At 44.1% G+C, this 72,089-nt stretch overlaps 2 protein-coding genes across 3 annotated transcripts; both read left to right on the top strand.

Moving 5' to 3' along the window:
• The first annotated feature begins 40,606 nt into the window (after window positions 1-40,606).
• On the top strand, window positions 40,607-47,903 carry LOC102720193 (alpha/beta hydrolase domain-containing protein 17C-like). 2 transcript variants are annotated; one of them, XM_040529363.1, is made up of 5 exons: window positions 40,607-41,124; window positions 43,374-43,410; window positions 43,508-43,744; window positions 43,857-43,904; window positions 47,040-47,903. In XM_040529363.1, the coding sequence occupies exons 1-5, from the start codon at window positions 40,823-40,825 to the stop codon at window positions 47,547-47,549; spliced, it is 1,134 nt and encodes a 377-aa protein (XP_040385297.1). In that variant the 5' UTR covers window positions 40,607-40,822; the 3' UTR covers window positions 47,550-47,903. The 2 variants fall into 2 exon arrangements, with proteins under 2 accessions (XP_040385297.1, XP_040385298.1); XM_040529364.1 differs by lacking the exon at window positions 43,857-43,904.
• Window positions 47,904-52,000: 4,097 nt separating this feature from the next.
• LOC102719912 (50S ribosomal protein HLP, mitochondrial-like) lies at window positions 52,001-54,386 on the top strand. The gene is made up of 4 exons (XM_006663887.3): window positions 52,001-52,114; window positions 52,454-52,520; window positions 53,099-53,202; window positions 53,741-54,386. The coding sequence occupies exons 2-4, from the start codon at window positions 52,487-52,489 to the stop codon at window positions 54,113-54,115; spliced, it is 513 nt and encodes a 170-aa protein (XP_006663950.1). The 5' UTR covers window positions 52,001-52,114; window positions 52,454-52,486; the 3' UTR covers window positions 54,116-54,386.
• Window positions 54,387-72,089: the final 17,703 nt, after the last annotated feature.

The following is a 72,089-nucleotide window of genomic DNA, read 5'->3' as shown; positions in this document are numbered from 1 at the left end:
GATCGTCAACGAGATCAAGGGACTTGGGTGTAAGGACATGACGGATAGTTATGATGTGAAGAAGATGCTCCGGGCCATCACACCAAGGAACTCAACCTTGGTAACTCTCATGCGTGAGCACACCGACTTCAACACCTTGACACCTCATGACATGCTTGGACGAATCCTCGCTCATGACTTGATGGAGCAAGAATCCAAGGATGCTTGCAACTTCATCTCTCAAGGCTCAACACCGAAGAAACAAGACATATCCTTGAAAGCCATCAAGGAGGCCGAGGTTGATGAAGAGTGTACTTCTCAAGCCGAGGATGACATGGCATTGTTCGTCCGGCGGCTTGGGAAGTACATGAGGAGAAGCGGCTTCTTCAAGGGAGGTGCGTCCAAGTCAAGCTTCGGCAAGTCAAGGGAAAGGCACTCATCACGCAAGTGTTTCGAGTGTGGTGAAATCGGGCACTTCATCGCCGAGTGCCCTAAGCTCGATGACGACAAGAAGAAGAAGGAGAGGCACTTCAAGAAGAACAAGGGTAAGCATGGGAAGAAGGAGGAAAGGGGGCAAGCTCATATCGGTGATGAGTGGACCTTCGACTCCGAGGGCAACTCAAGATCAAGTGATGAAGATGGAATGGCAACCGTCGCCATCAAGTCTTCACCACCACCGCCACCAACCCTCTTCAACTATGATAGCGACAATGACGCTCCTCGTTGTCTTATGGCAAAAAAACGCAAGGTATCACCTTCCTCAAAATTATTTAGTCATGACTTGATTGATGAAATTTGTGGGAGTGATGATGATAAGGTTGAAGATGAGTTGGTCGATGAGCTAAGCAAGGAGTCCTTGCCAACCATGTGCGAATTGCTTGACACTATTGAGGGTCAAGAGTCCCTTCTCGAGAAGCAAGAGGATATGCTCATTCATGAGAAAGATCGTAACCTTGAACTCGAGATTGAACTCACTAAGGAGAGAAAGAGATATGAGACACTTGTGCGTATTTACAAAGACACCAAGGACTCATGCTCACTACTTGAGGAGTCAAATGCAAAGCTTCTAGAGAAGGTGGAAAGCTTGGAAAAAGCATACCACTCTCTAGAGGATAAGCTTCACACACTCAACAAGTGATCTCCCTCCATTAGTGAGATATCTAAAAACTCAAAGGAGTCAAGCAATGAGCCATGTGTTAAATTCAAGGACCATGACCTTGATGCTTGCACCTCAAACTCCAAGGCCATGAAAGCCTTGACCGCTCAAAATGAGAAGCTCATGGGGTTACTCAACAACGGGCTTCTCAAGTGCCACATGGGTAGTAAGGCTCTAAAGGAGTACCTCGGGTACCAACATGACAACCACAACCGTGAAGGCCTTGGATACATTCCTCCACCTAAGGGAAGAGTTGATAGGAGTGTGATGATCAAGAAGATTAAATGGCTTGACAACTTTCTCAAGGCCAAAAGTATCCTCCCTATTACTCATATGCCTCATTGTTCATTTGACACATCTTATGTTCTTAGGAGGAATGTCAATGGTCGTGTTGTGGCTCGCTATGTTGGTCCTCGGGGTGAACATATTTCTATCAAGAGAGCTATTTGGGTGCCAAAAGCACTTGTCACTAACATGAAAGGACCCATGCAAGTGTGGGTACCTAAATCAAGAAGTTGAACTCTTGTAGGAATATGTCTCCGATGGAAGGAGTTGGGTGATCGATAGCAGTTGCACCAACCACGTGACCGGAGAAAAGTCGATGTTCTTATCTCTTGATGAAAATGGATCCTCTCAAGAGAACATCGTCTTTGGAGACAATGGTAAGGGAAAGGTCGTTGGATTGGGTAAGATTGCAATCTCCAATGACCTCTCTATCTCAAACGTTCTTTTAGTAAAATCTCTAAATTACAATCTTCTTTCCGTTTCTCAATTATGCAAGCTTGGATATAATTGTCTATTTACCAATGTGGATGTGACCATTTTTAGAAGGAATGATTCCTCCGTGGCTTTTAGAGGTGTTCTCAAGGGCAAGCTTTATCTTGTTGACTTCTCTTCGAAAGAAGCGAATCTTGAGACATGTCTAGTGGCCAAGTCCAACATAGGGTGGTTATGGCATCGTAGACTAGCCCATGTTGGAATGAGAAATCTTCACAAACTTCTAAAAGGGGATCACATTGAAGGACTAACAAATGTACATTTTGAGAAAGATAGGGTGTGTAGTGCATATCAAGCCGGGAAACAAGTTGGAGTGCGACACCCCGTCAGGAATGTGATGACCACCACAAGACCTTTGGAGCTTTTACACATGGACCTCTTCGGGCCGATTGCTTACATAAGCATCGAAGGTAACAAGTATGGTCTTGTAGTGGTAGTTGATTTTTCACGTTACACTTGGGTTTTCTTTTTGCATGACAAGAGTGAAACACAAGAAATATTCAAGAAGTTTGCAAGAAGAGCCCAAAACGAGTTTGAAGTCAAGATCAAGCAAATCCGAAGTGACAATGGTGGTGAATTTAAAAACACTAACATTGAAGAATATCGTGATCACGAAGGCATCAAGCATGAGTTCTCCGCTCCCTACTCCCCACAACAAAATGGTGTAGTAGAGCGGAAGAATAAAACACTTATAGAGATGGCGAGGACCATGTTAGATGAGTACAAGACGTCGGATCGGTTTTGGGCCGAAGCCGTCAACACCGCATGTCACGCCATCAACCGGTTGTATCTCCATCGCCTTCTAAACAAGACTTCCTATGAGCTTCTTACCGGTAATAAACCGAACATCTCATACTTTCGAGTTTTCGGTAGTATGTGTTTGTTCTTAACAAGAAGGCAAGAGCATCCAAATTTGCGCCTAAAGTGGATGAGGGGTTCTTGCTTGGCTACACGTCAAATTTGTGTGCATACCGTGTTTTCAACAAGACCTCCGGTGTTGTTGAGATCACGCGTGATGTGACATTTGACAAAACTAACGGCTCCCAAAAGGAGCAAGTTGATTCTCATGTGCTAGATGAAGAAGAAATACCCTACGAAGCTATACGGAGGATGGCTATTGGGGATGTACGTCCTCAAGTGTCAAATAGAGATGACCCTTCTTCATCAACACATGTTGAGCCATCAACATCACAAGTACAAGAACCACCATCACCAACAATCCATGAGCAAGATGAAGAAAGCTGTGAAGATGTACCACAAGTACCACATCCAAGAGTTCATCAAAGCATCGATCGTGACCACCCCACCGACAACATCCTTGGTGATATAAATAAAGGGGTAACAACTCGATCTCGTGTCGCAAATTTTTGTGAACATTACTCGTTTGTTTCCTATATTGAGCCACTTAGGGTGGAAGAGGCACTTGAAGACGCCGATTGGGTGATGACCATGCAAGAAGAACTCAACAACTTCACGCGCAATCAAGTGTGGTCGCTAGTAGAACGACCACAACAAAACGTGATTGGTACAAAATGGGTCTTCCACAACAAACAAGATGAAAACGGCGTTGTTACACGAAACAAGGCAAGGTTAGTGGCACAAGGTTTCACACAAATCGAGGGACTCGATTTTGGTAAAACTTTCGCGTCGGTTGCTAGACTTGAGTCAATTCGGATATTACTTGCTTATGCAACTAATCGTGACTTCAAGCTATACCAAATGGATGTGAAGAGTGCTTTTATTAATGAGCCTATTAATGAGTTGGTATATGTAGAACAACCGTTGGGCTTTGAAGACCCCAAGTACCCAAATCACGTGTACAAGCTTCACAAGGTGCTGTATGGGCTTAAGCAAACTCCTAGAGCATGGTATGAATGCCTTCGTGATTTTCTTGTGAAAAATGGCTTTGAAATAGGCAAAACCAACACTACTCTCTTTACTAAAAGACATGGGACAGATTTATTTGTGTGCCAAACATATGTCGATGACATTATATTTGGTTCTACTAACTAAGCTTTTAGTGATGAGTTTAGTAGGATGATGACTAAGCGTTTTGAGATGTCCATGATGGGCGAATTGAAGTTCTTCCTCGGTCTTCAAATCAAGCAATTAAAGGAGGAAACATTCATTTGCCAAACCAAATATGCTAAGGACATGCTCAAGAAGTTTAACATGGAGAATGCCAAACCGGCCCGTACACCCATGCCTTCAAATGGGCATCTTGACCTCAACGAGCAAGGTAAAGACATCGACCAAAAGGTATACCATTCCATCATTGGATTCTTGCTTTATCTTTGTGCGTCTAGGCCGGACATTATGCTTAGCGTATGTATGTGTGTAAGATTTCAAGCCGCTCCCAAGGAATGTCACCCTGTGGCCGTTAAGAGAATCCTTAGGTATATAGTTCATACACCTAATCTTGGTCTTTGGTATCCTAAGGGCGCACGGTTTAATCTCATTAGTTATTCTGATGCGGATTATGCCGGGTGCAAGGGGGATAGGAAGAGCACATCGGGAACTTGCCAATTCTTGGGTAGGTCCCTTGTTTCTTGGTCTTCCAAGAAGCAAAACTTCGTCGCCCTATCCACCGCCAAGGCGGAATATGTTTCGGCGGGGAGTTGTTGTGATCAATTGCTTTGGATAAAGCAAACTTTGCAAGACTATGGCCTAAATGTGAGCAAAGTGCCCCTTCTATGTGACAATGAGAGTGCCATCAAAATTGCCAACAATCCCGTCCAACACTCTCGCACAAAACACATAGATATCCGCCACCACTCCTAAGAGATCACTCCACCAAGGGCGACATAGAAATTTCTCATGTGGGAACCGAAAAACAATTGGCGGATATTTTTACCAAGCCCTTAGATGAAAATAGGTTTTGTGCCTTAAGGAGTGAGCTAAATATCTTGGATTCTCGAAATGTGGTTTGATATGTTGCATGCATGCATAGCACATTGTGACAAATTGCTTATTCAATTCATGAATGATCACTAGTCACTCTTGTGTGCATAAATTGAATCTATGTGCTTTTGGAGCTTCATTTTGTGTAAATGTTGGTTCTAGCACAATTCATATGGATTCATACATGCCCTTCCTAGGAAGGGTAATATGAATGTGCATATTTTATCTCATGCTTCAATATGATAAATTGCAACTTGATATGAATGTTTGTGGTTTAGCTAGTTGCATTATCATAATAGATCAATGTGTTTCAATCTTACTCATCCAAGTCATCAAAATGTCTTTGGTCGAGTCTTCCATTCGAAAAATAAGTTTTAGAGTCCTCCTGGAATCTTCGAAAGTTCCGGTCAGGATGACCGAAAGTTCCGGAGATCTTACAGAACGGAATTCCACTTCATCGAAAGTTCCGGTCAGCCTAACTGGAAGTTCCGAAGCCTCAAAATTTGGTTCTGTACCTTTGACGGAAGTTCCGGTGAAGGGGACCGGAACTTCCAAAGGGGCCTCCAAGTATATAAAGGGGGAGGCCATGGGGAGGGTAAAAGTTTTTCACTTTTTACCTCTCCCCCACGGTTCTAACCCTAGTTCTTCACCCTTCACCAAAAACTAGGGCTAGATCCAAGTTCTTTGGAGGCTTCCCTCACTCCACGTGGTGTGGAGGCAGATTTGAGGCCTTCAAGGGACGATCCCCATCAAGCTCTTCACAAGTTCATCGTCTCAAGGTATTTTCTTCGGTTTCTCTTTGGTTCTTCCTCAAATCTACATGCCTTGGGACAATGCCTTTGGATTCCGCTTGGTAGAACCATAGATCCGTGGTTATAGAGTACTTTCCTAGAGTTTATTCACAGTTTCCACGGTTGAATCATGCAAAATTTGGGTTTTGGGGTTCGGGTTTGAACTTCTTCGGAAGTTCCGAAGGGCTGAACGGAACTTCCGATCACCAGAAGTTCCAACGGCTGCTTCGGAAGTTCCGAAGAGTATTCAACCCCGAGCACCATCTCATGCTTTGCATTCCTAGAGTCCTCCAATCCCTATTTTCTTGTTCTTGTTTGTGTGAAAGGATCATGGCTCCACAAAGAAGTTTCCAGCAGGCAAAAGGGAAAGAGGGTTCGCACTCCCACCTCCTCCTCAGAGAATGCCACTGATAGTGATTGGTCTCCTAGCGACCATGAGCTCGTCCCTCAAACAGAGAGGGTGAATCTTGGAGGAAGGTTGCCAGAAAGAAGGGCCACAGCCAAGGTGCTAGTAAGACTATTTGATCCAACCAGATAGGGTTTTCATACTGGGGACATGGTTGGTCCCCTGTACATTCACAGGGCAGTTGGCAACAGAGGCAGTGTGACCAACTGGAACAAGAAGGTGGAAGATCTTGTGAGGGCCAGATCTCATAGTGGGCCAGATGCGATAAGGTCTGCCTCAGATAGTCGCTTCTGGACCAAGTTTCAGCAGTACTTCTATGAGACAGTGATCATGGCAAAGCAACACAAGACTGTCCCCATGCAGTGGATAGACTGGGATGGTCTACGCTGGCTGGATGTTCCCATGGTCAATGAGATCATCAGCATCTGCAGGCGTATGTACCTCTTAGAGATCATGGAACTTGAGCATGATTGGTGTGAGGAAATAATAGCTCAGTTCTATGCCACAGTGTACTTTGGAGGACCTGAGGGGAACACCATGTTTTGGATGACATAGGGAAGGTGGTACAATATCACCTACAATGACTTTGTGGTCCTATTCGGCTTTGTAAGTACCCTGTCGACATCTACAACAAAGTGCATAGCGAAGATGTTCTTGCTGATGGGATATTGTCCCACATGTATATTCCTGGAGGTAGTCCAGACTTGGGGGCAGTAAAAGGACTCAAGCCTACCTTTGTCTATCTCAACAGGATATTGAGGAAGACCCTTACTCCCAAGGATGGTGATGCTAGCCACATCAACTCCTACACTCGCAACATTCTTCGCAGGATGAGGCTCCGAGATCCCTTCAATGTGCCTAGGTTCATTTGGGATGTAATATGCAATACCTCTATCTCTCACAGAAAGAGTCTGGGCTACTCTCCTTACATCATGCTTATAATTGAGACTGTCACTGGGACCACCTTTGTCAAGGAAGTCAAGCACACCAAACTTGGTCTTCGCCTAGATCAGCCAATCTATGAGTCTAGAGGAGAGGGGGAGCAAGGAGGCACCAGTCAGGCTGGTGGTTCTAGCCAGGCTGGCGGATCCCGACAGCGTGACATTTCTACTTCCCAGGGTCGCGCCAGAGCTTCGAGTCAGCAAAAGTCCTCCTCCCCAACCAAGTTCTTAAAGAAGATTTTCAACATCTGTTCCTCCAACCACAGCATTCTTATCAAAGAAAGGAATGCAAGAAAGAAGAACACTCAGAGGTTGAAGGAGATCCAGAAGGCCAAGTGAGTGAGCCAGAGGTGTGGCAGTGGGAGTCTGAAGAGGAGTTTGATCCTGACACACATGCACCCCACAACTGAGTTCTCACCATGTTCCTTCACTTCTTCTCTTTTTGGTGTCTTGATGCCAAAGGGGGAGAAATAGTCTATCTTCTATCTTCCTTAGTGTCGAGTTGGTTGGAACACTTGAACTATTTGCATTGTATAGCATTCATCGAACTAGCTGCATCACATGTTTAACGTGCATTGTCTACGTAGTGAAACACTTGCTAGTTTCTATTCGTTTAAGACTATGTGATGTGATGTAATATCATTTGTGAGCTTGCTATTTCGATTGCTATATCTATGCTTGTTCACATTTGCGCTTACTGTGAGATGCAAGGTGTAAGGGGGAGTTACTACATGCTTATAATGCATACCTTAAGGGGGAGCTCAATCTTTACCTTGTGTCAAAATTTCATCAAGTTTATTCAAATATATCTTGTGAATCAAATGGTTGTCATCAATCACCAAAAAGGGGAGATTGAAAGTGCATCTAGGCCCCTAATTTGTTTTGGTGATTAATGACAATCAAATGATGAGGACTAATGACGTGTGTGAGAATGTGAAGGTATAAATAGTCCTCATGAAAAAAGTTGTTGTTGCGCCGCCCACGTGAAAAGAGAAGTAAAGTCGGTATATTCGTGTTGGCGTGTGTATTTACTTTGAATTTGAGTCAACTAGGAATGACGTACTATAAAGAGGGGTGTGTAAATGAAATCTACGAATGAATCCGGTGCTCGGAAATATTTTTGAAGTGCATCTTTTGCTATCTTTTTGAAGTTGTGCTGGAATTTACGGAAGTTCCGATGGTATTGTCAGAACTTCCGAAGGGGTTAGAATCGGTTCTATATGTTTGACGGAAGTTCCGAAGGAGACCTTCGAAAGTTCTGAAGGGGTCAGAATCGGTTCTGTATGTTTGACGGAATTTCCGGAATTTCGGAATGTTCCTCGAGCCACCGAAGCTCTTGTGGTGCGCCGGGAAAAGGTTTGTGAAGGTTGGATCTCACCTCTGAAAGGGAAGAGATACCTCGAGTGAGGGGGAGTGCACGAGTGCAACCCCGAGGAAAGGGTTGTGAAACCCGGCTCAAGTTTGAGCTCCTCAACGGAGAGTACAATCCCCTCAATGATTGGAACTTCGGTAAAAAGTCTCCGTCTACACTTGTGGTGAAATCTCTCTAACTTGTTATTTAAGCTTTGCTTTTGGTTGTCGCGCGTACTCTAGTTGCTGTTTGTGCAAAGCTTGGAGGTGGTTCTCTTATTTGAGGTTTGGTTGGCTAGATCTACTCCTTTCTCATTCTAGATCCGGTGCTATCGGAAGTTCCGAAGATCAACGGAACTTCCGAAGGCCGGAAGTTCCGAAGCCACTGATCGGAAGTTCCGAAAGTCTCAGCTTCCGCTTTTCAGGTTTAATTTTTAAATCGCCTATTCACCCCCTTCTAGGCCTTGATATACTCTTTCAGAATATTCAATTCCCTCTGTCAACCATCGGACCTTCTCTTCAGAGCCATCATCACTGTCCTCAAAATAAGCACTTGTATAGAATTGACCGATGAGCTCCTCACTCCAATTATGCTGCAGACTCATCAAGGTACCAAGATTCTTTTGGTGACAAAGGTTTACAACCATCTTTGCCACCTAACTGGACAATTTTTGCATGAAATCCCAATCAATCCACTTCATCTTCATGATAGATGACTTTTTCCTCCCAAGAAACATGGAGTTGTACCAATCAACTTTGACTTGTGAGTAGAAACGATAATCGGAGTTGTTTTCCAATTACTGTTCTGGAGCCCTGCCACGATCTGTTCTTGCTCTTGCCATGTTCTTAAGATAGTCAACTGTCTTTTTAGGAGTTTCATGTCCAATGGCTGCGGTCAACACTAGCTTGGTAAAGAGGCAAATCGCCCCTACAGCTACTTCATGATTCGGCCTCTGAGCATCACAAGGCTGACGAGCTGAACCGATGGGTCGAGGACAGGAGGAAGGCTCCTCAATTCGAATACCGCCACTTGGACAACCACGGTTGGCAGTTCTCTTTCCTCTTCTCCTTGAAGGTGACACCTCATCAATCTTCTTCTGTCCAATTCTCCCCCTTGGATACTGCACCGACGGGGAATTGTCACCGTCCGACTCAGTAGAGGTTGACACAGGATCTTGACGCTTCTTGCGTGTCTTCTCCGGCACATTGCTGCTGCCACGAGTCATGATGATCTTGCACAGACAAGGAATCAAAGAGGGTATGAATATTTGAGTGTAAGATAGAGCCAAAGGTATACAAGGGCCTAGAACTTGACAGGAGCCGGACAGTCCAGGTTGGGGCCGGATAGTCCAGTCAGGGTTCTCGGCCAGGCCGAGCCCTTGGCCGGACTGTCCGGTGATCAAGAACACCGGATCGTCCGGTCCTAGATAAGGAACCAAAAATCGACTATGTCCTTAGATTGGCTAACTAGACACCTAGTAGAATGACCCTATGTGGTTAGAATGTCTTCTATGTCCTTAGATTGAGAGATCGAGGCAAAAGAACATAGAAAACCGAAGAACAGATGGAAGCAATATCTTGAGTCAAAAGGTGCCGATCCTTATCGCGGGGGTGGATTCCTCACTTCCAAGGGAAAGAGAAACGTGGAACCCGACAAAGATTCGACGGTGGAATCGTGAGATAACCTCAGAGGGTTGAGAGGAAGCTAGGGTTTGAGAGAGAGAGATTGAGGGGAGAAACTGACTTGGAGTCAGCCTCACCTTGGGGGCCGGACTGTCCGGCCACTTGAGAACAGGCAGGCCGAGGGCTTTGGTCGGACTGTCCGGCTGGAGGGTGGACAATCCGACCTAAGCAGACTTGGCAGAGTTCAAGGAGCTGAAGTGAGACTCAACGAGAGGTGTTGACTTTGTTTGAGGACCAATACAATCAACATTACATAGCAATGGTCCTCAACCAAAAATCAACCTTTTCGCAATCAAGAGAACGGGTTTTCGCAAATCACACAAGATTTTCACATTATTTTTCACAAAACAAGAATTTTGAAGTTTTGTATTGCGGGAATGTTTGAGCCTCTCTCCTGGTATTTGAGACCAATTCTATAGAAGAATTGACCTCTAAAGATACGAAGACTTATGTTGTTCTAGCATATGCAAGAAAATTGACTTTAGCTATTAGGAAGCTTAGTCGATTTTCATGCAATGTTGCGAGAATCCAAGATATTTAGTTTATTTCTCAACTCACAAAACCTTTTCTCATCTAAGGGCTCGGTGAAGATGTCGGCTAGTTGATGTTCAATTCTCACATGGGTTAGGAAAATGTCTCCTTTGGTTTCATGGTCCCTCAAGAAATGATGTCGAATATCGATATGTTTGGTTCATGAGTGTTGGACCGGGTTGTTGGCTATTTTGATAGCACTCTCATTATCACAAAGGAGGAGAATCCTAGTCATGGTATATCCAAAGTCTCAGAGGGTTTGCTTCATCCATAGGAGTTGGGCACAACACGCACCGACGGCTATGTATTCAGCTTCGGCGGTGGATAAGACTATGGAATTTTGTTTCTTGGATGACCATGAGACTAGAGACCGCCCAAGGAATTGAAAAGTCCCTGTGGTACTTTTTATCAACCTTACACCCGGCATAATCTGAATCGGAATAGCCCACTAGTTCAAAACTACACCCTTTAGGATACCAAAGCCCTAGGTTTGGAGTATGAACTAGATATCTTAGAATTCTCTTAATGGCCACCAAATGAGCAGCTTGAAAGCGAGCACATATGCATACACTAAGCATGATGTCGGGCCTAGATGCACAAAGGTAAAGGAGAGAGCCGATGATTGAGCGATATACCTTGACATCTACCTTCTTACCATTAATGTCAAGGTGTCCATTTATCAGCATTGGCGTCTTGATGGGTTTGGCACCATCCATATCAAACTTCTTAAGGACATCCTTCAAGTACTTCGTTTGTGATATGAACGTGTCGTCCTTAAGTTGTTTCACTTGCAAGCCGAGGAAGAACTTCAACTCCCCCATCATAGACATCTCGAACCTTTTTGTCATGATCCTACTAAACTCTTCACTAAAGGAAATGTTAGTCGAGCCAAATATTATGTCATCGACATAAATTTGACATACAAACAAATCATTCTTAAATTTCTTGGTGAAGAGAGTAGTGTCGGCCTTCCCGATTTCGAAACCGTTCCTCGGCTAGGAAATCGCGAAGACACTCATACCATCAAAGAAAGTGGCACGGACGGAAGGTAGAGACACATTAGTAGAAGGAGAGGGGTTGAGTTTAGAGTAATCAAACTCAAAGGTAGCTCCCTTCTTGGAGGTATGTGACTTTTGCGACGAATCGTCTCCTTCTCCTTCATTGATGTTTTTGGTTTCCACTAGCCTTGTCTCCCATCTTGGGTCACCTCAAGCTTTTAAGACTCTTCAGAAGAACAGGCACTGATACCAACTAAAGTCACAGGGAGATAGCCTAGAGGGGCATGAATAGGCGACTTGAAAATTCTTTTGAATGGAAGCGGTTAGTAGGGCCGGACCGTCCGGGCTTTAGGGCCGGACCGTCCGGTCGGGGCCCTCGGGTTGAACCTAGAGCTCTGACCAGACTGTCTGGGTATGAACAACGGAATGTCCGGTCAGTGAAAGGGGGGACTTTTCAATCCTCCTTAGTGTATGTGAGTTGAAAATGAACTCAGGAAGAACACAAGAACAACGAAAAACCAAGGAAAGCACAAATATGGACACTAGAGATTTTTACCTGAAGTTCGGATCCTTCGATCCTACTCTCCGTTGAGGCGCTCCACTGAGCGGGATTTCTCTCGATCCATTTCCTCTCTTGGCTTCTTCACACAAGATCGACAAGGGTCTCCGAATTTACTCCTAGGCAAAAGCAAGTCCTTGATCAACCACCAAGGTCAAGATCAACCTCTTGTCTAGCCCTAAGATGCAATTCGCTCTACCCAGCAACCTTCTAAAACGAAGCACAAGAATCCACTAGAGAACTTGCCTTTTTTCTTACGGAGGTTAGGTGCTAACCTTCACAAACTTGATTCCGGGCAATCCACAAAGCTTGGAAGCTCGCGGGCGATGCCTATCTGTCTAGGAGCTCAAACTCCAAGGGTAATAGGCCTCCATGTCTCCACATGCATCCATTCGGTCTCTCAAGATCACTTGATCACTCTCTTGAGGGCTCAAGAACACTCAATGTCACTCACTAATCCCTCTCAACACAATCTAGGCTAGATTCTCTCTTTAATCACTCTAGGAGGTATTGGGATTGGTGGGGGAGGCTTGGAGATGGCTAGAACCACCCTAGGAACCCTACAGTTTGAACTGGAAGCCTCTGTAATGGCTAGAATCCTGAGGTGGATTATATAGTGCTGTCAAACGTCAGCTAGCCGTTGGATAAAGTTACATGGGCCGGACTGTTCTAGTCCTAGGGACCGGACCGTCCGGCCCACACTTGGGTTCTGGCTTCTGGCAGTGGCTGGACTGTCTAGTCCAGGCTCTCTGGAAATTTCTGTCCTAGCCTCTAACCCTCACTAAATCACTCACGGATGCATGTGTTGATAGGTGACCCCTCTTAATGGTACGGATTATCCTATGACTCTAAGCGAAAAATAAAAACGCCTTTCTAAAGCTTCAAATCCGTTCGCTTTTCGTCTTACGGGTCACTTCTAATTTAACTTGAACCTTTCACATTAGAGCGCAAGTTAAGCTTCGCTTTACTTCCCTGCAATCACAAATGGTTAGCGCACACATGCTTTGACTATGACTGTCATTAATCATCCAAAACCCGCTTTAGGGGCTAGATGCACTTTCAGGGGAGACCTTCGACTAGAGTAAACTAACCTGCCCAGCAACCAAATATACCTTCGATATGGGGGCTTCAACCAGGTAGGCTTCAGCAACAAGGAGAAGGTAGCGACCCATCGGAGCCCATTGAGGCCTTGTTCGGTAAGGTCCGAAACGGCCTGGAACGGCCTCTGTTCTAGCTGGAACAGACTGGCCCGTTTCCAAATCTGGTCTGGCCCAGAAACGTCATTCGTTTTGGCCGGCCCGGATTGGAAATGGGCCCGTTTTGGCCTCCCTCCCCACATTCCTAGCCCGGATCAAATCCCCACCTCCAACCCTACGGCTCCAATCCGGACGCAAGGCGCCGGTGTGCGGTTGGCGACACGAGGAGACGGCACGGCGGTGCACCAACGTCGACAGCGGCCTCTTCCTATCCGACGTCCGTGCTCTGTGCTGCCTTCTCGATGGTAACTTCTCCACTGTCTTCTTCTTTTCTCTCCCCAGTGCTAGGGTTTACATCGGTGCTAGGGTTCTTTGTGGAGGAGCTTCAGGAGCGGAGGGGGGAGGTGGAGGCCCATCGCCGACGCACAGCCCCGGTCAGGGATCCATGCACGGGCCTCCTCCTCACCGCGGCTGCCGGCGAACAGGTCTAGCGGCCACCCTGCCTGGCTGCAGTGCCGGCCGCGCGCACGTGAACGCGCTGCTGTCGTGTCCGAACGTGGCGGCAGCCCGGCTGCTTCCGTGCACGGCTCCATCTTTCCCTGAAAATAAATGATGTACTGTGTATTGTTATTCAGTTAAACATGCTGCCAAAATTTCTCTGAAATTTTCTGTTTTGTCTATAGCATTTCTCGTTACTGGTGGAGTTCTTTTTATTTAAAAACATACTTTAGATTAGAATTAAAATCTGTTATACCCATTAAAGAAATATGTAGTTTTTTTAGAAAAACATACTTCAGACTTTAGAATTAAAATTTGTTATTAATGAAATGACCGATAAGATTTTCTTGGTATTTCACAATACAACCTGTTACCTACAGTGACCAGCCGTTAGTGCTTTTGTGATATACAGGAAAACAAACCAAACATGTGATATTAACAAAATGAAGGTACACAAAATGTTTATAATAAGTGCAATTTTCATAATGGTTCTTTACAGTACACCAAATAATTGTGAACCCATCACACTTGATTTTTCCAATAGACTGAAGAAATTAACATCCTACAATCAACCATTATCCAAGTTACCCCAAGTTAGTATCGTACAGTCTTCTTGTAGCTTCTTCTCCCAAAAACACAAGAAATTGAAGAAGTAGAAAGACCTTGTTTATAATAACAGTTATATTATAAATCGTGTTTAGTTATAAGTTTGTTCATAAGTTTGTTGCAAACAACACATTAGAGTTTTCATAAGTAAACAATAGATAGTATTTTGATAAGTAAACAATAGATAGTATAAGTTTGTCTTCTGCGTTTTGTTAGAATGATAAGTAAACAATAGATAGTATTTTGATGCCAAATAGAACAAGGAGAAAATGCTCTTATTGAGAAGTTTCAGAAAGCTTGATGTTTCAGAAAGCTTGATGCATACCTCTGTTAAAATCTTACAAGTCCTACATTGGGTACAAAGGGCATCAATCACATTTTGGTTGTGTTCTACTCTTCAAAAGAAGTTGGCTGTTTAGTTGGAAATTTAGCAGGTTTCTATTGTTGTTCTGCGATGTTGTTTACACTTGATTTCTTTGTGTACATGTTGTTGGGAGGAATTAGTGGTGGACTAGAGTGATACATTCTCATGTGAAATTTTAGGAAGAGAAGAATTTTCTTTTACAATATCAATGTGGTGCATTGGCATGTGCACTATCAGTGGATTATTCTAGTATTGGCTTTATTCTGTAGTCATATGTGATTGGGGAATTTGGCTTATAAGCCATGCATGTATACACCTTGTTTTTGTTCTGTAGTGATATGTTTTTTGCTGCATATCACTACTGCGCATTTGAGAAATCATGTTGAATCATTGTTGCCATTGAAGATGATATTGGACCAACGTTACTAGTCCTGAGGCAAGACATTCAGCAGAATGTTCAGGTAATCACTCTGTCTATCAACTTATGATCAGCAAAATGTTCAGGCAAGATATTGTGATGTCCTTGCTTTCTTTTTCAGTCTCAAGTGACAAGAGAATTCAATTTTGCAATCAGCTTGTGATATGTCGAATGGTTTCATTCCAGCTCAAACCAAATGCACTTTTTTGAAGAGGTGGATTAACAAAAGTAGTGGATTCAATCCATAGGTGGTTTTAGATTTCCAGTGAATCCACTTGGATACATTTCAAACCTGGCCAGAAACTGTTCCAGGCCTGGATTGAAATGTTCCTGCCGAACAAGGCCTAAGCATTTTGTTAGTAGGCAAGGTCCAAGTAATCTTAGACCTATGAAAATTCCTTGTTTGTACCCTAGAAATGTCCTTTCTAAGGGGAGATTCTTGTCGTGGTGATATGCCGGTGGTGATATGCCGGTTATGTATATTGGATAAAATTGTACATCTTTGATCAGAGTAAAATTATTTAAATACCTGCGCCCACGATGATGGACGATCGATCGAGATTCGTTGTGATTAGTTTCACTATTTTCATAATTAAATGAACATAGTTAAATTTTGTTAAGATAGATGGGTTAAGCTAGTATTGTGTGGTGTAGCACCGTATTAGTGGGACACTGGTATTGTGTGGTTGGGCCTGGTGCGGTGTGGTTTAGCACTGATCATTGGTTGGTTTAATTCTATTACTTATTATTATTTTTCTTTTGCTAAAGTACATGCTTTGTTAAAACTATTTTCTGCAAAAATAACCCATGAGTCTTTTATTCCTTTGTACACCCTTATGATTCAACTTATTACATCTGTTCGGTGTGACTTGTTGAGTATGGTGGTTGTACTCAGTCTTATGTTTCCCCCCTTTTTCCAGAACCCAAAGCTGCATCCGACAAGGAGTCGTGTGAAGATTAGAAGAGTTGCTACGCTCAAGTGCCGTCTGTTGGTTGTGCCCGCAGCTAATGCTTATCTGTAGCTGCATTAATTAGATTTTCCTTTTCCACTATGTTGCTTAAGACTATTACTTTTATTTGTTTAATTAAGATGATGGATCTATATTAATTTGTCATATTATATACTTAGGATGATCCTAGACTGAGATTTTATAGATGCCATTGTTCGAAAATCGGTGCAATTTCTAGGTGTGACACTAATCTACCTCACAACACCAATAAGGTGGCACATCTTCCTCTTACACGTCAGAAGGAAAGGGACATGCTTGTCCAAGTGATGATGAAAAAGAGGTTGAAGTGAAGGGGAATGACGAGGACTACACCAGACATGTGCTTAAAGATATTAGCTAGGGTTGGCAAATCCCCCGACGAGGACGAGCCCTGGCAGGGACCCACCCCATTGGGGCCAAGGCCAGGGAGCAGTTTGGCCCCACGGATAATTGGGGGCCAGTGCACCGTTTTATTCAAGGGTGGGGGCCAAAAATCCCCATTGGGATCCTCACGGGGGCCCAATTTTTTTAAAAAAAGAAATTGTTAGGCTAGGCCAATTAGCAAACCCTAGACGATGCCCTCACCCACACCTAGTTCTCACTCCTAACTCCTGCACTGCCTCCCTCCTCAACCTCCTGTGATTGAAGCAGTGAAGCTCGTGGCTCGCCGCCGCCACTGCCTCCGGCCTCATCGTCTCCTCCAGTCTGCCGGTCCACCACCGGCCCCCGCCACCCGACACCTGCCCCCGTCCCCCAACACTGCTGACCGAGTTCCCGGTGCCATCCCCCATCTAGCCATAGATCGAGCGGCGCCACTGCTCAACTCGCCGAGTCACTGCCCGACACCACTGGCGACCCATCTTCGGCCAACGCCCAAGTGCCGACGCTGCCACCTTAGTCACCATCGACCTCGCCGCCCGCCGCCTCTGCCCGACACGGTGACACTGCTAGTCTCCATCTAATTAACCACCCTCTTTTCAAGTTCCGACGCCGATCGATCTATGTCACTGTGTGAGTCCGTAGACTCCGTACAGTACCATTAGCTTCTAGTCTTGCTACTGCATCAGTGCAGCCTACAAGGGCTAGAAATTTTTGTTTGATTTACAAATTTGGCTATTGATCAATTTATTCTATCGGAGATTTGTTCAGCATTTTCCTATGGTAATTAGTAAGACTTTGTGTGAGTCCATACATTTGGAACTTAAAAACTTTGTGGATATAAAAGGTGAAAATGAGTTCAGAAATTAACAGTGTCACATCTAGCAAAACACTTGAGTTCAGATTAATATAGAATGTCGGAGACCTTCTCTAGAATTGTTGTTGTTGTTGCTATTAAATTTCCATCAATTAGTTTGTTATTAAATTTTAATGCATACAAGCTATTGTTATTACTCAAAAGTCAAAATTGATTCAGATTTGATCTCTTTTTTTGCATTGTTGACAGGATGTCGAATCCAGCAGCTACAACTGAGTCTCAAGCTACAACATCAACTGTTCCTGAATCTACTACAAACTCCATTCTAGATGTATAGATGACATAATCTCTAGGTATAGATGTCCTACATGAGAATAAGAGACTTAGATCTGTAACTTGGCAAGACTTTATTAGAAAGAAAATAGGAGGGTGTGGAAAGCTGAATGCATTTGGTGCCACAACAAGCTTGGGAGGGAAGCTAAAAATGAGAAGAAAGAATAATGCTAGACCATATTAAAACTTGCAAGTCTAGAAAGGCTAGGAAATGTCTTAAACAAGCCACTCTGAGAAGTTGAATAGATTCAGAAGGGAGAGTTACTGTAGGGAAATATGTCTTTGCTAAAGAGATTGCTAGGAATGAACTTGCACTTATGATATGTCTCCATGAGTACCCACTCTCCATTGTTGAGCATGCTGCCTTTAGAAGGTTTTGTGGTGTATTGCAACCTTCGGTCAAGGTTGTGTCTAGAAACACAATTAGGGGTGAGTTGCTTACGATCAATAAAGTGACTATAACTAATCATTTCGAGAAGCTTCAAAGTCATGTTGCCATCACTACTGACATGTGGACAACGAGTCATCAGAAGAAGGGATATATGGCAGTGACTACTCATTACATTGATGATGATTAGAAGCTAAAAAGCTTTCTTTTAAGGTATGCTAACATTCTCTTGTGACAATTGATGCTTGTGATATTTTTTTAGTTTATGCTAATGTATACTTGTGATCTTTTGTAGGTTCATTTATGTCCCAGTCCAACATACCAGTGAGCTGATTCGTGACATTCTCCATGACATTCTTGTTGATTGGAATTTGGATAGGAGGCTATCTACCATTACACTTGACAATTGCTCCACCAATAACAACCTCATGGGCTATACGAAAGATAAGTTGCCCACTGACACAATCATGTTGGATGGTTCATTTCTACATATGCGTTGTTGTGCTCATTTTTTAAATTTGATTGTTAAATATGGATTGTCTATTTGAAGTCCCAGGGAGACAGCCTAGAGGGGGTGAATAGGTGTCCTGATAAATCTTTTGAAATGTAGTGGTTAGTAGGGCTGGACCGTCTGGGCTCACGGGCCAGACCGTCCGATCGGGGCTCTCGGGTTGAGCTGAGAGCTCTGGCCGGACTGTCCGGATATGAACACCGAACCGTCCGGTCAGTGAAAGGAGGAACTTTTAAGTCCTCATTTCTCAGTGAAGTTCGTAGAAACGTGTTGTGTTTGTGTGCAAGAGATGAATGTAGAAAGATCACAAGAACAATGAGAAACCGAGAAACTCACAAAGATGGACACAAGAGATTTTATCCTGAAGTTTGGATGCTTCGGTCCTACTCACCGTTAAGGCGCTCCTACGAGCGGGATCTCTCTCGATACTTTTCCTCTCTTGGCTTTCTCCCACAAGGCCAACGCAGGTCTCTGGATTTACACCTATGCGCTAGCAAGCCCTTGATTGACCACCAAGGTCAAGATCAAGGCGCTTCACCTAGCCCTAGATTGCAACCCGCTTTACCCGACATCCTTCTATGAAGAAGCACAAGAATCCACTAGGGAACTTACCTATTTCCTTGCGGAGGTTAGGCATGGACCATCACAAACTTGATCCCAGGCGATCTACAAAGCTTGGAGGCTCATGGGCGACGCCTATCCGTCTAGGAGCATGAACTCCAAGAGTAACAGACCACCGCGTCTCCACATGCATCCATACTTCGCTCAAGATCACTCACAATCACTAAAGATCACTCACTAATCCCTAATCTCACAACCTAGGCTTGACCCTCGCATTAATCACTCTAGGATGTGTTTGGATTAGTGGGGGAGGCTTGGTAGGGGCTGAACTGACCTAGGAACCCTAGAGTTTGAACTGGAAACCTCACCAATGGCTAGAATCCCGAGGTGGATTATATAGGGCTGTCAAACGTCAGCTAGCCGTTGGATAAAGTTACAGGGGCTGGACCGTCCGGACTCAGGGACCGGACTGTCCGGCAAACACTTAGGTTCAACTGAGACCAGGGGGCGGATTGTCCGGTCCTGACTAGACTGTCCGGTCCAGCTTCTCTAGAATTTTCTCTAAACTAACCTCTCACTCTCATGACTCACTCAAAGATGCATATAGCGACTTAGTGACCTCTCTTAATAGTACGGATTGTGTCACGCCCAGAAATTTACACCAAATTTCTGAACAATAGCATGTATTGAATCTCGGTCCAGGCATCAGCCCGAGTACACACTATGACAAATTAATACACAGTTCCACGTCTTAAAAACAAATAAAAACAAGTATCTATCGAAATGCAGCGGAAAAGGAAAACAAGACTAGACCAACTAATCTTCAGCTTCAGCTGGCGGAGACGGCTCCACACCACAGGCACTCTCGACGGCGGACTGAACCTTACTTCAACCTTCGGAACCACCTTCTTCCGACACAAGCTCTGGCACTTGCTCTGGTGGGGAAAAATTAAGCAAGGCTGAGTACAAACCACCGTACTCAACAAGTAACACCCAAGAGGGGGAGAATAATGAATGCAATAGGGTACAAGGAATAGGCTAAGGTTAAATTGCACAAAAGCTGCGGTAATTTAGCAAAACAGTAGATAAACTAAAAGACTGAAATAAAAGTAAAGTAAACATTTAAAATAATCATCCACTGTCCAACGTTACACCACGTTGCAACAGGCCCAGACCGCTGTCGAACGTTACACCACGTAGCGACAGGGTCAACCTTCTGTCCAACGTTAAACCACGTTGCGACAGACCCAAACCACTGCCAACGTTACACCACATTGCGCAGGGTCAAACCAGTTCCAAGATTAATAAAATTATTAAAGAGGTTCAACTAATCCCAGTGAGTCTGTCGGTTCGCCCCATAACCGCGGGCACGGCTATTCGAATAGTTTTACTCTGCAGAGGTGTACAACTTTACCCACAAGACATGGCTGCCAAGCATGTTACCATGCCCCAACGTATCACCACGATACCTCAGTACGGAAACCATGATAAGACCTTTCACCCAGCCCTCCCTAGACAATCGCACCACACTTCAGGTTTCACCCCCTCCTTTACACCAAGTCGGGCAGTCCCCTCTTGTGCCTTGGTAGATCCGGAAGCAGGAGAAGCTTTCGTTACACCACGATTGCCCGTCCATACTCCATCACGCCTACCCTTGCCTGGGTACGTCGAATAGGGACAAGCTAGATTACGAGTCTCACCGTTGCCCATTCTGGCTTGTGGTTAGTACGTGTAAGACCTTCAGGGTTTCCCGAGAACCGGTCCTTAATTGCCATGGGCACGACTCTCAAAACCATGCACCCACAGCCCACAATAAGCAATATTTTAGTTGTATTAAACCACGTCGGGAAATGAATAATGATAACAACCATTGAAGGTGTACCAAAGTGCAACAATAATTAAATAATAATTGGTGAGCTAGTTGAACTAAGCATGGCTAAGCATTGACTAACCCTAATTCTAGCCAAATTAACCCTGGGATGACAATAATAAATGGGAATCAACGGATATAAAGGTAAATGCCCAATAGATAAATACAATAAATAGATTTGCATAAAACAATGCATGTTTGAATGTAAAAGCGGGGGATTTTATAAACATAGGTTCAATATGATCAATGAAGGGTGCCACTTGCCTTGCTTAGACCCACGAGGAACTTCGGCGACGACTTCGAGAACGAACGGCGCTGCGACGGGGTCAAAACCTACGACAAACAAGGCAAAACAAACAAAACAGGCTAAAAAACTACTGAAACAGAGAAAGAAACTATTTTTAATGGATTCTTGGCATTTTTCTGGATTTAATGAAACTTGACTGGACCTAAACGGAGACTAGATGAATTACTTATGAATTTTAGAAGTTTTCTGTGTTTTTAAGCTAAACAGAAAAGTCCTAAATCAATTATTGCGCAATTAATGGGGCTGCTGACGTCAGCGAGGAGAGAGGAACTGACGGCTGACAGGTGGGGACCACCTATCGGTGAGAGAGAGGGGGAGGTGGGCGGCTGACACGCGGGCCCGGGGAGGAGAGAGAGGAAGGGGCTGGCGGGGTGGCGGCTGACGGGTGGGTCCCACTCGTCAGCGAGAGAGGACAGAGAGGAGCGAGCAGAGCGCGCGGCTCGCGGCTCGCGGCGCGACGGCGCGGCGGGCGGCGACCGGCGGACGGCGGCGCGGACCGGCGGGTATGCGGCGGACGGCGGCGATTGGCGACGGCGGCCGGGAAGCGAGGACGTCGGCGGCGCGAGCAGCGGCGCCCGAGCGCGGCGCACGACGACGACGGCACGGCGGCACGGCGACGGCTGAGGAGGAAAGGGGAGGTGGCGATGGCGATGACCGGCGGCACGAGGGCGTCGACGTCGGCGACATCGACCGGCGACCGAAGGGCGACGACGGCGTCGGCGAGGAGGAGGCAGAGACCGCGGCGGGGTGGCGCGGCTCGGAGCGGCGGCGGAGCAGAGCGGAGGGAGAGGGCGGCTGAGCGGCGGCGGAGCGGAGCGGCCAAGTGGCAGCGATAGAGGAGAGGAGAGACGGCCTCGACGGCGGCGCGGGGACAGCGACGGCCGGCGACGGCTCGACAGCAGAGCGGCGGTTGGTGGTCAGCGGAGGCGAAGGTGGTGACGAGAACGGCGACGACGAGTCGGCGCGGACGAAGACGGCAGGTGGAGGGGCGATGGCGATGGCGCCGGAAGGTGGAGGCGACGGCGGGCGCAGGCAGCGAAGGCTTGGTGGCCGCGCGACGATGGTGGCGAAGGGCGGAGATGCAACGGCGAGCACCGGCAGCGCCCGACACCAAACGACGGCTCGCGGGATCGGGTGGCGGCGGAGGACGTCGGCCGACGGCGAGTGGCGGGGCGCACTTGCGGACGCACGAAGAAACAGAGGAAGGGAGGAGAGCGGGCTCACCGGGGTGGCGCGGCGACGACGGCCGATGCGACGAGATCGGTCGGCGCCGGGCGACGGTGGCGCGACGGCGCGAGCGGGCGCGGCCAGAGGAGCTAGGCGGGAGCACGAGGGAGGAGTGAGGTGGAGTCGGCCAAGCAGCGACGCAGCTTGGCGGCCGAGCGGCGGACGCGACCGGAGCGGCGGACGGCGACCGGCACTTACCGATTGCACGGGGAGGTCGGCAGCGGCGGCGAAGAGGGAAGAAAGAGGGAGAGAGGAGCGGAGCGCTCACCAGTGGCGACGAGGAGCGGCAGCAGGTCGGCGAGGATGAGGCAGAGGTGAAGACGCGGACGAGCGACGGCTTGCGACGTTCGGGGGCGAGATTGGCCGACGGCGCCGAGACGACGGGGCATGGCGGCGGAGGGGACGAAGGGGCGGTGACGAAGCTCGGCGACCACCGGTGGCGACGAAGGCCGGCGGAAGGTCGGCGAAGACGAGGCGGAGGTGATGACGCGGCTGGACGGCGACGACGGGCAGCAGAGGGCGCAATCGCACGTCGGCGGCGAACGGCGGGGCACAGCGGCGGCTTGGTGGCGGAGGGAAAACAGTGGCGACGCGGCGGCAGGGAGGGGATTTATAGGGTGGCGGCGCCGGCTAGGGCGGAGCGGCCGGTGGAGACCGAGTCGACGACGCGGCGAACACGGCGGCGGCGGTTGCGGCGGTGGTTGCAGCGGCGGCGCGGCGGAGGACTCGGGGCGGCGGCGGACTCGGCTGGCGCGACGCGGCGCGGGCGCGGGCGCTGGCGAAACCTGGTCGCTGACAGGTGGGCCCCACCTGTCAGTGGCGCGAGGGAAGGAGGGAGGCGGCGCGGACTCGCGGGCGCGGGCGCGGCGAGTTGGGCCGGAGCAGCGGCCCAGGCGGGACGCGCGCGGGCGAAGGAGGCTGGAGCGGGAGGCCGGCTCGGCTGGGCCGGCCGGGCGGGGAGAGGTGGGCCGGCTCGGCTGGGCCGGCCCGGGAAGGAGGAGAGGAAAAAGAAAAAGGAAAAAGAAAAGGAAGGGAGGAAAATTGGACTTCGGCCCAATTTGAGAAGGAAGGGAAAAAGAAAGGAAAAAGGAGGGAAAAAGGAAAACCCCACTTTTGCCGAATTTTAAATTATTTTGTTTGGCCAAATTTTATACTTCTGCAATTTGAGTTTAAATCCAGTTAATTGATTTGGAACCACGATTTAATTAAATTAATTCCTTTTAGAGGGATTTTTCCTGAGTTAATTAAGCCAATTGTTATTTACGAATTTCTTTTTACGATTTAGGCTTGGGATAAAACTCCGGGCGTGACAAATCCACCCCCCTTAACAGAATCTCGTCCCCGAGATTCGGAGGAGCTGTTAAAGAGGTGCAGACAAGCAGCCTAGAGTTGGCAGAACTTACCTGGAACAAACTCGGGTGCGGCTTGAGCTTCCTTGGCTGAGACTTGATTGACTTGGGCTTGCACGAATCCTGGTTTGTTGCGTCTTGGCTGTGGACACTCCTTGGCGAAGTGACCCGGTCTGTTGCAGTTGAAACAAACCCCTGGCTTCTGAGCTGGTGTTGCCTGGCTTGGCGGTGGCAGTGCTGATAAGGGCTGCAGTGGTCCTCCATTGCTGTCGTTGTCATGGGGGTTGTAGTTGCTTGGGTTGAAAGGTCGGTGTTGACGAACAATCGGTGTCGAAGACCCCTGCTGTTGTCCAAAGGGCAAACGTGGCTTCTGGTTCTTTCCTGTGTTGACTTGTTCCGCTTTTCTCTTGCGATCCATCTGGTTGCACTGGTCCTCCTGGCAGATTGCTTTGTCTACTAACTTCTCAAAGTCCGCAAAATCTCTGGAGATCAGCTGTTTGGTCAGGTCATCATCCAATCTTTCAAGAAACTTCTCTTGTCTTTCAGCATCGGTGCGCACATCTTCCGGGGCATAACGTGCAAGGCGGTTGAACTCATGGAGATATTCTGTAACTGTCATATCCCCTTGTTGTAGATCACGAAACTCACGCTTCTTCTGTGCCACTATTCCATCCGGCACATGGGCTTTCCGAAAACTGTTGCAGAACTCGTCCCAAGTGATATCTGTAGTGGCAGTCCGAGTAGCCAAAAGGTTATCCCACCAAACGGAGGCGGGTCTCATCAGTTGGTGAGTCGCGAAAGCGACCTTCTCTTGATCACTGCACTCCAGAAGATTCAGCTTCTTTTCGATTGCAGGTAGCCAGTCATTTGCTTCCATCGGGTTGGTTGTGCTTGCAAACGTCGGTGGTCGAACTCGAAGAAACTCTGATAACTTTGACTGTGCTGGCGGTGGTCCTTGGTGTTGATTCTGCTGCTGATTCATCAAAAGCTGCATCACCTGTTGGTGTTGTTGTTGCATCTGTTGCATCATCATGGTCATCATCTGAGCTTGATTGGCTAGAACTTGGGCAATCGTCGGGTCCTCTTGTTGCGGCGGTGGTGATCCATTGCGCGAACCTTCATGGTTTTCTTGACTTCCAGTTGCTCCATTGTTGTTGCGGTTACTGTTCCTTGTGTTCACCATCTTCAGAGCAGAAGGAGAGAACAAAGGCAGAGGAGAAAACTAAGCAAAGGGCTTTTCTTGAATTACTCGACTGTAATTTTCTGATCTGGATTAAAACACTTAAAAGAGCACTCAACTCCTGGTGGTGCGACCATAACTCCACTACTTGCTATGGTGAACCGCTAACCCCAAAACAAACCTACACACACAAAACTACCAAGCAACGACTAAAAGACAATGCTAGGGTAACGTCTACGGCTCGAAACGGCTGCGACGACTGAAGAAGCAACGCTTGACCCTTGAACGACTTGTCTTCATCTTGAGAGCGACGCTTGGAGTAGCACAGACCTGACTCTTCACCTAAATCTTCGGTCTTGACACTTGATCGGCTGAAGTTGCTGACGACTGCTGCGACGAAGGCACGAGCTCGTCGATGGGATGACACACATCTAGAGAGATCAAGGTTTGAGAAGCAAGCATGCTCGACTAAATTTTCAAAACCAAAAGACTCGACTCTTTTTTCTTTGCAAACGACTCAAATTTTGCAAAACCTAATGCATATGAAAGAAGGCTCCTAGGGTTTCCATTTGGCTCATCCTACGGTCAAGATTGGCTCTGATACCAACTTGTCACGCCCAGAAATTTACACCAAATTTCTGAACAATAGCATGTATTGAATCTCGGTCCAGGCATCAGCCCGAGTACACACTATGACAAATTAATACACAGTTCCACGTCTTAAAAACAAATAAAAACAAGTATCTATCGAAATGCAGCGGAAAAGGAAAACAAGACTAGACCAACTAATCTTCAGCTTCAGCTGGCGGAGACGGCTCCACACCACAGGCACTCTCGACGGCGGACTGAACCTTACTTCAACCTTCGGAACCACCTTCTTCCGACACAAGCTCTGGCACTTGCTCTAGTGGGGAAAAATTAAGCAAGGCTGAGTACAAACCACCGTACTCAACAAGTAACACCCAAGAGGGGGAGAATAATGAATGCAATAGGGTACAAGGAATAGGCTAAGGTTAAATTGCACAAAAGCTGCGGTAATTTAGCAAAACAGTAGATAAACTAAAAGACTGAAATAAAAGTAAAGTAAACATTTAAAATAATCATCCACTGTCCAACGTTACACCACGTTGCAACAGGCCCAGACCGCTGTCGAACGTTACACCACGTAGCGACAGGGTCAACCTTCTGTCCAACGTTAAACCACGTTGCGACAGACCCAAACCACTGCCAACGTTACACCACATTGCGCAGGGTCAAACCAGTTCCAAGATTAATAAAATTATTAAAGAGGTTCAACTAATCCCAGTGAGTCTGTCGGTTCGCCCCATAACCGCGGGCACGGCTATTCGAATAGTTTTACTCTGCAGAGGTGTACAACTTTACCCACAAGACATGGCTGCCAAGCATGTTACCATGCCCCAACGTATCACCACGATACCTCAGTACGGAAACCATGATAAGACCTTTCACCCAGCCCTCCCTAGACAATCGCACCACACTTCAGGTTTCACCCCCTCCTTTACACCAAGTCGGGCAGTCCCCTCTTGTGCCTTGGTAGATCCGGAAGCAGGAGAAGCTTTCGTTACACCACGATTGCCCGTCCATACTCCATCACGCCTACCCTTGCCTGGGTACGTCGAATAGGGACAAGCTAGATTACGAGTCTCACCGTTGCCCATTCTGGCTTGTGGTTAGTACGTGTAAGACCTTCAGGGTTTCCCGAGAACCGGTCCTTAATTGCCATGGGCACGACTCTCAAAACCATGCACCCACAGCCCACCATAAGCAATATTTTAGTTGTATTAAACCACGTCGGGAAATGAATAATGATAACAACCATTGAAGGTGTACCAAAGTGCAACAATAATTAAATAATAATTGGTGAGCTAGTTGAACTAAGCATGGCTAAGCATTGACTAACCCTAATTCTAGCCAAATTAACCCTGGGATGACAATAATAAATGGGAATCAACGGATATAAAGGTAAATGCCCAATAGATAAATACAATAAATAGATTTGCATAAAACAATGCATGTTTGAATGTAAAAGCGGGGGATTTTATAAACATAGGTTCAATATGATCAATGAAGGGTGCCACTTGCCTTGCTTAGACCCACGAGGAACTTCGGCGACGACTTCGAGAACGAACGGCGCTGCGACGGGGTCAAAACCTACGACAAACAAGGCAAAACAAACAAAACAGGCTAAAAAACTACTGAAACAGAGAAAGAAACTATTTTTAATGGATTCTTGGCATTTTTCTGGATTTAATGAAACTTGACTGGACCTAAACGGAGACTAGATGAATTACTTATGAATTTTAGAAGTTTTCTGTGTTTTTAAGCTAAACAGAAAAGTCCTAAATCAATTATTGCGCAATTAATGGGGCTGCTGACGTCAGCGAGGAGAGAGGAACTGACGGCTGACAGGTGGGGACCACCTATCGGTGAGAGAGAGGGGGAGGTGGGCGGCTGACACGCGGGCCCGGGGAGGAGAGAGAGGAAGGGGCTGGCGGGGTGGCGGCTGACGGGTGGGTCCCACTCGTCAGCGAGAGAGGACAGAGAGGAGCGAGCAGAGCGCGCGGCTCGCGGCTCGCGGCGCGACGGCGCGGCGGGCGGCGACCGGCGGACGGCGGCGCGGACCGGCGGGTATGCGGCGGACGGCGGCGATTGGCGACGGCGGCCGGGAAGCGAGGACGTCGGCGGCGCGAGCAGCGGCGCCCGAGCGCGGCGCACGACGACGACGGCACGGCGGCACGGCGACGGCTGAGGAGGAAAGGGGAGGTGGCGATGGCGATGACCGGCGGCACGAGGGCGTCGACGTCGGCGACATCGACCGGCGACCGAAGGGCGACGACGGCGTCGGCGAGGAGGAGGCAGAGACCGCGGCGGGGTGGCGCGGCTCGGAGCGGCGGCGGAGCAGAGCGGAGGGAGAGGGCGGCTGAGCGGCGGCGGAGCGGAGCGGCCAAGTGGCAGCGATAGAGGAGAGGAGAGACGGCCTCGACGGCGGCGCGGGGACAGCGACGGCCGGCGACGGCTCGACAGCAGAGCGGCGGTTGGTGGTCAGCGGAGGCGAAGGTGGTGACGAGAACGGCGACGACGAGTCGGCGCGGACGAAGACGGCAGGTGGAGGGGCGATGGCGATGGCGCCGGAAGGTGGAGGCGACGGCGGGCGCAGGCAGCGAAGGCTTGGTGGCCGCGCGACGATGGTGGCGAAGGGCGGAGATGCAACGGCGAGCACCGGCAGCGCCCGACACCAAACGACGGCTCGCGGGATCGGGTGGCGGCGGAGGACGTCGGCCGACGGCGAGTGGCGGGGCGCACTTGCGGACGCACGAAGAAACAGAGGAAGGGAGGAGAGCGGGCTCACCGGGGTGGCGCGGCGACGACGGCCGATGCGACGAGATCGGTCGGCGCCGGGCGACGGTGGCGCGACGGCGCGAGCGGGCGCGGCCAGAGGAGCTAGGCGGGAGCACGAGGGAGGAGTGAGGTGGAGTCGGCCAAGCAGCGACGCAGCTTGGCGGCCGAGCGGCGGACGCGACCGGAGCGGCGGACGGCGACCGGCACTTACCGATTGCACGGGGAGGTCGGCAGCGGCGGCGAAGAGGGAAGAAAGAGGGAGAGAGGAGCGGAGCGCTCACCAGTGGCGACGAGGAGCGGCAGCAGGTCGGCGAGGATGAGGCAGAGGTGAAGACGCGGACGAGCGACGGCTTGCGACGTTCGGGGGCGAGATTGGCCGACGGCGCCGAGACGACGGGGCATGGCGGCGGAGGGGACGAAGGGGCGGTGACGAAGCTCGGCGACCACCGGTGGCGACGAAGGCCGGCGGAAGGTCGGCGAAGACGAGGCGGAGGTGATGACGCGGCTGGACGGCGACGACGGGCAGCAGAGGGCGCAATCGCACGTCGGCGGCGAACGGCGGGGCACAGCGGCGGCTTGGTGGCGGAGGGAAAACAGTGGCGACGCGGCGGCAGGGAGGGGATTTATAGGGTGGCGGCGCCGGCTAGGGCGGAGCGGCCGGTGGAGACCGAGTCGACGACGCGGCGAACACGGCGGCGGCGGTTGCGGCGGTGGTTGCAGCGGCGGCGCGGCGGAGGACTCGGGGCGGCGGCGGACTCGGCTGGCGCGACGCGGCGCGGGCGCGGGCGCTGGCGAAACCTGGTCGCTGACAGGTGGGCCCCACCTGTCAGTGGCGCGAGGGAAGGAGGGAGGCGGCGCGGACTCGCGGGCGCGGGCGAGGCGAGTTGGGCCGGAGCAGCGGCCCAGGCGGGACGCGCGCGGGCGAAGGAGGCTGGAGCGGGAGGCCGGCTCGGCTGGGCCGGCCGGGCGGGGAGAGGTGGGCCGGCTCGGCTGGGCCGGCCCGGGAAGGAGGAGAGGAAAAAGAAAAAGGAAAAAGAAAAGGAAGGGAGGAAAATTGGACTTCGGCCCAATTTGAGAAGGAAGGGAAAAAGAAAGGAAAAAGGAGGGAAAAAGGAAAACCCCACTTTTGCCGAATTTTAAATTATTTTGTTTGGCCAAATTTTATACTTCTGCAATTTGAGTTTAAATCCAGTTAATTGATTTGGAACCACGATTTAATTAAATTAATTCCTTTTAGAGGGATTTTTCCTGAGTTAATTAAGCCAATTGTTATTTACGAATTTCTTTTTACGATTTAGGCTTGGGATAAAACTCCGGGCGTGACAGATTGTCCTGCGACTCAAAAAGAAAAAAGAAAATGTCTTTGACCGTCTTGACTCCGTACGCTTTTTGCCTTTTAGATCACTCTCGCTTTAAACAATTTCATGCACTCCATACATGAGTCAAATTGTCTACTTCTCTGCAATCACAAACCGTTAGCGCACACATGCCTTGACTAGGATTGTCATTAATCATCCAAAACACGCTTTAAGGGCTAGACGCACTTTCATATCTTGGATAAGAACATTGAGACAATTCGCGATAGTGTTGCATATTGGACATAGAGCTGTCAAAAAAGCTCAAAGCTCGAGAGCTACTCGAGCTCAGCTCATTTCAGGCTCGGTTCGAGCTCGGCTCGAGCTCCTAATGAGCCAAGCCCGAGCCTGATTGGAAGTTCGCGAGCTGTCTCGAGCCGAGCTCAAGCTTCTCACGAGCTTATCTATACATGTTATTTTTATTTTTTATTTGATAAAATAGTAGATTAATAATAAATTATTACATATTTAAATGATAAATTAATTTTTTTAGTATTATACATTATTTTAAAATCTTATTTATAATTTATCTAATGTAGTTGACTTAAAATTATTATTTTTATTTACAAATATCATCAAAATATATATATCATATACTCAAACTGAGTTCTAGCCAAGCTCGCAAGCCTAACCAAGCTCGAGCCAAGCCTGTCTAAGAGCTCGAAGGTCTGCTAGGCTCGATTCGAGCTTGGCTCGAGCCTGGACAGGCCAGCTCACTCGAGCTCGGCTCGTTGACAGCCCTAATTGGACAACCAACCCTAAAAGACATGAGAAGTTTGAAAGAACTATCATTGAACTCAAGCTTAAGTATGAAAAGAAAATAGCCGTTTATTGCAAAACTAGGTGGCAAAACTAGGTGGAACTCAACTTATCTTATGCTTAGCATGGCATTGTTATATCAAGATATCTTTGCAAAACTTGCAATTCATATTGTCTATCAAATGATGATTGGAAGTTTGGTTCTAAGCTATGTGATAGATTGAGGATCTTTTTTAATGCAACCGAGTCTTTCTCTGGTACTAAATATGCAACTGAAAACCTATTCTTTCAAAAGATTTGTGGTATTTATTTGGCTATTGGGAAATGGGGTGTTAGTGCAAATGACAATGTACAGAGAATGTAAAAATTGATGTATGATAAATTTGAGAAGTATTGGAAAGATGTGCATGTTCTTATGGCAATCACTACTGTTTTAGACCCTAGATGCAAACTCCTTTTCTTAGCTGCCCTATTTAAGAAAATTTATGGAGATGAAGAGGCAACTAAGGAAATTGATGCAGATAGAGAGAACATGTATAAGTTGGTGGTGCAATACCAAGATGTGGTGAAGGGTGTTGCAACCTCAGAGGGGGGAAATGGGGCCTCTAGCAATGCTACCAATACAACACCATTAGATGAGGTGTTTGATATATTTGATCAATTTATGTCCGGGCAATTGTCACTTCCTCACAGCTTTGCAGTGAGTTAGACTTGTATTTGGATGAGCAACCACTACCTAGAACACAAGACTTTGATAATATAAGTTGATGGAAGTTTGGAGGGATTAGGTACCCAACTCTTAGAAAGATTGCTCGAGACATTATGGCAATACCAATTAAAATAATTGCATCTGAATCCGCATTTAGTGTTGGTGGGAGAGTCATTAGTCCATGGCACATTCTACTTACATCTCAACTTGTGGAGGCACTTATGTGTGTGCAAGCTTGGGGTCGTGCTGATATGATAGGTATTTTAATTCTCCCTTGATTCTTAACTTGATTCTTCATTTCAATTTTGTACCTTGCATATTAAATTTCTAACTCCCCAATTTCTTCAATGGTTTTAGGTGAATTTGGCGACAAGATAAATGCACTGAGGATTGCCCTTGAGGATGAATCAGAATTGATAATTCTTCTTTATGCATTCATTTTTTTGCTAGTTTTTACTAGATATGTACTATGATTTTTTCAAGAGGAAAGACACCCTTTTGTTGGTTAAGTTTGAGAATTTGAGTGCCTCATTGTTTCATGCATGGGTTGATGCCTACATGGCAATGTAATAGCCTAGCTAATACGACTTATGTGCTTGTATTGTTGTGTGATTGTCATTGTGTTTCTCTGAGCTATTGAGTTGAACTTGTGATTTATGAACATTATCTGTGAGACTATCATTGTGATATTTTGTTTGTGTGATGTGTGCACACTATATGTGAGACTATCATTGTGATATTTTAGTGGCCCACTTGTGCGTGCACCCCTAGGTCCAAGCATGTGAACATGGCCACAACATTGCTCAAGTAGCTAGGAGAGCACTCACCATTTTAAGAAGTTATCCCTCTTATAATACTAGAGAGATAAGAGGAATTACAGTTCATATGCATGCCTCTATGAGGTGGGGTTTTGAGATTTTCCTAGAAATTAGTCCTCTTATGAAACCATATATGAAGTTCCAACTTATTAAATGCACCCTAAGGGAGTTGAATAGTAAGAAAAGAGGTGGTGGAAGGACAAAACCGTAAAACTAACCTATGGCTTATACATATGACAAATTCTAAAATTTAAGAATGATTATATTTGTGGACAAAGAGAGTAAGTCCAATGTGACCTAATTTATTTAATGATTTTAGATAGTTCCAAAGAAACTTTAAAGTTGATCAAAATGGTTATGAAGTCAGGTAAATACGTTTGTATCAAATATTTAAATACATCAAACATATTTCACATGATGAAGTTAACTATGTTCAGAATTATTGATGTTTTAAGCGTTAAAGTCAAACTGTTAGAACCTTAATAACTTTTAAAATATTCAATTTGAAGGCATTGGAATATGATGTATATATATATTAGTCTTTGAATGTACTTTCATAAAATTATATATATAACTTATAGGCAAAGATATGCTCCGAAGACCGTATCATTGTTCAAAAGTCAAGAATTATGGAACCCAAGAGAGTATGTGTGTATCAAATAGAATTTGCAAACAAGGGACACTTTTGCACTTTTTTGAACTTGGCACAACTGTTGCATAGTAACTTGTCTCTTGTGTACTCCTTCTGTCCCCATACAAAGTAGTAATTTCTAGCATCCAAATGCATATTTAGGTTGAGTTTGTGAGCGAGGGAATAATAAAAATATGATCATGCAAAACAAGGTATCTCACTAGTGAATGATAAATAATGTATTAGCTATTATAAACTTGAAAATTGGAAATATGGTTTTTAAAAGAAACTTTCTTTTGTGATAACATATCGTTTAGCAGTTTCAAAAACATACCTATGAAAAATGAGGGGAGATTTTTTGTTGTACAAACAGACACAACCTTAGTAAGAAGAGAAGATTAATAAATTACCGCTCATTCCGAGGGAAGCAATATTGTGAGGGATATATAAAGGGTATTGAAGGGATACAAATTCTTTATTAGGATCGGACATAGATAAAGGGTATTAAAGGCATAAGAATTCTTGATTTGTGGACCAAGCATAGGTAAGAAGTTAATTTATTTTGAGTTAAAGTTTAAAGTATAGAAGTTCATTTATTTTAGGACGGATGGAGTAGATCTATGGCTGCATTCGTTTGGAGGGGGAGGTGGGTTAGTTATCGAGCGCGGAAAACGTAGTAATAATTAGTACATGATTAATTAATTATTAAAAACATATAAAATATATTTTAATATGATTTTTTAAAACAACTTTCCTATAGAAAATTTTTACAAAAAATACACCGTTTAACAGTTCGGGGAGGGTGCACACGGAAAAATGGGGGGTTAGATATCTAACTGGGGTGGCCGAACACGGCCTATATATATCATACTCCTATGGCCGCGTTCGTAGATGGGGTGGGGTGATAAGTTAACTTACCCGATACGAAAAACGTAGTAATAGATTAGTACATGATTAATTAATTATTTATTATTAAAAAATATAAAATAGATTAATATGATTTTTAAAACAACTTTCCTATAGAAAATTTTACAAAAAATACACTATTTGGCAGTTTGGGAAACGTGCGCATGAAAAACGAGGGATTAAGTTAACTTACTGCTAGGACGAACGCGGCCTATATAGATTTGCATTCCCTATATTCGCTGTAGCATCATTTTCTTAATTAAATTAATCTGAAGTTTGTAATAAACAACAACAATCGGTATGTTATTCCATTGTGTTAGAAGAACGAGAGCAATGGTCAGATATCACGGTATGCATCTCATGCCAAAATTCCATATGAGGCAAGCAGAACTGTCAAAATAGTCAATTTATGCAGTCAAAAACAAATGGGCCTTCTATCCAATAAAGCCCATTCAGAACATTATTTTTTTCCCTGAAGACGTCCTCTTAGCTGCTATGAACAGATGAGGGCTTTATTTACGTGTGTTCAAATTAAACTGCTTTCGCCTGTCTCTGTGACTAGATCGGTGACATATAGCAAGCATTTTAAATTGCCGAAATGACTAACAAATGGTTTCAACTGCAATTATCATATCCTTGCAAAAAAAATATTGCTTGATTACGCTTATAAGTTGATTTCACGTATTTTTCATCGTAATTCGTTTTCTAGTCTTTGCTTTTAATCGTCAAGAAAATGCATACAAAGTTTTACCTACGAATTATTTTTTAATGTTAAAAGGAGGCTTTGCTTATGCTTAATTTCATGGAAACCCTGACTAACGCTTCAATGTTCGAAGAAACCACCAAGGATGTGATATTTGATTTTATTAAAATGTTTTTGAGGTGCAACTTTGTCCAGAATATTTTATTAGAATAATTCCACAAAATATTATTACCTCCGTTCCACATTATAAGATTTTCTGGCCTTACCTAGGTTCATACGTATGCTAATGAATCTAGATAAATATATACATGAATGAAAAATCTAGACAAACCCAGAAAATCTTATAATGTGGAACGGAGGGAGTGCAATTAGGTCTATGCGATTATTAACTTATTTTTAAGTCAATTGTACACTAACCATTTTATCTTCTGAAACAATATAAGTTTTATAAAATTTATTGATAGCCCAAACTATATAAGTGTAACAGGAATCCAATATTGATTTTTTTTACCGAGTGGAGTATTTTAAACTATAGGAAACATATAATTATTTGTAATTATTAGTAGGGGGTAGCTATAGCAGGATGTCCAGGAGAGAAGGAGCGGTTTCATGTCACGTAAGCTATATACCATGTACATAGCAAAACCATATTCCACACTAGGATAAACAACCTAGCTTCATGCTCTGGAAGGTACACTTCAAGGGGTTAAGTGAACCAATCATAATATGAAGTAAACATTTTACATAATTAAAACTCTAATAGCTTATGCAACTATATACTACATCTGTCCCAATATATAATAAATATATAACCAAAAATCTTTTATATTTTTGGATGGATGCAATATTTGTTTAAGATTTTCACTTTCATCCATTTGATTTGAAGTCCATGGATGCAAATCTACCTAAATTATACATCTCAAATTCAGTATTTAATATTGCACCGAAATTCCTCACATTTTCTTTCTAATTTACTTTCTCTGTCCGTCCAAAAATATAAGGATACGTGCGAGTATAAATCTGCACATCTATGTCATACCCATATATTCTTATATTCAATGCTCACATTGCCATCCCATGTCCTACATTGAGAGGCGGAGGTAAAAAAATAGTTTATCGGGGTCACCGGTGTCAGAATACACTAATTTTACGTAATTTTTAGTAACATCTTAGCTGCCTAAACAATATATTAATGGATTTCGTCGGAGGTCATCGGAGTCAGCTAACCCCGATGATTGTACTGTAGCTCCGCCTCTACCTACATTTTTTTTTCCAATTTACTTTCTTGGTTCGTCCAAAAATATAAGATATGTGCAAGTATAAATCTAAACATCTATATTCATCCCCATATATTCTTATATTCAATGCTCACATTATCGTTCATGTCCTTATATTCTTGACCAGAGGGATTAGTAGCTCCCTAGTATACATACTGGACATATGGCCTGCTGCAATTTTTTCCTTTATCGGTTTTACTTTTTAATCTCACCGGTTGCTTGTTAATCACAATCATTGATACGTCGCGATCAAAAGATTCTTTAATATCACGTTCTTTTCAACTCTGATTTCCATGCTTCTGATTATTCAGAATGTTTGGATATACGTACGTAGATCGCGCATCACGGCTCCGGTTTTTACGGCCGATGAGAGTGACATCAAACAAAGTCAGAAATATAAAATGAACACTTTTCGTTCCGTCGATCCGGTGCAAAATGCCGTAGAAAACGTCATGCATGGACTTCTTTTTAGGGATAAAGAAATACAAATGGCTTAGCAAACTGCCAACGTTGGGAGCATCGGCAGTGGCATGATCAGTCATGGGCAATCTTTTTAAGCGACGTCTCTTTTCACTTCTGTTTATATTTATTAGCTAAAATTTAAGTTTTAAACTTTAAATTTAGAGTAGATTTTGGAGATTTTGTCGTAATTTATTTTTTATATTGAACACATATATAAAAATATGTTCATCTACAAATATGTCATTCGTCATTTCCCTAAACGAGCCAAACAATTACCCTTTTCTGAGGTTATTTTGCAAGTTTTAGAATATATAAAACCAAGACTGCATGGTGCTGTATTCCATTTTGCAGGAATGGTGCTGTATGTCGAGTGATAGTGGACGCTCTATTTTCTATGTTGACAAAATTTCTCGCAAATTTTATATTAAATTTGAGATAGAAGGTGACGTCGATCAAGAATTGGAATCCATTTTTCTATATGCATAGTTTTTGACCGGGGGAATGAAAGTTTAAATGGGAGTTAATTTACGATGGTCTTATTTTAATAGATAAATTATACCTGTTTTTCGACTTCTTATGATTGAGTTAGCAACAGAAATAGATATTATTTGTTCTTGAGTAAAAAAAAGATAAAAGTTGTTGAAAGTAGAGATAATCAACAATATATAAGTTGTTGAAAGTAGAGATAATCCAACAACATAAAAAGTTGTTGAAAGTACAAATAATCAAACAAAATACTCCAACCCCAACCAGCAAATGGTTAATGCTCCTTGTGAAATGTAGAATTGAGAAAAAACACAAGGGTAGTATAAACGTGAGATTTTAATAGAAATGCATATTTAAACAACACTTTCTATAGACAAAAAACACAATAATTAGAGAAAAGAGATATACTCAAAAGAAAAGTTTATATAAGGTTAGACCTCATGTTACTTTCCTCAAAAATCGCTTTTGACTTGAGCCATTCCACAGGACTTTCATATAACTGTTGGAAGTCTCAACTCTTTGTTTCAAAGGTCTAAATAAAAAAAATTCAAATTCAAATTCAAATTCTACATATTTCCCACATTTTTCTACAAATCAAAGGGGCACTAAGAGCAGGAATTAATACAAAGGTGGGATAAATACCAGGTTGGGGACAAAGAACCAATTGAGTGGAGTTTGAAAAAAAGGAGATCCAGAGACCTTACAAGACATACATTATATCAATTTAAATTGTCGCTTTCATTAAAGGTGAGTGTTGTATATTATATATCAGTACAAACTCATGAAGATATGGAGGAAATCAATTCGAATAGGGATCGATCTTGTTGGTACATAATCTGCATCTAGATATGAATGACACGTAATTTTTTGAACTGGTACACATACAATGTATACGTAACCGGAGGCAGAAGCAGTACGTCACTGAAGCAACTTAATTTCAAGGTACTTTGATTGGCACACATCCGTCAGAGAATTTAGTTTGGCATTTTTCTCGTGAGAATTAATATCCAAATGCTTGGGAGATAAATTCTCCCATACGGATTTGATATACATCTAAATATTTAAAATAAACTCCCTCTGCTTTAGTTTACTTGTTCAAATACTTTATCAAAATGTGTGTATTTCTCATATTTCAAAATATTTTTTTAAATGCAACCTTACTCTTCATCCATGCATCCATATACATATGTTAATCGGTGTTAACGAGAGTAAAACTGCTTTTGAAAATGATTAGGATGTGATTAATGAGTGTAATTATGTAATCTATCACATCTCCTTGTTTGATTAGAGCAATAATGTTAGGGAAATAGACGCATAACTGAGAAGCAGATTTAACGTGGAAAACCCTTGCGGGAAAAACCACGGGCGCCAACCGGTAATATCCACCATGAGGTGATTATTACAATAGCAGGGGAATACACCGGGCCATCGCACCCTTCCCGTGCAGCTTACAAGGGATATATATAAGGGGAAATCAAGGAGTTCTAATAAGAAAAGCCCGAAGAATCCTATTAGGAAACTAATCCTACTACTAAACGGTTAGAAGAAACCTAGTAGAAAACTAGTAGAAAATTAGTAGTATAATCCAAATACATTACAGATAATAATTCGGATAATATCTCTAATAAATAATTATCTGAAACGGAGGGAGCTTATTTTAGTGCTCAAATGCAATCACAAAATCAGCCAGCGGTGAGCCATAAAATCAGAGCTCCCAATTAAAAAACATTTGCATTCTGCAGTATTTCAACATCTTTTAAAACGTACTCCATCTATTCCAAAATATATAGAATTTAAATTTTATATCACAATATAAACATTCCAATATTGATTTCCCATGATTCTAATCATTCCAATGATTATTATAATAATTAAAAGTAAATCTAATAAATTTAATTTTTAAAAACTAACTATTAAAATAACTAAAAATAATCTTTTTGACTCAGCTTAGTCTTCGCTAAACAGTAGTTATCACCAGAGTATTGAAATTTGAAAACATGGCTCCCAATTTAGAAATCATTTACTAGTAGATTTTAACAGCACATCGTAACGCCACTACACTTGTGTGTACAGCTCTACTCCCATTATTATTTGATTTATTACTGCTCTTCTTTACCCAGCTGCTTGCATGCACGAACCGGTGCGAGTGAAACCGAGCCAGCCGCACCGTCCAGCAGGCCCCGGTTCGGTTCGGTTCGGTTGAGTCCGGTCTCGCGCACCTGAAACGGCTCGCCCCGGTGGTGGATCGATCGATTTGATCGGCCGGCTCGAGGCAGACCGGGCCGGCACCGCGCCGCACCGCACGGTGCTGTGCTCTCCCATCCCCAAGCGCTCGCTCCCACCCACCTCCCCCCCCCCCCACCCCCCACAAATCCCAATCATAAACCTTTTGCCATTCAACCCCTTGTACTTATAAACTTTTCAAACAGACGTCCTGCTACAATTTTTTATGAAAATATAAACCCTTTTTAGTGGTTACGAGCAGGGTTTCACCTACCGTGCAAACCGTCAAAACCGCGGCACCGCACTGCCGCGGTAATCGTAAAAACCGTGATGAATTTGAATTCAAAAATTTGAATTTAAACTCGCATGGTTTTCACGGCTTACCGCGCGGTTTTGCACGATTACCGCGTGGTTTCGCGCAGTAACCGCGGTAAGTACTTGTTGAAATAGCGCATGAAAACCGCGGTAACCGTGGTTTTTCGTACGGTTTTTACGCCCAAAACCACGGTTTACCACGAGGAGACTGCGGGTGTGATGTCAAAAAAAAACTTTAAAAAAACTAAAAAAATACATGAAAAATAGGAAAATATTTTGTGATTATATTTATGACATATAAAAAATAGGACATGTTATAGGGTAAACAAGAAAATTTTTACATGACTTTTTCTAAATTCTTGATATTGCAAGTTGCAACATACAAATATACACCGTATATCACCCTTTACCAAATAATTCACACCAATAACAAGTAAAACTTTATTTTGATTGATGTGTCATAACTATGCCTTCTATCCATTATTACGAATAAAACTATTATTATGTATGTACTAACTTGTACGTATAATTTTTCTCCATACATATTTTTTATAGTTGTATATTTGTATTTCAACATTATGTACCTAGTGTCAGTGTAAATTAATAATGACTCAGCACAAAATATTTTTAACCATCTTCCTATGAAATATTACTTGTAATAGGCTATTTTTTAATTTTGTTTCCCGAAATTTTTATTTATGATTTTTAATTACGTCGAAAATACATTTTTTCATTAATTTCTTTGACAAAATTACACTATATATCAACATATACAACATATATTTTTTCATTAAATATTCTTAAATTTTTTAAATTCTTCTCAAATTTAAACTCGGTTACCTCGGCTTACCGAAACCGTATCTCCGCGGAGGGCGCGGTTATCGCGGCGGTAACCGCGGTAACGCCAACCCTGGTTATGAGATCAAAATTTAAATCTTAGACATACCTATTTAAAAGAGAGTTTAGATTTTAAAAACTTGTTTCACTCAGCCCTCATTGATTAGGTGAAGACGGTGATCTTTTTGTTTCTAGCGGTATGTTACATTTGTTTTAAAATACACGGATTTCTATATTGTTTAACAAATAATAAGGTTTAATTAAAAAAAATCTCTTTTAGTTTCAATGACCAGATTTTGAATCTTGAGTTGCTGAGATTACCTTTTAGGGTCATGATTGGATGTAAAAACATTAGTATAGCAAAATCATGGAAATCAACGCAAAATGCTTATTTTATGAGACGAAATTTAAATCTTATAAATGTCTTTAATTTTAGGTAGCATAGAATTTGATTTTTCTAAATTCGTTTAGTGCTGTACTATGCTCATCACTAAATAGTTAAACGCATACTATGAAATACCCTCTAGAAGGGTCCATCCTTCAATAATAGGCAGGGTGCACACTTTTGAAAAACAAAACAAAAACAACCATAGGTTTCTTTGTGAAAAAAATGCAATTTTAGGAGGACCAGTCTGTAAAAGGGGCTACACAGCCCAACAACACCACCTCACGAGCCGCGAGGAAAAAGAAAATTAAAAAACACACACACACAAACAAATAAAGAAGCAGAAAAACCGAAAAGAAACGGACCCGAGAACGAGGAAGAAAAGGCAACAGCAGCTCCCATCTCCATCTCCCTCTCCCTCTTTCTTCCACCTTCCGCTCTCTCTCTCTCTCCACTCCCCACGAGTTCTTGACTCCCCTCGAGACCAGAGCGAGAGAGAGGGGGAGGGGAGCACGCGGGCGGCGAGGGGGGGATGGGAGGGGTGACGTCGAGCGTGGCGGCGAAGATGGCCTTCTTTCCGCCGACGCCGCCGTCGTACGCGCTGGTGGAGGACGCGGCGGCGGGGGTGACCACCATGAGCGGCCAGCCGCACAGGGAGAACGTCGAGGTGCTGCGCCTCCGCACGCGCCGCGGGAACACCGTCGCCGCGGTCTACGTGCGCCACCCGGACGCGGCCTCCACGCTGCTCTACTCCCACGGCAACGCCGCCGACCTCGGCCACCTCTACCAGCTCTTCCTCCACCTCTCCTTCAACCTACGCGTCAACGTCCTCGGGTCCGTCCTCGCTTGCTTATGCCTCCCTCCTGTCGCTTCCTTCTCTCCTCTTCCATGGCTGCGTGATCTGTGGTGGGGGTTGGGCGTCGTCCTCCATGGCTGCGCGCCTGCACCCTCTTGATTCGTTATGTCCAGATGGGAAATTAGATGGCCTCCTGTGAAAAATTCCCCTTTTTTCAGTATTTTTGCGATTGTTCGCATAGGAAACCGATGAGTTATTATTAATTTTTTTTTTCAGGCAGGTAGTCCCAGTTTTTGAGAAATTTTGATTCTTTCTTCCGGAATGTTCATTTCCTTCTCATCAGGTTTCCCGCACTAAGCATCGCGCAAAATTCGGCATATACACGTTGTGATTTATGATGGTGGGATGGATGCCTCGAGTTTTGGGTTTACTTTGTGGGTAAAGTTGATGCAACCAGGCTGTGCCTTTCATAATTTTTCTTTTTTTCTTTTACTTTTCCTAGGACTTTCTATATGATTTCTGGTTTGCGATAAAAAAATTCCCTGCTTTAATTTAGTTTTCCCCTTTTCACTTTCTTCTTTGGAGCTTTGTTTTTTTACATCTCAAGATTTTATTAGTCTGTTCTTATTATTTTCTTTCTCCTCGCTTACAGTCTAGAGTATTCAGGTCCAGCTTTGAACAGCTGCGCCGTCAAGATCCTGTCTACCTGTTTTAGGGTTTGGTTTTGCAGCTTTTCTTAAAATAGATATATCTTGTGTACGCCAATCGGCGTGATCTGGTGATCTTTTCTTTGTCGGCTTTGGGCATATTTGTTGTGTTGCAAATTGCAACAATGCCAGCTTACTGCTGGTTTTTAGCGAATAATCGTTAAGCTCTATTGGCGCTCCGGCTTGGTGTTTCTGCATACTGATTTTTGGTTTTTAATTTTTAATTATTTGTGCTTTTGCTTTCACCTATACACACGCACTTTTCTTAGAAGTTGACCTATATGGTTACATCACCGGGAAACATAAACCGTTTCTTATATCAGCCAGAAGTTCAGTCTATTTGGTATACCAAATTTGCTCCCTTTTTTTTTCATTTAAAATCTATGATCCGTTGTTGTTCAAGTAGCCTGTTGTGTAAAGTGATGTGTCTGTGAAGGTTCACTCAATCTTACTCGTTTGGGGTCATCGATGCCGCTCTGTGGTGAATACCTGGTATTTACAGGAGCTAAGATTCCAGATCTACTGGACAATGTAATTAAGGTTATAAATGGACCAATACTTTGTTTAATATAACAGAAAACTATTCTGATGAGTCCTTGATCCGTCAGGGTCCTTAGTTATGCTCTTATTGCAGAGTTGATTAAATGCATCGTATCACTGGAATATTTCATTTGGGTACATCCTTCCTGAGCTAGATTGAATTTTCATCAAATTTACCCTTAGAGTAAGCTTTGGCATTCTACCTCAATTTTTGGATGAAGTAATGCCAGTCACTAGCTATGTAATGGATGTCTTGGATGCTTGAAACCTTGGCTTATCTTGAGAATCTTTATATTAATTTGTGTTGTGGATGGCTTGTCACTAAAAATCTGGTTGTAAATGTGGATGAGTCCCACATGATAATTTTATACCAAATCTTCATTTGCACATGTTTACAATTATTACAACTGTTTGATGGGGCTCAAGCAACACTAGCTTTCATTTATGCCGCATCTAGCACTGCAGTCCTTACTCATCATGATATGGGACATAGAATGTGATGTTTCATGGAGTTTGATGTGGCCTGGTGTGCCTTGGTACTGCTTAATTGTCTCTTGACATACTTCACTAGTGCTTTCATCATTTGCATTTTGGCGTGGCCATCAATGATTGGTCTATAAAGCTTATTAGTTTCATTCCTGTGCCCATCATATGAGGAGTTTGTTTGAAGCAACCTGTGCTTAATCATATTTTTTGTAACCAAGCAGTTCCCTAAATAGAGGGATTTCTTCGTATTGTCTTCCTTTGTTTTGTACATAAGATTGAAGATTCATTTTGAACAAAACAATTATCCCATCACACCCTTTTCAAAAATAGATATTTTTGACTAGGATAGACTTACCATACACTTTTAGTAGGTCTCAATTTATGGATTTGAGATCTACTTTGCGAGAGTATCACAAAGGAAATCATTTGATCTTGATTGAACATAAATGCTTCACTTCTCAAGAAATAGAATTTGTGTTGCATCTAATACAGCAGATACTCTTATTGTAATTTTCCTGTTATCAGGGTTTAATAGTGCCTTTGGAACATTGCAGATACGACTATTCAGGATATGGACAATCATCAGGAAAGGTATGCTGATTGCTGAAGTTTGTTGTGAGTAATGCATATTACATGACATTAACATGCTGAAGCTGGCTAACTCAGTTTTCCCCTTCTCTGCTTTCAGCCAAGTGAGCATAACACTTATGCTGATATAGAGGCTGCTTACAAATGCCTCATTGAAAACTTTGGTGCCAAGGAAGAAGAAATAATTCTTTATGGTCAATCTGTTGGAAGTGGACCCACAGTAGATTTGGCTAGTCGATTGCATCGACTTCGAGCTGTTGTCTTGCACAGTCCTATATTGTCAGGATTGAGAGTTATGTATCCTGTGAAGCGTACCTACTGGTTTGACATATATAAGGTTTGTTATGCTTTGTCATTCAATGTTGATTTAGCTTGGTCTATTATCTCTTGTATGCTGTACTTTCTCTATATTAACACTTAACTTTCCCTCGTTATCCATTGGTTTCCAGAATATTGATAAAATCCCTCAGGTTGCCTGTCCTGTGCTCATTATACATGTAAGTGCATCTCAGTCATGCATTAATTTCTTTCAGAATGTGAACTTGTTGAACAAGCAATTGCCAAACTTGAAATGAAGTCCTGTGTAATTCAGTCCAGTTCTTTTAAGTACTGCTTTGATTGATAGTTTTAATGACTAGCAAGTTGGTCAATTAAGTGTACCACCAATAGTTCAATCATCTAGTTGACTACTAGCGTAATTAGTTGATGATTAGTCAACATAGTTGCCTTATATCATTGTATGGCATCAATTCAATAGGACATATACCTCACATCCATAGTTGTGCGTCACTTTGGTATTACCATCCTCCTCCTCTGACCCTCATAACCCAGCAACCTCCCTTCCCCCTTCTCTGCTCTGCCTCTTGCCTGTGTGCAGCTCAGCCATGAGCCACCAATATCACTGCTTGCTATAGCATGAGACTGCTAGAGAGGAGAAGATGGAGCAACTAGCAAGATCAAGGAGAGAAGGGTGCTGCAGAGAAGAGAAAGCGAGAGTGTGGCAGTGGCTGCTCTGAGAGAGGGAGCAATGCTGCTAGGGCTTCTGTTCTAGGGCAAGACAGGAAAGGTACCTAGTTGGTGGTCTTTAAATGGGCTGTTGGGCTGAACTTAAGTGCACAGTACAGTGTAGTGGTTGCTTGGTTTCAGTTTCACTTCTGGCCCATATTTATTCGTCCTACTCTTCTTTTTCTATTTTTTTATTGCTTAATATGTTGCCTTGCCATACGCCTTAATGCTTAGGCTGTAAGGCGTGGTGAGGTTACCTTACCTCACCTTACTGCCTTAACAGCCATGCTCATATCATCTTGCACGCACCCGCAAATACTTCTCTATTAATTTATGCTATTTGTTCTTGCCATGCTGAAGTAATCTGCCTACGTGAGGACTGTAAATGGGAAAGAAAATGAAGCTCAAACACATTCTTATTGTGCACCATTGATATTGAAAGAAACAAGGCATGCAAATTAGGGACTAGAGGTGCTCTTTTATTGTTCTTAATTCAATGGCACGTCATTAATTCAATGGCACGTCATTTACTGCACTATAGTAGTTGCTCCTGCTTTAAGTGACCCATCTTGTTGGCAACGGTGACTGTAAGTGTAAGGTTTGGTCTCCCCAACCCCACCACCCACAGACTTATCTCTCTGCCTCCACGTTGGGGCATATGGACAGATGCACCCACAGACTTATATGGAAGTCAGGATGATGGCTCTAGGTCTGTGATGGCATGGCAACTTGATGACTAGACACTAACTAGCTGACAGCTTAATATGATTTTTAAGGGCTATTACTGATGTACTATTTTTTATGCTTAAAGGAGGGCTTACTGTGGAAGGGATTTTTGTGAGGAATCAGAGATTGTTTTTTTTTATTGTTTTGGGGGTGGGGGTCCTTTGTTTCTGCCATACTAATGTTGACCGTCTTGTCCATCCTGCCACAAAATCCCATTTCATCTTTCCCCAAACTTACAAGGCAATGCAATGTTGGTTGCCATGTGGCCTAACAACTTGTAAATGGCCAGGTGTTTTGTGTATGCCGTGGAGGCTATTTCATGACTTTGACAGGAGGGTTCCATCCTTTTTGAAGTACACTCCCTTCTAAGGATATCTCACTGTTTATGTGAGGCAACAATACAGGAAAGTACTACCATCCAACAATATCACTCTACTATCAACATGGAAATGGACTATCTGCTGTCCAAGTCACACTTGGAGACTGACCGGGACCCCGCCATGCGAGTGAGATCATGCTATTTGCGCTGTGCAGGGATTTATGCTAGCACATATTCTTTGATTGCCACCGTTTTTGTCAATAATTTCCATTCTTGAGTCACTTCATTCCATCCCAAATCTTGCTCCTAGTACACAGTTCCATGTTTCATGACTTAAGATGGCTCTGTGCTACAGCTTCTTTGTATGCTACCTACTAGGCAAAACGTCCCCCCTGAACCCTTGTCAACATATGGCCCATTGCGACTGGCTTTGCTCCTTGATATTCTCCACAGAGATGGATGGATATAGAAAACAGTTAGGCAAGTGTGATGTATGAGATGGTGATCGAGGGTTGTATGTGCAAAATGCTATCAAGGATGGTGCCTCTTAATGGCAACTCTCTCATGGTGGGGCAGCAAAGGTGGCAATGTGGAAAACATATTTCTCTTGGTTATACGAGCATCCTGCAAACATGAATTTATATCATGCAAATATGAACTAAGAAAATGTGATTGCCTTCTTTATGTACTGTATGCATGTGCTCTGTTATGCCACACATTGACTTGCAGGAAATTCTCTTATTTGCAATATGTAGCGTGTTCTAGAATCCTCCAAAATATGTTGCTTTAGTAATGTTCTAAGTAACAAATAGTATTGCAGCTGCTTATGCAAATTCCAGTTCCAAAAATTACCCAAATTTATTTAGCTCCGTTTGGTTTATAGTGACTACTTGTCCAATGTCCGTTCTAAACACAAAAGTATTTGCAAACTCTGCATTTTGGGAATAAAGACATCAATTTTCAGAACAGTCAGCTGAGTAAGGTGATATTCCACTGAAGTGAAGGATTTAGCAACTTCCCCAATCCAAATTGCAAACCAGTAGTTGTAAATGATTGACTGGCTAACTATAGACCAGCTATTTTAAGAGTACGGATGGTTAATGCTTTACATGGTCGGTTGTTATTCTGTTTTCCTTTTGGACCAAGGTTTGCTGGTTATTCTTTTGTTTTTCTTATGCCTTGCTTGTGCCAAGGCCAGCTGGTTATTCAGATTGGTTCCAATTTTATATAAGTTGAGCTGATGTTACATATAAGCTGGGGTTCTATGTACCTTCTCATATTTAACTTGTAAATAATGTGGGGCTTGACCCAGTAGCAGTCATGGACATGGCTTTCTAATACCATATGTCCTTTTTCAATTGACATCCTAGAATCCATAATATCGAAATTGGACAATCAAGATGTTAACTATCTCGTGTGAAATTATGTAAGCAAATATGTTGTATGGGACAATTATAGGTTTTAGTTTTAATTTTTTTCTTGATACACCAATGTCAACTTTAATTGAAATCATGTAATTGCATAATCCTGCATGTATGCAAGAATATTTTTGTTAGTTTAATCTCTTTCCTCACATCTGCAGGGAACTGCTGATGAAGTGGTTGATTGGTCTCATGGTAAGCAACTATGGGAGCTTTGCAAAGAGAAATATGAGCCTTTATGGCTCAAGGGAGGGAAGCACTGTGACTTGGAGCTCTTCCCAGAATATCTTCGACACCTCAAGAAGTTCGTACACTCAGTAGAGAAGTCACCATCCCCAAGGAATGCCTGGAGGGAGAATTTGGACCGGATTGAACCCTCTCGGAAAAGTGTTGATTGCTTTGAACCCTCGCGGAAAAGTGTTGATTTCTTTGAACCCTCGCGGAAAAGCACAGACCGAAGGGAGAAATCAAGGCCAACCCGTGATAGGATGAGAGGTGTTGAGCATAGATATAGCAATGTTGAGAAGACGGACAAATTAAAGTTCTCATTCGATCACATGGAGAAATCGAGGAGAAGCATCGACATCTTTGAGAGGCCGAAGAAGAACATCGAACAGCTCGACTGCGGAAGGAAGAGCATCGATAGATTGGACCGGATTTGGGCCAGCTAAAAACCTTTTTAACATCTTATACAAGGTATACATGGGGCTTGGTTGTTTTTGTGGGGGGGGGGGGGGGGGTTTACTTGTGTATTTATTTGTGTTCACCCATGTGATGATGGAAGGTGTGGCATAAGAGTTGGTTCGCCGAAACAAAAAAGGAGAGAAGATAAGAGCTAGCTAATTGCTGACAATGTTGTTTGTCTCTGTTTAGAACTTTGTAATCGTTTGTGTGGTGGAAGAATTGTATGCTGGTCTTTAGCAAAATGGTTGTTTCTGTTAGGGTTGTTATAAAGTTGGGACTAGTCCATGGCAGCATTGTGTATAAATTTACAATCTGTTGCTCTGCCATCTTTATCTTTTTCCTGGATTTCCTTTATCCTGCCTGTTGGTGATCTTATTGGTACAATATAAATTAATACAGTTCTGGCAATGCAAAGGAGTAGCAGCAGGACTAGCTGATGACAACCTATAGTGTGCTGCAGGAAATAATCATAGTTAAACAAATCTACTTGGTTAAGAGAGAAAAAAAAGGGTTATATGTGTTTGTTTAGGGAAGTATTAATTCGTGTATAATGACGTGAAGTGTTTTTCCTTTTTGTTATTTTGTGAGAAAAAAAATGGAGGGAAGCAATTGATGCATCCAAGTCTTGCTTGGTCGAGTAATGTGAGAGCAATATCGATCATTGATATCGCACAGAGATTAGTCTTGGCTAAATTTAAGTCTAACCGCTACATTTGAATTTTAAGTCGACGTGCAACTGTGAATGATGGAACTCGCGGATCCTCCTAATTGGAAGTGGACACCTGATCATCCCCTCGGCTTTTTTTTCTTTCCCTTTCAAGAATCAATCAAATTTACACAGCTCGATCCTACCCTATTGGACGGACGGTTAGAACGGTTAGATACGAATGATATCTTTTTAAGGACCCTAAAATGCTTTATATTTTTATTTTGTCGTCGATCTTTTAAAAAAAAAGATAAGAAGCAAAGTTTACCCTTTGAGTTTGAGTGAAAAAACGAAAATACGAAAAAAATTGCAATCCTTGCCATGTAACAGTGCACCACATGCCTTCATCGACGTTGTTTTTTGACCGGAAGACCAAGAGCTAACTATCGAGACTTTGGGCTATCCGTACACATACTTCGAGAAATGGTTTACGCATGTTTTATTACTGGGTGCAACAAGATCCAGTTGGTAAGGATAAAATACCCTTTCGTATTTGTATTGTATGGATTTCTAGAATTGATGATTATAGATTAGCCCTCTTTACCATTCTGTATAAATGGATTATTCTATTTGTATAGATATGGTAGAGGGGCGTATTCAACCCCTTTTATCCAATAGTTCCTTGCTCTTTAGTTTAACATGATAGAACTGTTTGGTAGCAGACAATGCTCATAACTATGGAGTTGCGGGTTCGATTCCCATTGCCCGCTCCATATTCCTTCTTTATGATATATGCATCAAAAAATAAAAGAAAGAAGAAAATATGAAAAAAGCGTCAATTACAGAGGTCTTCTAAACTTTTGGTATATGTTCAAATCCTATTGGACGCAATATTATTTCTATCTATTCTTTAAATAACTGTACCAGAAACTAAGAAAACTTTTTTGTTTTTTTGCATGATTCAAATGAAAAACCTTTCTCAACGATTTCTTCTCTACTACTACTACTAACAAGAGTAGACGTGCAAAATTTATGTTTGTTTCTGAAGGGAAAATCGTTCGAGTTGTTCCTAAATAGCTTGATTTCCGCTTCCTTGGTGAATGTCTTGTTAGAAGATATAATTTCTTGGAATTGAGGTATAGTATCTTTTAGGTGTTTATGTAACTCATCCAGAAATTTCTAAGCAAAGCCTACAGTACTGGCTGTTTGAAACCGGAGAAGCGAGGAAGATTTTGAGGCTGCTCTCAGGGTTGCAGGTTTACTTGAGTAGTCTCCTTGGGAACATGGTTATACCTGTTTGTGCCCTCTACTCAGGTCCATTGGCTGGCCAGCTGCCAAAGCGGCATTGCCGCACAATTTGTCTGAGAGTTAGGGGGTGATTATCTGGGGTTTTTAATATATTTACGAACAATAAATAATTTATTAATAAAATTTATATATACGTATTTTTAGTGATCTATAAGTTATTCTGAAAAATAAATTTAGATGAAAAAACCTTAAAACTAACTCCAAATTTAAGGTTAAAAATTCATTTTTGGCTTATAGGCATAAGCATAATCGAAATGATGGGGGTGATGATTTTGTGGATTCAGTTGCAGACTTTGGCCAACAATCTTGAGATTATGAGCTTACTATGAAACCGAGAGACTTTGGCCAACAATTACCGGTCTTTTGAGAGTGTACAATCTTGTTGAATGTAGGGTGAATTGTATTTGTGAATGACCCCAATGTACAACTGGGTTTAGTGTTTACTGTTGGGCGGCCGTTCTCTCCTCTGGATGAACAACATGACTAAAAATGAAAATTTTAGTTATATAAAAGATGCTTGGAAGTAAACATTTTCAGGGATATTATAGTAGGCTGAACATATTCTTAAGTTGCACATGATAACATATAAGGGCTCATTTGTAATGTAAGGATTTGAAAAACATGGGAACAAGAAAAACATATGATATGATGACATATCATGCAATCCTGCAAGAATTGAAACACACTAATTTATCGAATGCTCGAATGAGTTATCCGGATACTCCACCAGAAATTCATAGAATTTTTAGAGGAAAAACATTATTATAAATAGAGTTGAGAGGAGAAGTAAAGTTTTTCTTTTTAAAGAAACTCATGCATTTTATTTAAGTAGATTAAGTTACATGAGTAGCAATGCATGACACACCATTGACTCCGCCAAGCCCAGTCTTACAAAGCAGGCCCTCGAGGAGGGCAAATTACAAATCATCTTCACAATTTGCAAAAATGGGCCTAAAAATAAGTTGAAAAGACAATCCGGTCCTTCTTGTTGGTTTGTTGTCGGCATCTATGGGGCTTGGGTTCAACTTCAACCAGTGGCGAAGCTGCATGTATGAAGGCCCGTTCAAAAAATTTTTTAACTAAAGTTTATGAATTTTCACCATATATCGATTCATTCGATCTAAATTCAGATACCCGTGGCACCCTCCTCTATTTCGCTCTAGCTTCGCCCCTGACTTCAACAGAGCCATAGTTAACTGTAGACAGAGGCTCAACATTCAAGAAAACACAAGCAACTACTTATGGAAGCGAGAAGCATATCCACGAGGTCAGGGATAAACCTCCATTGATGTAGCGATGCTCTCTTAGTTGCTTGACAAGCAACCGTTGACGAAGAAGAAGATGAAGAAGAGCACCACTGCGTCCCGTGTGATTGCTATCGTTGAACCTTCAGTGGTGTCGAGGGGGGCCCGGCCTAGAATCAAAGGATGGAGAGAGATGACTACCTTGAGGACGGACAGCTACCAATCTGGAGGAGGGCCATGGCATTGAAACTCGGATTTGCTACGGGGTCGTGGACAGTGCACCATATAGGAGAGAGAGACGAAGAGTGATATGGTGCATTGGACTTCTCAAAGAAAAATAAAATCATGAGATTTGAGCTTATGCTTAAAACCCTCGACCACGACTATCGTTCCGTCGCTAAGAGGTGGGTCATTAACTAGCATAATATAGGTGAATGCTCTATTTTCTCCCTGTACTCGTGTAACTCTACTATCCCTTAATTTTAAAAAAAATGTTAATTTTTTTAGATGAAATATTTTTTTTGCGTACTTTTAAACACAAAGTAAACATATGAGATCTTGTTTCAACCAATTAAACATATTTTTTTCTAATTTTAATAACCCATTGCATCATGGGTATTTAGCTATTAATGTGAAAAAAATGGAGTAATAGTTATGTAAATATTTTTTAATAAAATGAATAGTCAAACCCATGTCTAAAAGCCAGCGAACTAATCTATTAAAAGCTGAAAGGAATATTTATATTATTCTTAACTTATTTATATTATAATATTTTTTGGCACATATAAATATTAATAAATATAGACACAAATATAAAGTATATATATACTGGTCCAATGGATAAACTTAAGTAGAGAAAAACATATTATATCTTTACTACTATAAAAGCCCACTTACTCCCATTGCATTTTTACAATTTACCCCCTTAACTTCGTAATATTAAAAATCAATCAAATCTAGATGGATATCCATATAAAATCAAATTGATATGGATATTTCCTATATAAAAAAGATGGCCACATATTTCATGAATTTTTTTTCTATTTATTCTAGAAATAACATGATAGATTTTTATCCTTTGTAAAAACAAGGACATTTCAGCTAGTATAATATAATATAAAACAATTATCAGTGTAAGTTGAGTTTGGACCCACGTGATTCTTGGGCCGTCGAATTTCCGGCCCGTCCCGGCCCAACCTAGCGCTATCTCGTTCCCCCTCTCATTCTCGCTCTCTCTCTCGCTCGCTCGGCAGCAACGGCGCCGCCGCGGCCACCCTCTCGCCGACCGACCGCGCCGTGCTCCCTCGTTGGTCGCGCACCCGCACCCGCTCCCCTCCTCTGGTGACTCGACAAGGTGAGCGTCTCGTCCCCGCCTCGCTTCTGGAGGAACTGCGCCTGGTACTGTGTCCGGTTCCACTCGAGACTTCGAGAGGTGCGAGCGTGCAGATTGAGTGGTTTCTACGGCCCTTCCTCTTGTTCCTGCTTCTGTTGCATCTGGTGTTGGGTTTGGAGCTTTGGATGCGTTTTCTGCTCATCCCCCCCGCGCGAGAGGAGGATTAGTATTTGCTTTTTGTTTTTTTCCTATAGTCTAGATGCGCAGTTTGTTCCTGTTGGGATTGTGAATCAGTTTGTGCTAATTTGATATTACTAATTAGGTCATGTTGAAGGCTTATTCGCTGTTTTCGCTTTGCAGGAAAGTTCTCATAAAGAGAAAGATAAGAAGAAAATGGCAGCATTCCTGAGGTCGAGATGTTCATCAGGTATTGATATGGGTGCCTCAAAGATTCTGTTTACGTAAACGTGCATTTCTGTTCTCAGCTTTGACAATTCGTGTATGCTTGTGTGGCCTACTCGATAGCACCTGACTCGGGTTAGTAATTACATGCAAAGTTAGAGTATATATGCTATTTTTGTTCTTTCGAATTGTTCATTTTAATACATTAACAAAAAGAACCCATGGACAAAAGTTATGGCTGATAGCCCTAGGTTTTTTCTGGGCCTTAACCAGTTCAGGTTGCATTAGCCTATTTAATCAACTCTGGGTAATTTTGGGGCCTGTCATCTGGTGGGATGTGATTATTGATTTGTAGCACTTAAACACTTGCAAAATAAAATTGTTTATTCTATGTAGATGCGATTGATGCTCCTTAATTACAGAAGAAAACAGTAACTTATACCTTAAGAGCTTTTGTCTGTTACATTTGAGCAGTTCAGTTTTGATTTTTTTTCTTCTTCTTGATAACTTTCTATTGGCTATTGATAGCTTATACCTTATGGCGCTGTGGTACAATGCTGACCTAATGAACTTATTGCACATGGTTGTTCTTTGTGTACTTAGTTGGACGGACCTTGATGGGAGGCCTTGGGAACAATCTATTTGGGGCTGGTAACTCATCTGTTGAAACTGTGGCGAGGCCATCTCATTGTGATGCTATCTGTCAGGTATGATTATTTTTCAAGCAGAAATATTTGACATTTCCATAGCCTTTCCTTATGCTTGATGTTTTTGAAAATTACTTCTTTTAGCCAATTCATGAACATGTTGCTTTTTAAGCAATATTGCATCTTACAGCAACTTGAAAACTCAAATTGATTATTGGACAAATATCTTTTGTATTCACCAGTGAACCCATGACCCAGCAGACCAGCATGTTACTTCACTGTGATGTAGTTTTGTATGATATAATTGAATACCTTCTGTCCTATCACTCTCTGTCAAGATCAAGGTTTGGGTTTGTTCACTAGAATAAGTGAAGGATTGGTCTATATATTATTACCCTACATGTTTATCTTTATGGATGCTGTTTATTTTTGGCTTAATACCAAGTAGAGAATGCATGTTTTCTGAAGGAATTTCTGTGGCCTGCTACGTAGTGCTAAGATAGCAGGATTGTTGATAGAATTGCAGTTCTTTGATTTTAGTTATATCCTTATGGTTGTAGTAAAAAGATTGTGACTCCTGCTCTCATTCTGGTTTCAGCAAATCAGGACATTCATTCAGATGAGAACCAACCTCAAGGTGGTAGACAACTCTGGCGCCAAGCGTGTTATGTGCATACAGTCCTTGAGGGGTAAGAAAGGAGCAAGGCTTGGGGACACTATAATTGGATCTGTCAAGGAAGCACAGCCCCGTGGTAAGGTCAAGAAAGGTGATGTGGTCTATGGAGTGGTTGTCCGTGCTGCTATGAAGCGAGGACGCAACGATGGCAGTGAGATCCAATTTGATGACAATGCTATAGTTCTTGTGAACAACAAAGGCGAGCTGATTGGCACTCGTGTTTTTGGTCCTGTTCCCCATGAACTCAGAAAAAAGAAGCATCTCAAGATCCTAGCATTGGCTGAGCACATAGTTTGAGATGAACATGGGTTTGCTTTCAAGACTATGCTTCATTTTCTTTGATCAGCTGTCTGCAATAATGTACCCTACAAGGAGTAAATGAAACTAATGGCATGTAGTCAATCCTTCACAAATTGAATTTTGTACTGCCATTTAACCTTGGTATTTATTGCATTCCATTCCAATGGCTAACATCTGATATCTACATACATTGCTTATATTTTGTGAATAAACTGAAATTAGAACGTGCCTCTTGTTTTCTTATCCCAAAGCATTTCAGTTCATGTGTACCCTATTCCTACCATTATCTTTCTGTAACATGTTAGAAGATAGAGCTTCTTTTCACATATATGTTATTTCAGTTCAGATGTCATGTGACCAATCCTCTAGTTCCAACAAATTGGTCACTGCTATATAAGATAAGCGGGAAAGCTTTTCTTGTTTCTTTCCCTCCATGAATGTTTTATAGTGCAATTTGTCATTATACTTGTGTTCCATTCCTTGTGGTCACATCATCTCTCTTCTAGTTTTTCCTCCTGTCTGGAAATATGATGCCCAGACCTACATGCTCTTTTTTGTATTGTAATTTGCTTACTTGTTAGTCCTACTGTTTTGCTGTGGTGTTGTTCATTCATGCTATTTTTGTGTCCATGGAGGCACATTATGCCACTTGTTTTGCTGCAGCTTAATCTACTGTGACTGCTTTTTCATGAAGCACTAAATAGGTTGGGATAATCGAATTGATTTTACAGAAAATAGCTGGTTGAACCTAGGAATATGTTTGGATAATCGAATTGAAGATTTTACAGAAAAAAATGGATGTACTTTCTGCTTATTCATGATGATGGGTGTCTTCATCTGCAATAGAGGAAGACTTTGTGTGCTGACGAGTTGGGATATACTTTAATGTATCTTTTAGACTCAAATCTTTGTTATTTTTCATATTTACTGCAAAATCATGACCAAAACATCAATTAATAATTTTAAATAGGAAGGGACTATATACATGAGCATTCAAGATGTCAATATCAGCATGCACGTAACTATTTTGAATGCTTGTTTTATTTGCCAGGCTGATGTAGTAGTAGGAGTGAAGTGGTCCATATAATATATGCTTATTATGTGTGCTGGGTTGGCAATAGGGCGGGTTAGGGTTGGGTCGAATGAGAATGGCCTCGGCCTCAACACTAATGTTGTTTCCCCGCCCAGGCCTCGAATTAGATATCAGGGGGGAAATCATCCCTCGTCCCTATCCCTGTGTCGTCACCGCCGCCCGCAATGAGGCAGGGTCGAGGGAACACTGTTTGGTGACCTTTTTGTAGGGTTTATTCCACTTATGTATGACTATATTTAGATACAAGTAAGGACTTTTGGGTCAAAAATATACTATATTTTTTAATATAGCTCCATGGGCCCGTGGGTATATACCATCCCTTGCTACCGCCTCAAGTCCACGTGGTCCAAAATCCTCCCTGGCCTTGGCCTCGTAGGGTCAGGCTCCTGTGAGGAAAATTGTCATCCGTATATGTGCACAATTAAGACGAACACTTATTCTTTTGCTCTTTTGGTTCTCTATATATAATTTGTTTTCGTTTGCAAATACTTTGAAACAAATGGCGAACGCATGTTCTTTTGCTCTTTTGGTTCTCTATATATAATTTGTTTTCGTTTGTAAATACTTTGAAACAAATGGGCCCTTAAAGATTTGTGCGTGAGGCCTCCTACTCCAACAGCTTTGGTGGGGGGCGGCAGCGGCGGCGGCGACAAGAACGCGACTGCAACTTGCGTGCGTGGGCCGGGGGAAGGACATTGAGATTAGGAGAGAGTTACTGCTGTCAGTGTGAAACGTTGGATTTTTATCCAACGGTGAAGAATTCACAAGACTTGAAGGCAAAGGGGGGCCCATATCTCTTAGCATGAATTTAACATGATGATATGTTATTAGCCTATTAATGTACCAACTTTCGACTTGGTCATCCCAACCCAAAGTATGTTTCTTTCTTGAACTGATCATCTCTAATGACATTTTCTATATCACGCATTAATTAGGGGATGCACAAAGACTTGATTGTTCATACAAAAGTAACAAAGAAAAAGAATATTTCAGAGATTTTATGTTTCTTAAAATATATCTAAAATTTTTAGTCCTATAGGATTCTGTACATACTATTTAAAGGTCTTCAATTTTAACTTTTACAGTACATATCTTCTTCATGATGATAAAAACTACCCATTACATGTCGATTAAAGTAGAGTTACAGTAATTTGGGCATATTAACTCCATTACAAAGTTTCACTTATCATAATCACCATGAGATTATCGTGACATTTTTTTTCTTAATTAACTGAAGGGAACATACAAGATCGCACACATGGCTCTGATTTATTTTTCTTAATTCTATTGGTCCATTGAATGTACTAAATAGCGAATAGCAGGGTGGTAGCGGATTGGGGTCTATGCGGATAGCGGATGCTATAGCGGGTGCCAAGTTCCAATAACGGTATTAGATAATCCCACATATATTTGATTATGTGTAGATGACTAATGACTTTCTAACATATTCACAAAGCAACTAACAAATAAATTGGTGATAAATTACAATAAACTTATAACTCAAGAATATAAACAGATATTTAAGTGCACTTAAAAGTTAATGTCTTGTTTCACCATGAACCACAACAGTCGCCGCTCGCCGCCAAACGTCCGGTTGGCTCGCCGGTGTTCATCTATGGGCAAGCGACATAGTATTCATGGGTCATGACAGTGCGATTAGATGGGAATACAAGAAGACGGGAGTAAAGCCATAGGCTAGGATTAGGGTTACATACGTATTTTCTACTGGGATTGTGGCCTACTAAGTCATTTTGCGGATGCTATTGCGGTCCACTAATTGTAATTGTGGCCCGCTGAGTGCAATTGCGGTCGCTCAGTTCCAGACCGCTACATCTAGCCCTGTTACCTCATAGCGATAACGGAAGTAGGCCGATACCGCAATTGCGCCGCTATAGCGGTCGCTACCACCGCTATTTATTACCTTAGGCCCATCCACACTAAAAGCACAAAACACATGTTCATTCATGTTTAGACTACTTTTTTGATGTAGAAGTTTGTTTGCTGGCATAATTCCTAAGTTTGTTGTGCCACAGCTTTTTAGCGTTGACCTACGTGACATACTCGGTTTTTGAAGCCCTTGATAGGGTGTAGCTCTGGGTACAAAACCCAAAACGACGAACCTGAAAAAACCGACCCCGCACTGTATTTTCGGGTTTCAAGTCTGAAAACCCAAATTTATTCTGGGTTAATTGGGTTTGTGTCTCTGGTACCCGAAATACTCGACTAACCTCAAATATGAGAAATAGTCTCTTGCTTTCTTTGGTTTGAGCCCAACTCAAAAGGTAAAACCATTGGCCCACACTCACGCAGCCCATAAGGAAGGCATAAGGAAGGCAAGAAGTCACGTACAACCTACAATATCTTGTTTTAACAGTTTAATGTGTAGCTTGAGACAATTTGTGTAGCCTTATAATTGAAATATTGCTGAAACAATATTGTTTATTTAGGAAATGACATTGAATCACTACTATTTTTTGTGCCAAAAGACATCCAGAATATCTATTTTTAGTATGCCAAGCACTGTTTGGGTTATAATGGGTAACCCGAAATCCAAACATGATTTTGCGGGTAAGCGAAATATCAGGTCTTAGAGCATCTCCAACAATAGACTAATATGAGTTCCAAAACTTAAATTTTGGCATTAAAGGCTAAAAACACACTCCAATAGATGCCAAAAAACACTCCCAAACTTTTAGCAACCCCAAGAACATGTACTTTTTGAGCCAAATTTTGGCCTTCTACTGGGGGTTCCCAATGCAACAATTCACGCGGGTTTTTTTCACTGGCGCCATCTTCTTTTTGCGTCCACGCGTGCTAAATCGCAGTCTTTCCCTATCCACTGCCGCCACCTTCCCCTCCATCTACAGCCACTCCCTCCCTCTCCATCCAGCTAGTTCATGTGCCTGAATAGAGGTTCTATTATGTAGCTCAGCGTAAATTGCAAACCTGAAAAATATACTGATGTAGCACACTGAAATACTAGCTCATAAAGTTTTGTGCACACAAGCAGAATAATTATATCTAGCATTTTACTATGAAGTAGAATACCAACAATTTTAGTTGAGACAGAAGATTAACGTGACCCATTTCAAAAAATTTGGGAACCAATTATAGAGCCACTGTTGGAGAGAAGGGTGATTTTTGGTTCTAATAGTTTTTGGGATGATACCAATCCAGAATTATTAGGAGCCACTCCCTCCTTTTCGTAATATAAGTCTTTCTAGCATTGCTTAGATTTATATAGATGCTAATGAATCTAGACAAATATATAAATTATATACATTCACCAGTGAATGAATTTAGGCAAGGCTGAAAAGACTTACAGTATGAAACGAATGTAGTGGTTTTTAGCCTCTTGTTGAAGATGCTCTTAGAATTTTTTTCACTAATTTTGGGTATTGATTTTGGAATCCAAAATTTAAAAAACCCAAAAAATCTGATGCGAAATTTTCGGGTAACTAACGTTGTGCTAGTAGGGTGCATACCGAACATGGTAAGGTCTGACTGTGGTGCTCTCCGTGACCCAACGACTCCCCTGCCTGTCGGATCTGGAATCAACAGTGTGTGTTTTTTGCCTCTATGGGCATACGAATGGGGTGACATCTAAGAAAACAAATGAAGCCACACAACTTTGATGACAGCTTGTTTCTTCTTACCAACTTCGGATATTTATGCAGCCTCATTGGCCGCAGATGTTCCGAGTAGATTGGCCTTAGAGATCCAAATAATACAAGTTTAGGATATAAAAGCAGAGCTGATTTGGTGTATAACCATATAAATGAATAGATAATTGGCAACAATTTCATATAAGCTAGTTTTTGAGACTTTGGAGAAAGACAAATATTGACATGATTGAAAATCATATCTAGCGTACTTCAACTCTCAACGGCATTTTCATGGATAGTTAGCTATCCAAAACACAAATTTTGGATATGTTTTTAATTTCAGTTCCCAAATCAAGAAGTCAAAGTTGTCATCGCAAAGCACTCGGTGGTCAAGGTTAATTAATCTATAGACAAGACTTGCTTACTAGTGGTCAAATCTCAGATGGCACTCTCAACCTTGGTCATATTATACTTCATGAGAATTGTTCAATTGGTTGAGCAACAAAGAGCTACTTTTAATAAAATTATAATATTTGCATGTAAGTATTTTTATATCACGTTTATGTTAGCCTGTATGAGACTCATTGTTTGTCTTTTTCGTGAAAACAGAGGTTAACGATATGTCTGCAATTGAAAACAATTTTTAAATAAAACTTATGTTCCTTGAAATTTGAAAAGACAGACCGAAAAAACTATGTTAAAAAATAATTTTAAAATTAACTCTAAATTTATGACTAAAAATTTAAATTTGACTTATAAGCATAACGAGGAGAGAAAAGATGAGGCCAGTGGGATAAGTGGAGATCGGTTAGGACCGAAAATTCAACTAATTCGAAAAATATATTTCAATTCTAAACAAACAATGAACATGCTGGCAAGCTGTTAATGCCAGAATTTGGTAATAGCCGTTGGAGAGAAAAGCAGCAGAAACAACCGACTCGAACAGGAAGCAAGGCAATCGGATTAAGCAATTGGAAAGCGACTCGGATGGAGCCGATGGAAGTCGACTCGGACAGTGAGAAGAGTCTGATTGGGCCTAGGAACGGTGCAGATAGATTCAGGAACCAGATAGAATCTGCATAAAGCAATATATGTAAATATTAGAGTTTGTTTTAGGCAATATCTTTAAATAGAACCCGTGTGTGATGACGGGAAAATCGGAACGGTCCTACGGTGGGATCTATTTTCCGCCAATCGTTTGAGACAACTTAATTTAATTTAAAAATGCGAGAAAAAAATAAATAAAAATTAGAAATGTGAGTTCATTACTTCCAGAATTCATACATTTACATAAAAATCCTGTTAATTACATCTCCGAGGAGAAAACCCCTGATTAAGAATTCCAACATAAATAAATAAAGATTACATGAATGCTATAAAGCAAAAAAAGGAAATTTATCCTAGAGCACCTAATGTTCGTTGAGCCAGCCTTTCTTCCACTGAGCGAGTTTCATTTGTCGCGAGAACTTGTTCTACGCGAGCTTGATGAGGCTCACGGGTATTTGACTCAACCACTTCATTTTCAGAAGATGTGGTCGCATCATACAGGGGATTATGAGACCCTGAGTAACTAGCATCAGAATTTCTAAAACTACGGGTCACAGGACGATGTCCCGATACAACATTTTTTTGAGCTTTCTTTCTCTTAAAGTGTGTCGAAGTAGATGACTCATCGCCGGTGCTATTGGCCGGCACTGTGACACCCACCGGCATTGAAGCTAAAACCTCAAAGGCTCCACTTGAGCTTCTCCTCCGGGTAGGCCAAGGGGACAGTGTTGTTGTTGCTTCCTTCGATGCATGGGCCACCGAGCTTTCTACCTATCCCGTATGACCTTGGCTTGATGAGGAAGCACATTCCCCCCGACTTCTGCTACATGCCGAGTTTATTCGTGCAGCCAACTCTCCTTGCTTGTACTCTGCTCACCTAGCGCGCACACGCTTAGCTTGCTTGACGTAGGTCTGCCGCCATGGCTCTTGGTCAACCAACTCTTGATACTCTGGCTAGCTAGCCAGTATATCGGCGCGCCTCATAATGGCACCACCAACGTCATTACCAGATGTAGATGCCCCTGGGAGCATTCCCCTCATAGTATAGCAAATGCTTGCCTCAATGAATGAGGCCAAATCATCCAATCTTTCAGTTTGAACTCTCTGGCGGTCATTTATAATCTTGTCTATGATTTCATTACACACTTTATTACGTTGACGTCTTGTTTCTCGTGAGTCAATTGCCACTGGAAAATTGACCCAAGTGTGGCGAGCATTGCGACGTCGACGTCTGTCCCATGCAGGTGAAAATGATCCTTGCATAGAAGGACGCTGCACGGGGGTAGCTGATGAAATGGGATCAGATGGTGTCTTTGTTGGATCAGCATGCCCCATTCGGGCATCACCAAGAGAGAGATATATTCCCTCCCACTGGAGTGTATGCTTCTTCTTTGACCTGCGCCGTGACGTCTTGGATTTTTTGACCGATGAGGGGATGAACTCGGGTGCATCAGCTCAAAGTTGACTCGGTGATTTTGATGGGACTTTTCCGGGTACAGCTGCGCCTTGTGACCCCGTGTCGCCCGTCTCCACTGTCATTATGGCCTTCCCTTTGTCAAGTGGCTGTAGAGGACAAGTGCGGTTCAACACCCCTTCTGTCGGTGCGGATGAAGGCAGCACCATCATCGGCTCAGAGAGCGCAACCCCTAATATGCTTAGGGAATTTTCTGAAGATGTTACCCCTAGCTTTTTAGGGGCTACATTGAGTGGAACTGCAACCGGAGTCGATGGCGACCCCGCCTTGCACACTGGGGACATTTGGGTCCCTGAAGAATTGTTCTTTGTTGAAGCAACAATCTCGTTTGTGGAAGTTGCAGGCGTGCGCGTCACCGAGTCATGTGGTCGCGTCTTTGGTGAACCGATTCGTATTTCACGAACAGGCCACTCGCCCAGGGTCGTACGACGCAACCTTGGCGATGTTTCCTTGTTCTTGATGTTGATAGGTGTGGTCTTGGTCATGATAGATATGGCCCTAGTGAACCCAGGAGGCACTGAGTCAGAGGAAGTTGGCTCACGTACGCTTATGATGGCTTGCTGTGAGGCAGCCACCCTGGCTCTTGCTGCTGCCCTTCTCCTCCTCCTCCTAGTAGACTTCGACACAACCGGAATGAACCCGTCATGCTTTATAGAGCTCACTTCCTGCTCATGGTCTGCTGGATTCGATGATGCAGCGGTGGTTTGGAGAGAGCTGTCACTATGGGCAGCCTGGAAAGGACCAACAGGAACATCGAACCACAGTGAGCCAAAGCGCAGCGTGATGAATGGTTGGACGCGATCGGCCATCCTTCAAATAAAGAAAACTATATGTTAGTTTTCTCACGGACATACACATGAATATTATTCAGTTCTATATGGGAATTATATTCTACACAGGAATTATATAACATGTAATGCATAGAAATAAATTTCATCTATTTTGGAGGTTGGCAGATGGATTTTCCAGTATTTGGATTTTTTTGTTGGAATTCAGAGATGAGGGGAGAAGTATGTCCCACTGGGCGTGCCAGAATCTGAGGACGGGAAAATCAGAACGATCCTACCGTAGGATCTATTTTCTGCCAATCGTTGGGGACAATTTAATTTGATTTAAATGCGAAAAATAAATAAATAAAAATCAGAAATGTGAGTCCATTACTTCCAGAATTCATACATTTACGTAGAAATCCTGTTAATTACATCTCCGAGGAGAAAACCCCTGATTAAGAATTCCAACATAAATAAATAAAGCTTACATGGATGCTATAAAGCTAAAAAGTGAAATTTATCCTAGAGCTCCTAATGTTTGTTGAGCCCAAGCATGCATGCGTATGGCCTTACTTTTATTTGTAAGGTTCGCGCCAGCAGCACCTGTAGATGGCATGGTCGGTTTAATATATATATTTTCTTTAAGTTATATGCGCAGACTTATTTTGGCGGCGATATAACCAAGACACGCCATATGGAGCATATCACATAATTGGAACAATTATTTAGCACATGTATTAATTAACAACACGCCACGACATCGTGGCGCGTAAGCGAGATGGATTTTCGCCTATTCCGATAGTCAATTACCGCGACATTGCTATGAATTCATAATATCTCACTTTTATTTTTACTACGGCAAGCCGGTTGCCAATCCAACCCTCGAAATAGGTCGATGTGAAACATACAGATGTCGAAGTATAGTTATTTATGCTATGTATATAACTTTATTTATCATAAAGGGGAAATGTTTTAGTTGATTAATTTTATCTATCACTCCATTCCTATTATAGAATGAAGTGATCAATTTATGAATACTCTTTCACAACTCAAGGCAGGTATTCATAGTAAGTGAACCCATGCGCGAAGTGCGGCGATGATATATTCTGTTAGCTTATTTTGATATGATTTTTGGTATCCTTTCTTTTAATTATGACTCATGGCAGGTATTCGTGACGAGCGAACCCATGCACGGAGTACGTCGATGATATATTTTATTATGTTATTTTACCTTGATTTTTGTTTCTTTTCATTACGACTCATGGCAGGTATTCGTGACGATAGAACCCATGCGCGGAGTACGGCGGTGATATATTTTATTATGTTATTTTAATTTGATTTTTGGTGTTGTTTCTTTTCATTACGACTCATGGCAGGTATTCGTGACAAGAGAACCCATGCGCGGAGTCTGGCGATTATACATTTTGTTTATCTCACTTTAACATGTTTTTTGGTGTTATTTCTTTTCATTATGACTCATGGCAGGTATTCGTGATAAGTGAACCCATGCGCGGAGTCTGGTGATTATATATTTTGTTAGCTTTAGGAAGCATGATTTTGACACTTGCTCATGATCTCGTATCAATGGACCGAGTCGAAGAACAAGACACATCCCACCCTGGCGTTGTATCAAAAGATCAAGCCAAAGATTAGGGTCTTCGTACATCCCATTGTGATTTGTATCAAAAGACCAAACCTACAAACGGGGCCTTGATATGCTCTTGTTTTGTAAGAGACAGCAATTAGGAGGAGGCACGAACCAAGAGGATGGCAGGCTGCTTGGATTTCATGAAGCATCGAGGAGGCATTCGCACTTTACCTGTTCACTACCTCGTTGCCAGCGGAATCACCGGTGCCTCCCTCCTGTTTGGAACGGTGGAGCAAGGAGACAGAACGGCAAGCTTGCAGCAGCGTTCTATCGTGTCCTGCAAGAGAAAAAAAAGCAGTGTGCCTCGCCCCTCCCAGCCTTCCTCCCTGCTATCTTCTCACTTTGAACCTCTATTTATAGGGCAAGAGAGGAGAGCACTTGGATTTTTTTTGTGTGTGCGTGGGTAGCTTTGTGGCATAGTGGGTTTGACTGCATGTATGCATGCAGGAAGTGGAGGGAGTGGGCTTGACTTGCTTGTGAGTTTGTTTGGGTGACAAGGGAGCCCCTTTTAATTTGAATGGTTTATTAGTGAATATTTGCTAATCATGTATGCATGGTGGTGATCGTGTGTGAACGAAGAGTCGATTTATTTTGGTACGCGCTAATTAATTTATTTACAGGACACACGTATGCATTATATTAAAGTCTACCTCTCCCATATTTTGTTTAGTATTGACAAACATACGGGGCATTTCTTTATTTCGTAACAGCTAACCTGCACATATATAAAAGATTTTATTTATTTTAGGCACCGCTGGAAATAAATATTATACGGTCTGTGTATTTTTTTCTTTTTTTATTGCGTGTTGAGTAAGTATATGATATCACCCGCGGCCGAATATACACATATATTTTCGCCACACCTATATTGAATATATTTTTTTATCCACGTTGTGAATATTTTTATCCACGTCGTGAATATTTTTATCCTTGTCGTGAATATTTTTATGCACACCGTGAATATTTTTATGCACGCCACGAATATTTTTATCCACGCCACGAATATTTTTATCCACGTCGTGAATATTTTTCTCCATGTTGTGAATATTTTTTATCCACGTCGTGAATATTTTTTTTCCACGCCATGAATATTTTTATCCGCGTCGCGAATATTATTATCCATGTCGTGAATATTTTTATCCACATTGTGAATATTTTTATGCACACCATTAATATTTTTATCCACGTCGCGAATATTTTTATCCACGCCGTAAATATTTTTATCCACGTCATGAATATTTTTATGCACGCCGTGAATATTTTTATCCACATTTATTTTATATAACCTTTCGATCATTTCTATCATTTAGTCTGGATTATTTTTAAATATTAAATTCGTAGCGCATCAGGGACTATCTATTTAATTATATTTAATCCCAAGCCAAAACCCGCGTCAACAGTGTGTAATAAGTTAGTTAATAGCAACGAGTTCGTATCTTATTCTAGTTAGTTTTGGGGTATAAATATGTCACGCCCAAAAATTTACACCAAATTTCTGAACAATAGCATGTATTAAATCTCGGTCCAGGCATCAGCCTGAGTACACACTATGACAAATTAATACACAGTTCCACGACTTAAAAACAAATAAAAACAATTATCTATCGAAATACAGCGGAAAGAGGAAAACAAGACTAGACCATCTAATCTTCAGCTTCAGCTGGCGAAGACGGCTCCACACCACAGGCATTCTTGACGGCGGACTGAACCTTACTTCAACCTTCGGAACAACCTTCTTCCGACACAGGCTCTGGCACTTGCTCTGGTGGGGGAAAAAATAAGCAAGGCTGAGTACAAACCACCGTACTCAACAAGTAACACCCAAGAGAGGGAGAGTAATGAATGCAATAGGGTATCAAGGATAGGCTAAGGTTAAATTGCGCAAAAGCTACAGTAATTTGGCAAAACAGTAGATAAAATAAACTGAAAGAAAAGTAAAGTAACATTTAAAATAAACATCCATTGTCCAACGTTACACCATGTTGCAACAGGCCCAAACCACTGTCGAACGTTACACCACGTAGCGATAGGGTCAACCCTCTGCCCAACGTTAAACCACATTGCGACAGACCCAAACCACTGCCAACGTTACACCACATTGCGCAGGGTCAAACCAGTTCCAAGATTAATCAGGTTATTAATGGTTCAACTAATCCCAGTGAGTCTGTCAGTTCGCCCAATAACCGCGGGCACGGCTATTCGAATAGTTTTACTCTGCAGAGGTGTACAACTTTACCCACAAGACATGGCTGCCAAGCATGTTACCATGCCCCAACGTATCACCACGATACCTCAGTACGGAAACCATGATAAGACCTTTCACCTAACCCTCCCTAGACAATCGTACCACACTTTAGGTTTCACCCCCTCCTTTACACCAAGTCAGGCAGTTCCCTCTTGTGCCTTGGTAGATCCGGAAGCAGCAGAGGCTTTCGTTACACCACGATTGCCCGTCCATACTCCATCACGCCTACCCTTGCCTCGGTACGTCGAATAGGGACAAGCTAGATTACGAGTCTCACCGTTGCCCATTCTGGCTTGTGGTTAGTACGTGTAAGACCTTCAGGGTTTCCTGAGAACCGGTCCTTAATTGCCATGGGCACGACTCTCAAAACCATGCACCCACAGCCCACCATAAGCAACATTTTAATTGTATTAATCCACATCGGGAGATTAATAATGATTTCAACCATTAAAGGTCTATCAAAGTTTAATCAGATAATTAAATAAGAATTGGTGAGCTAGTTGAACTAAGCATGGCTAAGCATTGACTAACCCTAATTCTAGTCAAATTAACCCTGGGATGACAATGATAATGAATGGGAATCAACGGATATAAAGGTAAATGCCCAATAGATAAATAAAGTAAAAACATTTGAATACAATGCATGTTTGAATGTAAAAGCGGGGGATTTTATAAACATAGGTTCAATATGATCAAATAAGGGTGTCACTTGCCTTGCTTAGACCCACGAGGAACTTCGGCGACGACTTTGGGAACGGACGGCGCTGCGACGGGGTCAAAACCTACGACAAACAAGGCAAAACAAGAAAAACAGGCTATAAAACTACTGAAACAGAGAAAGAAACTATTTTTAATGGATTCTTGGCATTTTTCTGGATTTAATGAAACTTGACTGGACCTAAACGGAGACTAGATGAATTACTTATGAATTTTAGAAGTTTTCTAGGTTTTTTAACTAAACAGAAAAGTCCTAAATCAATTATTGCGCAATTAATTGGAGGGATGACGTCAGCACTGAGGAGAGAGGGAAGCTGATAGCCGGGACCCACTGGCAGCGAGACAAGAGGAGAAGAGGGGCTGACAAGGGGGCCCACGAGGAGAGAGAGATCGACTGGCCGGGCCCGCTGGACAGAGGAAGAGAGCAGAGGAGGGAGGGGAGAGCGCAGGCGCGGCAGGCGGCAGGCGGCGGGGCGGCGGCGCGAGCGGCGACCGGTGACGTCGGCGCAACGGCAGCGGGTGGCGGCGACGACCGACGGTGCGGCGAGCGGCGGCGCTAAGGATCGGCGAGGTGAGGCGGCGGCCGAGGTAGAGAGGAGGCGCATGGCCGACGGCGGCAACGGCGCCCGACGGCGACGACGGCGCGATGGGAGGGCGACGGCGCTCCGGCGTCGGCGAGGTTACGTCGGCGACGGCGAGGCGAGGGTAACAATGGGCGGAGGGGCGACGGTGACGTCTGGGGCATGCACACGCGTGGCGGCGGCGGCGACCTCAGCGACATCGTGCGGAGGGAAAAAGAGAGGGAAGGTGGACGACGACGGCTTACCGGCGGCGACGTCGGTGAGTCGGCGTCGTGGCGGGACGGGTGGTGACGACCGGCGGCGTGGATGGCAGCGCACAGGTGGCGAGATCGGGCGCGGCGGCGAGGTGGCTAGGCACAACGGCGGCTCGGGCGGAGAGGGGAAAGAAATGGCGGCGGCGGGCAGGGAGGCGAATTTTATAGGGGCGGCCGGCTAGGGCGGAGGCGGCGGTTAGAGACCACGTTGCACACGCGGGCGCGGCGGACGGCGGCCGTTGCGGGCGCGGGAGATGGAGTCAGCGGCGGATTCGGCGCGGGAAATCCGGAGAGCGCGGCGGCTGGCGGCCGGGAGAAGCGGGGCGGTGGTTACTCCGGGCAATGGATTTGGCAGCGACCGGGGAAAGCAGAGTGGCGGTTGCGCCGGCGTGAGGGAGCGGGGCGGCGGTGCACGGCGAGGCGTGGCAGCGGCGCAGCACGATGGTGCCGGCGCGGTGGCAAGCAGAGGAGGTTGGATGGACGCAGCGCAGCGGCGCGAGCGCGAGGACGACGCGGCAACGGGCGACGCATCGTGGGTACTCGGCTTGTGCCGTGGCAGTGAGGGGTGCAGGCAGAGGAGGGCGGCGGCATCCGGCGCGGAGGGCGGCGAAGGACGGCGGTCTCGCGGCGGCGATGGCGAGGCGATGGAGACGGCCCCGAGAGGGTGCGTCGGCGGCGGCAAACGGCACGCGCACGCGACGGCGACACACCCGTCGACGACGGCGGCCGAAGGGGAAGAAAAGGAGGGAAAGGGGAAGGGGATGCTCACCGGCAGCGCGAAGGGCGGCAGCAAGTCAGCGTCGAACGGGGATGGGTGATGACGCGGCTCCGCGACGGCGACCGGAGGTGAGGCGCGAGCTCGACTGGCGACGGCGAGGCAAAGGGCGCAGCGACGGCTCGGGGACGTGCGAATAAAGGCGGCGGCGGCTACGCGGTCGGCACAGCGGGGTGACGTCGGCCCGAGAGCGGGGCGGCAGCGGCAAGGAGAGGAATGAGGGGGATCGGGAAGAGGCGACGCACTCCGACAGCGGTGGCGACCTGCGGGTGCAGAGACGAAGAGGGACCGGCGGCGGCCGGGGAGACGCGGCAGCGGCCAAGCGGCGACGGCGCGGCAGCGGCCAAGGCAACCGAGCGAATGGTGACGGCGACGCGGAGCAGCGGTGACCCGAGGGCGGCGCGGTGATGACGGCGAGCGGCGGCCAAGCACGGGCGCGAGGCGCACGCACCGCGTGGCACGGTGGGGACGCGTCGCGGTGTTGGCTCGGCGGCAGAGGCGAAAGGCGGCCGGTGACGCGGCGCGACTGCGCGGATGCGGCGCACGGTGGTAAGCGCGGCGACGAGGCAGAGCGGAAGCGTGCGCAGGTGGAGCGGCGCAACGCAGACGGCGTGGCGGCTAGGCGCGGCGACACGACGTTGGGCGGCGCGGAGCGACGCGACGGCGGGCGCCGAGGGAGAGATTGAGGAGGAAGGGGAGAGCTCACTGGGTGGACAACGACGACGGTGGGGCGGCGGACGACCGACGATGGCCGTTGACCGGCGGGCGAAGGCGCAAAGGTGGAGACCAGTGGCGATGGCTGACGGTGGGGAGCAGCGCCCGACGGTGAATGCGGCGGCAACACGACGGGAACACCGGGCGGCTCGGGGAGGCGACGACGGCGCGACGGGCGTGACGACGCTCCGACGACGGCGGGGTTGCGTCGGTGTCGGCCGGAGGAGCTAGACGGGCCCGACAGATGGGGCCCACCTGTCGGTGTCCTGGGAGAGGGAGAGGGAGGCGAAGAGGACTTGGGGCTCGGTGGTTTGGGCCGTGGCCTAGCTCGGTCCGGTGCGGGAGGGAGAGAGGTAGGGGCGAGCTGGGCCGGGAGAAGGATTGGGCCGGCCCAGCGGGAGAGGAGGAAGAGGCTGAAGGGAGAGTGAGGGAGGGAGGTGATGCGGACTTTGAGCGCCGGTTGGGACACGACTCAGGAAATTGCAGACAGCACACGCATTCACACGACAGAACCAAATCATGCACGAATTAGAGATTCGTACGACAAATTAGATCCGTTAAGTGAAACCGTGAACTGTTAGCGGAACAACGGCAGGAGTTAACGACCCGTTAAATTGAGATTTAACGACTCGCTAAACTAGAATTAGGCGACTTTAACGTTAAACCAATCTACGCTTACGAAATTGAATTCCGCACCGTAGATCAATCTCACGCTAGTTAATAGATTGGAAAACCTAAGCAATTAAACGGTAGATTAATTTAGATTGATTCGCAAGAATAAAATATATGCGAACTTGAAATTTGGTGGAGAGAGACCAGCCGGCGACGTGCTGCGAACAAGGATGCAGCAGGGCTGCTAGCGGCTTGCTGCGCAGCTGCTGGGATAGGGGCGGCACAGCTATAGCGGAGGCGGAAGAGGCGACTAGAGATGCACTGGAGAGGGAGACGGGGAAAAGAGGCAAGGGTGTAGGGGGTATTTATAAGGGGAAGCTAGAGATAAATCTTGTTATCCATCTCCTATTAACAAGGAATAGATAATGTTTCAAGGGGATAAGAGTTAGAATTCTAATTAATTGGAATTGATTTTTTTGGTGGAGATAGAGATGAGGCTGCATGGCTTGGAGAGGAGGAGGAGAGGATCGTACAGTCCAGGGAGGAGGAAAAAGGAAAAGAGAAAAAGAAAAGGGAAAAAGGGAAAAAAGGAGAAGGGAAAAAGAAAAGAAAAAGGAAGGAGGAAAAAAAAAGAAATTGCCTCCAATTTTGCCGATTTTTATTAAGTTTATTAGACCAAATTTTATTGACTGCAATTCAAATATAAATCCTGTTAATAATTTAAAATGCTTTTGGGACATTTTAGAACATCCAAAAAGCTTCCAATTAAATTAAATTAATTTATTACACTGGGTTTACTCTTGAACTTTAATTAACAGATTATTTTTAATGCATTATTTACTGATTTCTTAGCTAGGGTAAAACTCAGGGCGTGACAAAATACAACACCCCGTGGTTTGTAAAACATCAACCATCATATGATCAATACAACTTTCGGCGCATCGCCACACTTTTGATAGGAGTGAGCTCTCGGAGCGAGGTTTGTCAGCTTTGCAATGTGATTTTGTGATTGTCAATCCATCGGATCGGCTAAATAGAACTGTCTCGGTTTAGTTCGATCTTATATTTAGTTTGTTCGACGGTTTATCTAAAGCTTATTGTTATTTCGATCTATTTATTAGTTTGGAGTAGTAGTAAGTTCTCGATCCAGATTAGGTTGATGCTTTACCAAATCCATCAATATGAGTTCTGTATACTTGATTTTTTCTCGGTTTGGTTCGATCAATCTGGTTTGATAGATTCATGTTTATAGATTAGATCAAGTACTTGCATAATCTTATCGCTTGTCACACCCCTAAGTTTCTATCCCAAGCCAAAATCCATAAAAGAAATTGTTAAATGATAAATGCCTCAATTAACTCAGGAAAAATCCCCTCTTAAAAATTAATTCAATTAAATTGAAGTTCGTCGAAATATTCTAAAATATCTCGGGAACCAGCCCAAACTCTCTCTCCCTCTTGTTCCTTTTTTCTCCCTCCCTCTCCTCTCCTCCCCAGGCCAGCCCAGCCGCGGCCGCAACCCACCTCCCCTCCTCCTATGCCCGCGTGCTCCTCATTCCCCGCATTGGGCCGCCGGCCCAGCTCGCCCCGCGGCGGCCCACGCGCACCCGAACCCTCCCACTGACGGGTGGGCCCCACCCATCAGCCCCTCCCCTCTCCCTACCAGCAGCCGCCGTCGATGGCACCCGAATCCACCCCGGATTCTGCTTTCCTTCCTCTCACCCCCTTTCTAAATACCGGCACCCCTCCTCCTCCTATTTAACCCCCGTCACCGTCGTCGGGATTGTTTTTCCCTACTGTCGTCGAACGCCGCCGCCCGAGCTCACACCGAAAATCCATGCGCCGCCGTCGAACTCCGCTGCCGGCCCCCGTCACCATGTGTGCCACCTCCTCACCGACGCACTGCCATCCTCCACTCCGCCGGTGAGCCCTTCCTCCTGTCACACCCGGAGTTTCGTCCTAAGCCTAAATTGTAAAAAGAAATCCGTAAATAACAATTGGCTTAATTAACTCAGGAAAAATCCCTCTAAAAGGAATTAATTCAATTAAATCGAGGCTCGCAAATCGACTAACTGGATTTAAATTCAAATTGCAGAAGTATAAAATTTGGCCAAACAAATTAATTTAAAACTCGGCAAAAGTGGGGTTTTCCTTTTTCCCTTCCTTCTCAAATTGGGCCGAAGTCCAATTTTCCTCCCTCTCCCTTTTTCCTTTTCTTTTTCTTTTTCTTTTCCTTCCCGGGCCGGCCCAGCCGAGCCGGCCCACTCCTCCTCGGCCAGCCCAGCCGCGCCGGCCGCTCCCCTCCGCCCGCGCGCGCCCCGCCTGGGCCGCCGCTCGGCCCAGCTCGCCGCGTCGCCCACGCCGTGAGTCCGCGCCGCCTCCCTCCTCTCTCTCGCGCCACTGACAGGTGGGGCCCACCTGTCAGTGACCGTTTCGT

Source organism: Oryza brachyantha, chromosome 12 (assembly GCF_000231095.2).
Source record: "Oryza brachyantha chromosome 12, ObraRS2, whole genome shotgun sequence".
NCBI classification, from domain to species: domain Eukaryota; kingdom Viridiplantae; phylum Streptophyta; class Magnoliopsida; order Poales; family Poaceae; genus Oryza; species Oryza brachyantha.
Note: the sequence above shows the minus strand (reverse complement) of the source record. Positions and strands in the feature narration are given on the sequence as shown.

What these genes read in the sequence shown, in the direction of transcription:
- LOC102720193 (XM_040529363.1), top strand. Translation starts at nt 40,823, where the DNA reads ATGGGAGGGGTGACGTCGAGCGTGGCGGCGAAGATGGCCTTCTTTCCG. An exon ending in ATGGACAATCATCAGGAAAG is followed by an intron (nt 43,411 to 43,507) that starts GTATGCTGATTG and finishes CTCTGCTTTCAG; the next exon opens with CCAAGTGAGCATAACACTTA. An exon ending in GTCCTGTGCTCATTATACAT is followed by an intron (nt 43,905 to 47,039) that starts GTAAGTGCATCT and finishes TCACATCTGCAG; the next exon opens with GGAACTGCTGATGAAGTGGT.
- LOC102719912 (XM_006663887.3), top strand. Translation starts at nt 52,487, where the DNA reads ATGGCAGCATTCCTGAGGTCGAGATGTTCATCAG. An exon ending in GAGGTCGAGATGTTCATCAG is followed by an intron (nt 52,521 to 53,098) that starts GTATTGATATGG and finishes TTGTGTACTTAG; the next exon opens with TTGGACGGACCTTGATGGGA. An exon ending in ATTGTGATGCTATCTGTCAG is followed by an intron (nt 53,203 to 53,740) that starts GTATGATTATTT and finishes TTCTGGTTTCAG; the next exon opens with CAAATCAGGACATTCATTCA.